At 37.8% G+C, this 72,089-nt stretch overlaps 1 long non-coding RNA gene across 1 annotated transcript; it reads right to left on the bottom strand.

Annotated features, from left to right (window-relative positions):
• Positions 1-32,892: 32,892 nt before the first annotated feature.
• Positions 32,893-65,405, bottom strand: LOC119620478 (uncharacterized). The gene is made up of 4 exons (XR_005236964.2): positions 65,368-65,405; positions 43,537-43,627; positions 43,207-43,403; positions 32,893-34,874 (listed from the first exon to the last, which is right to left on the bottom strand). It is a non-coding gene; the product is annotated as an uncharacterized lncRNA (long non-coding RNA).
• Between the last annotated feature and the right edge of the window lie 6,684 nt (positions 65,406-72,089).

Here is a 72,089-nt window from a genome sequence, read left to right as displayed (position 1 = left end):
TTTAACTCTGTTAGTTTTCTAGAGTTGCCATGACAAAAGACTACAAACTGGGTGACTTACAAGAAGAAATTTGTTGTCTTCCAGTTCTGGAGGCTAGAAGTCAGAAATTAAGGTGTCAGCAGAGACATGCTTCCTCTGAAACTTGCAGAGGAATCCTTTTATACCTCTTCCTAGCTTCTGGTGGTTTCTGGCAATCTCTAGCATTCCTTAGCTTGTAGCTGCTTAACTCCAATCTTTTCCTTCATCATCATGTGACATTCTTCTTGTGTCCCTATGTGTTCACATCCTGGTCTTATACGAACACCAGTCATATTGGATTGGGGGCCACTCAACTCCAGTCTGACCTCACCTTAACTAATTACCTCTGTAACAACCCTATTGCCACATATGGTCAAATTCTGAGGTATGGAGGGGTAGGAGTTAGGACTTCCAACACATCTTTTTTGGAAGACACAATTCAACCCATGACAATTCTTAACTACCACGCCATTGTGCCTGTCTGTAAGTATGATGGAATCCTTGTCCCTAGGGAGCTCACAGAGGCACAGGAAATAAGGCATGCGCACAAATAATAGTAATGATACAAAAACTAGAGTTACTTCATTGGTGTCATAAAATAGGTAAAAGCAACGAGCCATGGAAGTTTGGAGAAGGTGGAGAGATATAACTGAGTCTGTGGAAGGAGGTGGTGATGGATAGGCATTTTCCAAGACTCCTTTTCCAGAGAGTCACAGGAGACTTGAAGGGAGGTTTAAGGACACACAGAACTGTATTCATACAATGCATGGAGCTGGGAAAACTCAGGACTGGTTCCTAAAATAAGGAGCTACCCAACAGTACAGAGAGTCTACACGTAATGATAATAGGAGGTCAGAAAATCATAACTTTTCAGGATCAGTACTTCATGAGATCAACTAGACTAGCTTTTTCCTTTAAGGAAGGCAACATATTGCACAAATGGAGTTACCAAAGCCAAGAGAGATTAAGTGACCTGCCCTGTTAGCATAACTAGTTAATGAAGGAGAATGGTGAATTGGGGACACATTTTTTTAAATCTCTCAAGGAAGCTGTCTGTTTTTTTCTGTATCATAAAGCTAGAACAATAGATTGGGGAGGCATCATGAGTGATTGAGTACCAGGCTAAGAGTCTAATTAAACTGAGTTACACAATGATAATGTTTCAACATGATGAAGTTGTCATTTCCTAAGACCTATGGGTAGACCTGGTGTCCTGTGAAGAATGGGGCCAGGAAGAAGAGGGCAGGGACTCATAGAGGCTCAGGATGGAGATAATAAGGGCTCGAGCTGCCATCAAGCAGTGGGAGTGAACAGGAAGTAAAGAGAAGAGTCTTGAGATATGAAACAGAAACCCTTGAATATTTGAATGTGAGGGTCAGAAGGTCAAGATGACTTTGAGGTTTTGGGCCCTAGAGATAATGGCAGTGCCACCAACACAGATGGAGAATTCAGGGGATTATAAATGATGATCAACCATGCAGATTTGCCTGGACAGAGGCAAGGCAAATCAGAGGTGGAACTTTCAGGGCTAAAAAGCATGAAAGTCCTGGGGTGAGTTGGTCTCCCTAAAGGAGAAACTGGTTTTTGGGTTTTTGCTTTTATTTTATTTTTTTATGGAGATAATTAATACTAGATTTAGACTTATAAAATCTAAAAGTAAGACAGGAATCTTAAAGTGCTTTTTTTTTTTTTTTTTCCAACTCTAAACTTCTATGAACCTATGAATACAGCTAAGATTACCTTAACTGGCTGCATTTACAAAGTTGAAGAATGGTAAAATCAGCAATGAATAAGTTAGTTTCGGAGGTTAACATACTGGAAGGTCCCTGCCTTTAGTCAATTAATTCTTCAGATCTAAATCTGAGCCTATGACTCAGGCCTCCCAATGTAAGCCTTACCTACTCTTCAATTTGCTGTTTATTTCACAATGAGAAGTTTCTGTAAAATCACCATGTTTCTCTTGCTTGGATGTAAAAAGGATTGCAAGGTTTTGACAACACTTTTCCTCCTTTGTTGTGAGCAGATCCTTGATCTAAGAGTTGTTCATGTCAAATCTGCCCTGAGGGTTTGTCTGCGGAATGTCTGCTAAATGAGTCACCAGCTCCTTGTTCACATTTGGACTAGAAAGGTATGTTGGAAGAGCTCCTGATTTCCCAGGCTCTTCCTGAATCTTATCTTAGATAGTAAGAAGTAATTTTTCATTGCAGTGCATATGAAATTAAGCATGCAACTGCCATGATTAATGGGACTTGTGCATCTCATTTCTCCCCCTACACAGTTACATGTACACATGTTGGAAGCTGAAGCTGTGTAGGTTGTTCTATGCGAATTATAAAATCTGTAATATGTCTCTTGGGAGGCATGCATAATTCATTTTTTTATTGAGGGAAAACTGAGCCTTGGTCTCTGATATCTCAAAGGGCTTGCCCAAAAGAATTTCTTTCAGGTGGTAAATATCTGATTGTTATGTTTTATCTTTTATAATATGACCACGTCACCAAAATATGCTAAAAAATGCCAACAGCACTTTCTTCTGTAATTTTGCATATTCAGCCTTGACCACATTCTGCTCGTCACCTCAACACATGAGGAATTAATATCCTCTGTTTATTTATAAACTACCATCTTTTCATGACAAAAAAAGGTTTTCCATGGTGTTTCAGTTATATGTCTCAGTGATGTGGGGGAGATATCTCTTCTCCTAGGGATGTAACAGTTTTGGTCTTTGATGCCTGAATTTTGCCTAGAAAAAAAAATGTTTTGGCATTTTTTTTCTCTCTTAAACTAGGACTGGGAGTCATTAGTGCTCAGTAAATATTTCTGGTGACCCTGTCTGTTCTCGCCTTATCTTGGTTGGCCCAGTTTGGGGCAGTTTACAACTTTAGCAGAGGAAGTCTAGATTAGTTAGTGTAGGCAAAAAACATGGAATAAAGAAGAAAAGAATCAGGAGTTGCTGACTTTTAAAAGCAAGAAGCCACTGAAATGATCTAGCATTAAAAAAAAAAAAAAAAAAAATCAATGACCAGGCATGATGGTGCCACCTGTGACTTAGAAAGGGGGCTTACTGATATCCCTTTGAGCACTTTTGTGGGGTTTTCTTGGCAAAATTGACTGTCGATAGAAGCCTACAGGTGAAAGCCATTACTTAAACCATGAACTTCAGTAACTCTTCCAGCTTAATTATCTGGGCAGGCTTAGCTACCAGATCTTTTTGATGGGAGAACATCCACCCCCAGTAGGCCAACACTGTTGCTCAATTAATGTTGCTTACAGCAAAATTCTTCGGTTTTGTTTTCTATGTGTCCCAACCTGACAATAAGTATGACTAGCATAGGCTCAGTAAACAGAATGATGGCAGACTGAAACAGACATTTCTTTCTAACCTAAACAGGCTATAAAAACTCTTGAGATGTTTGGCTGTCACTATTTTTCCTCCTAAAAAAGATTTTTTGCCTATGGTCCTGGTTTCCTTTTGTTAAGAATTTAAACTTTGAAATATGCTCGACCATGGAGTAAAATCCACTGAACAAGTCTCTCCAGCTGCTATTGATGATTTTGCAGCCATTCAGGGACGTCTCCTCCGGTCTTGAAAAACTGCCTAATTTGGGGTCGGGTTTTATGTGCCACCCCATTCTGTATTTTCAGTGTCACTTTTAACAGGCTTGAAGACCGTGACATAGAACCACAAATGGAGTGCTCAACATAATGCTGTTACTCTCTACGCACATAGTCTTTATCTTTTGTGGCATCGGCTACATCTGCACAGCTGCCCGGGATGAGCAGGCAAGAGGCTAAACTGAGCGAGAGCTAATCCACCTGTCACACCGTTGCTGCAACTCTTCCAGCGTGTTGACAACACCATGGTCACTTTGAAAGCCCTCGATACAGAAAGCCATTTGTTTCTTATAAATGCATGTTTAGATGTAGAAGAAAAAAATAAGCACCCAGCAGAATACCCTGTATAGTCCTACCATATAGGCAGACAGCTGCAGAAAAACAGAATATTTAAAATAAGGTAACAAAACAACAGTCCCCTGGGGACGTTCACTCCTCCTTAAGTATGCGAAACAAAGCATCTTAAAGGCTTAGTTTTAGAGACATAGAGTGTTATTTAATTCCCAAGGACACTGTTCTCAGCATCGGATGTGTGCATGGGTATACGTTTTTTCCTTTGCGAACTTTCTTTATTGAAGGTTTGTGCGACGGTTCAGCGAAATTATGCGGCATCTTGCCTCAAAGAGAGCTGCATTAATGTGCCAATGCCCTTTATTTAATGCACTTTAAAATTCTGACGCGCCTTTTAAAAAGTATGAGTTGTGTTGGGAAAGTCTAATCACCGTTCTGCATGAACGGAAATGTGCTATTTTTGTAAGGGTAGTGCTGGAGTCGGGTTTTAGCATAAGGGTGTCTCTATAGTACAGATGTCCGGAGACACTGGTTCGTTTTGATGCCCAAATCAACCAGCTAGAAATGTTACTTCTGCCGAAATTAGTCAGAGGAACTTCAACTAATCATCATTTAAGCAATTTGGGACTGAAAACTCCTAAGACTAGAGGGAATATTTAGAATTAATTCCTCAGAAACTCAATCTTGAGGGCAAACTTTCTTTGCACTCTGAAGCATGCATCTACCCCGCAAGATTCTACTGTGTGCTTGTAATGACTTCATACAGATTTTTTAGAAGTCTCTTGGGATACTGTAGTCTTGCTTTGCTAATCTAATCCGTTTTCTTTTCGTTTCTATCACGCACTCATCCTTCTCTCTTTGGATCTCTTCTCATTCCAAACAGTGTGTCCTTTTAAAAAGTGTTTCATTAAGGTTGAAGTCCCAAGGACATCACTTTCTCTCTTTGAATAAAATGTGTCTTCTTTTTTGAATGCAAGCTGCCTGTGCCCTGACTGTATAATCAAAACAACGGGAAATACACCCAGTGCACGCAGGCAAAATTGGTGTGTCAGTGAGTTTCTTGGAAATATCTAGTAACAGGTGCAGTCAGATAGGCTGGCAAAACGGTCTGGTTTTATAACAATTACTAATAAGAAAATAAATGTTAGGTATGCATTATTAAAATATTTTGTGATTTTTTTCCTACTGAACAAATAAAAAAATGCAGTTACCAATTCCATAGCGTTCAAACCCATAATAAAAAACATCTGACTCCATCTTTCCCAGTTTAAGCACTCCTCTGTTTATTTTAATGAATTTGCATATAGATGTTTGTTTTTGTAGGGGAAAATATGTACAGTTTTTACCCAAATCTTTGTAAAATCTGTGTTGTCCATCAAGACAGTAGGAGATTCTTCTATGTGTGGTTTTTGATGACTATGTGATCATCGACTGTACACACTCTGTATCCTAAAGGAATTTCAGTTGTAATAAGCCAGTAGGTATGCATACAGTTTCCCCTTTTTTAATAAAAAGAAAACAATTTGTCAATTTTTTTGAGTTTTAAAAATTTCTATGAATAAGGGTTCTGAGCAGTTTTTGGAACGACTCAAATGCACTTTGGGAAGGAAAATTGCTTTGCAATTCTTTGAGTCTTCAAACACAGCCACCGTGTCAGGAACTTCTGATTGCTAATTTGTCTGCACGCAGTCTATATGGAAATCTGATCACTTACTGTTATCCACTATATTTGTGTCATTTTGCATCGAACCTGAAAAGAGAAGGAACAAGTTTCCTTTTATAACTAAGAGAAGAGCTTACTATGTATTAGCACCTAGTCACTTTTTTTCTTAAACTTTGAATTTTTACATGTGAATTTAGTGTACCACATTTGCTGCCACCACAAGCCAAAATGTCAGGTTTTGTATAAAGAGGGGATAGGTGTGTTATGAAGATTTTTACAAGCTGAAGACAACAGGATTTTGGGGAGGGTGTAGAGTATAAGTACTTGAAATATATCAGGAGATTGGGGCGGGAAGGAACAGGGAAAAGCACAGATGCAGGGGGTGAGGAGAAAATCCATGTCCTTAAGTGAAAATGGTTAAGAGCCTTACATTCTAATGAATGCCTTGAATTAACAGCATGGAAATGTGAAGATGTATTTGCTGGAATGGAGTTCTAATTTGACACACTCTACAGGATTTCTGGAGATTAAGGTTTAGAAAACTTGAAAACGACATGGGTCCAGATATCATCAATGCTCTGAAATAGGAAAATGACCATAGGTGAGAGGAGACAATCAATTCTGGTTCTACTTTGACAGAGAGTGAGAGAGAAAAAAGACCAAACAATTACTTCAATTCTTTCTGTTCATAAAAGCTCTCATCACTCCCTGCTTTACTCCCAAATGTTCGCATTCAATTTAAATTCTGAGTCACTAGAGCTATGGTGAGCCAGCAGCATTAAGCAGGGGATGGGGAACAAAGTCCCTTTAGGCCAGTCACCTGTTAGGATTGGGGTAAAACAGAAATTGAAAAATTACTTTCCTCTCAAAACATTAGAGTAGCTCCAAAGCATTGAGGACTAAAACTGTTGCAGAGTTGTGTGTGTGTGTGTGTTGTGTGTGTGAGAGAGAGAGAGAGACCAATGAAACAGAGGACAGAGAGAGGAAAGAGAGAAAAAAGAGTTGTCAACATGAATGAAATTGAAGAAAGATTTCCCTAAGGAATATATATATATATATATATATATATTCACATATTAAAGAACATATGTGAAACTATATAAATGGAACATAAGTATTTCCAGCCATGGAATTAAAAACACACACATATTGTGTGTATCTGTGTATGTGTTTTTAAAAAATTTTTTGTTAGTAGTTTTTTGGAAGGAAAAAGGAAACAAGTGCCATTTTACCAGCTATATCATCGTATTCACAACCACCAAGCCGAGGTCTTCTGATTGAGCGAATTAGCCTCGTTTACTTCTTCATTACCCTGCATTGCTTGACGTGCTTCTCTGCATAACAGGGTTAATCATAATGAAATGAAATCATTTGATTTTATTAATTTCTTATATAGTATGTCCTCCAGAATTCTTACCAATGCTAGGACATTAGGGAATACTGCTGTGTACTAAATTTGCTCCCTCTGCTGGCTGTCTCTGAGGGAATGGTAAAACTACTGGCTCACATATAACAAGAACTATTGTTTGCGAAAACACACACACACCACACACACCAGTTTGTTCTGAAGGAAACAGTACCAGTGCATTGTGAGTTAGCTCTGTGCTCTTCTGACACTGACACCAGTAGCACAGCCAGATCAACATTTTCTTCCCAGAATGCTTTGGCCACTGAAGGAAAATAAAAAGTTGGGAGGGGTTGGGAGAGAGGGGGAGGCTGGAGTAGGAGGTGAGGGTTGTTCTGTATCTAAGGCTTAGATAAGAATACTGCCACTACCTCACCTCGGGAGCTTATTTCATCTTCATTCCTTACTGATACCTGTTAAGTTCCCAAAGGAGGGTGGGAGAGCTTTATCCTGACAGTCTTTCCCACCATTAAAGCCATTTAATACCAATAATTGCATAACATTTGGTTCCACAGGACTAGCTGGACAGGAGATGCGCCATGGACTTAGTTAAAAAGCCAGTGCCCATATTAGAAATCCTAGATTCATGCAATGTAAGGTAGTTTGTATAAAATATAGAGAGTTAAAAAGAGCAAGAGTTAATTTTCCCAAATGAGTTAGCAAATTTGAAAAGAAATAGGGAAACGCCCTGGAAATGTAGTTTTGAACCATGTATAACATTTCCTGTGAAAGGGCATTCCGTTTAGTAATTAAGCTAGTTAAATAGACAGTGTTCCAAGCATATTTTATTTTATATACCAACCTAGAAATTGGAAAAAATCATGCAACTGTAATAAGATTTCAACAAATGAATAGATTAGATGAACCTAACATAAAATGTGTTTTTTCTTGAAGTTAGGAAAAAACTGCCTTTCTCTCTGAGATACACAAAATTATTTCTTGCCCTTTGTGAAAAGATTAAGGGAGCTAAGTAGTAGCCACAGACTTGGAACCACCAGGAAATTTTTCAAAAAGAAAAATAAAGGAAGAAAGGAAGGAAGGAAAGGAAGGCATGGAAGAAAAAAATGCTATCTATCAACGTAAATTCTTTAATAAAGTTTCTTAATGTACTTGATCATACGACATTAAATTCCGCTTTTCCCTCTTAATGACTTTCTTGGGAAATAAAAAGCCACAATCAGAAAAGATAAAGAGAATAAAAGAAATGAGTCTATAAAAATCTGAATAAATGGGAATTTATACTTTATTTAATGTCAATCTGCTCCAATTTTTATGTTTGTTATCCATACCCGCCTGCATACCTGGGATTGCATTGAATTGTTTTGGTATCGAAATATACTCTCTTGCCTTTGAAATTCATGCAGACCTTACTTGTCCTCCAAAAAGCAAAGCATCCTATTTTGGTTAATGGGCCTAAAAAAACAACAACAACAAAAGTAAATTGTGATAGCAATTAGGCTCCTCAGTGAGCATGCTCAGTGGGTCTCTCCTGGTTGCTAGGCAACCGGCTGAAGGTGTGTGGCAAAAGAGGGCCCCAAATGTGAAAACATAAGCACCTTTGGCATAGGTTTCATCCAGTCTAGAAAGCCATGTGCATTTACTTAATTAATTATGGGATGCCCTTGGTAGGTTTCCTCGATTCCCTTTCCGCACTTGGGGGGAAAGGTGTGGGGGTGAGGAAGGGATACAGAGTGGAGGATCAAACAGGTTGGGTTCAAGAACCACAGCGAATCCTTCCAGAAACGGTATCGTGTGTGAATTGGGTTGCAGTTTTCTAGCGTGTGTGTGACCATTTATTTTTCATTTTGGGAGTCGTAGTTAGCTCTTAACCACCAAGCTCCGGCGGCTCAGTATGTCACGGCACCACCCTGGATCAGCGTAACAGCGCACATCGGAAATTTAAGCTTCGCAAATAAATCCATTTTCACATACTCGAGTCGTATAACAGAAAATTTCCAGTTAAACCACATTGTTAAATTAAAGGTTGCAGCCCGTATTCAAAAGCTCATCCGCAAGCTCTGGGGTTCTGCTGAAGAAGCACGTACAGTAGTTCAGAGAACGATGAGGTGAAGTAAAAATGAGTCAACTTTTAGAAACCACACAAAACGCTTCGTCTTTGGTGAGTACAGTGCCATCTCCATCAGCACCTCTAAGTAGCAACCCCACCAAACACCTGGTTCGGTCCACAGCGACAGCTCACTGTCTCTCCAGTGGTAACAATTTAGAGGCAGGATGCTAAACAAGATATATACATGGTGTCAAATATTGGCTGCACACATCTAAGCCAATCACTTCTAAATAAATTAACCATGGCACTGCCTAATACGATCCACCTGCTTTCTTCCTTGCGTTGTTCCAGACCCTACCTGAACCCCCCTTTGATTAAATGTCAAAAGCTTGCCTTGTGCCTGCAGATTTCACTGAAGGCGGATAACAGAAAGGTTCCTCCTGTGACTCCATAAAACTGAAATAAATTCCACTGGCATCTTGTAAATTTTTATTTTCTACAATGACTGCAGGCCCCATCTGCGGCCCAGCTGTTATTAGAACGGAAAGCGTTGGCCCTTCTGCATTACAAAACAGCATAGAACAGTAATTGCCAGTGGAAGAGATTAAGTGTAGACACTAAAAATGTTTACTCGCAATGAATATGCATAACGATGGGTAGGAAACAGCACTGGAAGATTAAAAAGAGAGAAGGGTTTGTTTACAAGGCTGGGAAAAAAAAAGAGTGGAATGTCAGTTGGCCCCGAGCCTGAAATAGGAACGAAAAACCTTTGGGCAAGGCATTAGGGAGAAAAACAGATGGTTTGTGAACCTTTTATTAGATAGAAAAATCATTAATCAAGCCCAGGCTGGAAATGGCAGGGTTTTTGGTAGTTCATATTTTAGTTTATTTTTTCTTAAAGTGACAGTATACTTTTATTATTTATTTATTTATTTATTTATTTTTGGTCTTTTTGGGACAGTCATCTATGGATCATCTGTCAATAGGCACTGCGTTTGTATGACATTCTGCATTAAAGCCAGTTTCACTTTAAGGTAGTGTTAGTACTCATTTGTTCTACTGAGGAAATTCCTCCAAAGGATTTCACATTTCAGCACCTGTTTTGCCCATATAGCAATGAAAAAAAAAATTGCAGTATGAAATTTTTTTTTTCCATTCATGTGCCATTCCTTTGCTTTGGGAACTTGGGGAAGAAAACGGAGAAAAGGAAACTTTTACATGTAAGGCTTTGTTCACTACATTGATTCATAGCAGTTTAAGAAAAATATGTAGTAACAATAATTACAAATTGATTCATCTCCTGAGAGGGAATCTATGCCATTTCATTGGAAAGAGTCATCAAGAGGTTGGAAGGGCCCCATTTGAAACTACACTTCTTATAAAATTAATCTGTGCCCTTTGGACTCGAAGACGTTGGACTTTACATTTTTGTTAATAATGATAGTGAAAATCTCAGGGAAAGGCATATCCTAGATTCTAACAAAATCCTGGAATTAGTCGTGCAAAGCCCCTCATTTGCTATTAGCCAGTCATCAAACCCCAGGAAAGAATGACAGGGGCATTATTATTTAAATTAAATGCATGTAACACTTTCATGTCCACAGCATGTATGTATACCTAAACATATACATTTACATGAACATACCTATACACACATGTGTGTGTAACAGTATGTGTGTCTCTGTGTGTGTATGTGTGAGCTACTGACTTCAGGAGTGAGACAGCAGGGTGGAGGAATATTAGAATAAAATTGCCTACAGCCAGACTCAAGGTTAACCTTGACATGCAATCCTAAGGTTTTGCTGTGATTTGCCACGTGCTTGAAGCTGGTAACTCATTTCTACTTTGGGAAGCTACTCTCGATCTTAACTGTAAAATGTTCATTTTCCTGCTTACTTTATTTAGTATTGGGATGGAAAATTGACTTCACCTGGGTTGTCACTCCTGGAGATAAGCATTGTTGATGTAGGACTTCCATGATTATGAAGTGGGGCGATTTCTTTTTAAGGAATTACGAAGTACTTGGAAAGAATCTCATTCATGTTTTTACTCTTTCAGTCAGAAATGTTTTTTAAATAACTTCATTCAATAGTAAATATCACCAATAATGCAAGTTATTCTTTGACAAAAAATGCTCCTAGATAATACATTGGTTTCCTTTCCTTATTTCCCATGACAGCAACTGTGGAAGTCAAGGCCAGAAATCACCCACTATGTCATCTGATATTCCTGATTGTTATACCTATCCTCAATGCTAAGGAAATGAGACCAGTTGAAATGTCCACATGAAAATAAGAAGAAGGAGAGAAGGTTTTCTAATTGCAGGTCTCTGTTCTGATCTCATTACCATCTCCCTCTGATCATCATTCTCCTGAAAATCTTAGCTTCATTCATACCCCTTCCTTTCCCCTAGTTATTTGCTTGCAGTTAATGTCATTGTTAAATAAAGAACGCCATAAAGGAATGAGATCAGCAGTGACCTTCTGCACAGTTTCCAAAGCCTCGCCAACCTACCTCTGTGTCCTGGTCTGACTTATGGCAGAAACAGAAGTTCAAAGACCTGGCTGATATGCTCCTTTAAAAACACTTCCACAACACAGTTAACATTTTCTGTTTTCTGACATTCTTTTTCTAAAGAGATGCTTAAAGCAAAAAAGGTTTCCTGCCACAAAAATGACATTAATATTTCGTAAATCAAGAACTAAGATAATGTTTTGGCTGCTACAGAGACATTTACCTTATGTCGTTTATCTCAATGCTTTTCGATTAAAACATGACACAATTTTTGGACTGTTTTTTACCGGAAAAAAACAATTCCAAGAACTTTCTTATTTCAGAGCCTAAAATTCTTTAGTATATTCCTCATCAGAATTCACTGTGGAGTATACAGCCTTTTAGCTCATTGAGAAAGTCTTCCCAAATAACAAGCCTTTTCCAAAGATCATCTGAGTGCACTAAATCAAATAATCAACTAAAAGTCAAGAAGAAACCTTCAAATGAATACCATATAAATATGTTTGTAAACTTTCAAGTAACTACAATGTCAACAACTGTATTCCCCAAGATACAATACTTTTCTACATTGACCTATTACAAAGCTCGATTCATTCAAAGAACAGATTTTTTTTGTTTTAAAAACAACAACAACAACAAAAAAGAACCCAAAACTTTAGAAATCAAAGAAGCCCTCTTGAGTGAGCGTCTGCTGAAGGAGGTATTAAAATCAGAAAAATGATTATGGATTTCAAACTTTTTTACAAATTCGAAAAATATGGGAGGAATAAGGTTTTAGAGGTGATGCTGATTTCCTAGTATTATATACAAATCTGTACAGTACTTTTTTTCCCACAAACTTGCTTGTAATCAAACATTTTATCTCTGACCCTATATTATCTCATTTTATTTATGGTTAATACCTTTTTCTTTTTCTTTTAGAACCTTAAGGGTTCTACCAATTGATTTTGACTTTGGGAAGGAAAATACATTTATGAAGCAGCAATTTCAAAACATCGAGGGGAATAACAGTTACCAAAAGGTAGCATTAAGATTCTGCCATAAACAATTCCACAGCAAAGAGCAGACTAAAATTCAGGCCAAGCTGCTTCTCTGGAGAATAGTGAAGAACAATTTCTTTTCCGACTGTGTATACCACAGAAGAACGGCCCACATAGTTCCCAAGTCCTGGACTAATAACTCTGAAATGAGCTTCCATCAGCAGATGAGCCTCCTCAAAGGTTGCGAGAGGCTGATGCTGGCTGAGGCTGGAAGAACAGGGCAGGAGGACAGGGTCTCGAAGAGAATACACAATGGTCTGTGTAAGGAAGAGTAGCTAGGATTGCTAGCCTTGCATATATTATGGCACATCATTAATAACAATGATCAAAAGAAAGAGGATGTCTTAACAGCTGCATTAAATTATTATGGAAATTGGCATTTTAAAATGAATGTAGGGTGAGACAATAACAAAAAAGCAGCTACATATAGAACAGGTCACGTTATAAGGACAGAGAGTAATTCTCAAAGGTAAAACACTTGTGATCAAACAGAGATTTTTTTTCTTTCATTTATTTTTCCTTGCATTTACAGAATTTGTAGAAAGATATTCCTCACCATACCACCTGATCAAAGGAAGCTGCTTTAACAGCACTGTGTTCTCTGGAAGATATGGGAAATATTTAATACAAATAAAAAGTACATATGTTTATAAGAACAAATGAAAGACTGCAACAGTCTATAATTCCAATTTAATCATAATTAAATATTATAAACTCCAGTTTTGAAATGAAAGTTATTATCATAGACACAAAGGATTTTGAAACAATCTGACTTGGACATAAATATTTTGTATTAGTAAAAAGCAAAGCACAGATTAGAAGCACACATTTTTTATCCTATCCTTAATGGTAAGAAGGGAAAAGATGAAAAGTAATCTATCTGAGTTGTGTAGCATCGAAGTATTTGATTTTCAAGATGTTTTGTATGTATTCTCTTTCCCTTTTTTAATGTGGGTTTAAAAAGTCATGATTAAGTGATTTTACTGAAGTTACAAAATTGATGTTTTATAAAGTATAAGAGTATCTGATGAAAAGGTAAAAAACCAGTCAATGATGGGGATGCTTGTATCTGTAAACCAGATATCTGAATGTTTTCTTTGCTGTATGAAACTCTTGGTCCCTGGTGTAGATATAACCTGGACTTCTTTATTCACTGCTAAGAAGCTGTGAAAAGTCTCTTGCTCAAAACTTTAGAAAGGAGGACAAGGGCTTCATAACTGGTTACTAGTACAAACTCAAGAACAAAATCCTTCATGAAACTCTTTCAACTCATACTTTATGCAGAAAGAGTATTATAAAGATAAGTTCAGTTTTTCCTCTTAAAGTCAGGTATTTTGGGGTTTCTTCTGATCCTTGATACAGACTTAAAATGGACATCTGTATCCATGATGATGAAAGGGAAATGATACTTTCAGTTTGGATAACCTTGATTTTGTGATTGTTTTGGGAGAAGTGCCTTATCTGGATCTATTTTGGCAACAGTTGTATCCACTTTGGAGGTACCTCTGTTGGATGACTTTGTTGCAAGCTATCTCCCAGGTTTTGCTATAGATGTTAGAAATGAGCCACTGCACAATTAAAGGGAAATCCTTCCTAGCAACATTGTTGAGAGCCAGCTGCCATCACAGTGTTTGTAACTTCTGGCTATCAAAGTACTATTTGTGGGACAGGAAAAGAGCCACTGGTACAAATGAACTTAAGAAACCATCCCTACACTGCCTCCTGTGTTCCCTGATTTTTGTAGTCCCTCAACTCCTGCACATTTTAAAACATATCAGACCTACATAACTGCAATGAGCTCAATTATCCTGCATTTTCATGGGTTTGTAAGTTTTATTTTGCAAGTGTGCCTGAGCAGAGTTTTAATAAACATTTCACTCTTCATCAGTGTTTTCTAGTCTTGGTAACATAATAAAAACTATCAGTGGGTTTACATCTTAGAAAATATTCAGATGAAAGGACCTCTGACCAACTGTGTGAAAATCTAGGAGTGGAATCAGACTCCTGCATTTTAATAAAGCCCTACTGGTCATTCCAATGTACAGCCAGATTGGAACACTACCACCTTATGTTGTCACATGAGCCAGAATGTATACACAGTCTTAAAATATGGGCGGGCTGAATGTTTTGGTGCTCTGATTCACCAATTGAGCATGGAACATTTATGCAGTGAATGGTATACCACCAGTCTGAAAGAATTAATACACTTCGAGGAGTGCTCAGTTTATACTCTGAGCCTAACTTAAAGACCCAATAACTTCAAGCTCCTGGAACAAGGGCATAGTTGTCAGAATATACATGAATATTTAACAGATATAGTGGGAATATCCAAAATGACTTTGCAATATGTCCAAACAGCTTTGCCCTGTTGATTCCATTTGCTGTTTTTTGGCTCTAGTTTGAAGACTTAGCAGGTGCTTTCTACACCTCACTTTCCTCATCACGACTGGTGCTGTAGTCTCTGAGGAATTATTTGAATCCAGAGAACTGCTGGGGCTGCAGAATGAACAGCCATGGAGCCCTTTAAAAATGCTATGTGCACCTACAGGTCAAAATGTCTTTAATTCACATTCTGCAAGAGGCTGCATTTTCATTCCAAGAACGACTTTTAATTTTTTAAAAGTATGTTTTCAGAATGGAAAAAATGTGGACAGATAAGGTCTTCTGGGGGAGGTGATCATCCCTGGGAATGACTTGGAATGAGTTTTCCTGATGAGTTATGGGAGCATGAACACATATCCTGTTTTCCTTCTCAATTCAGAGAGATTTTCACATAGATCCCTGTTTGCTCCAACTCATTCATTCTGTTTGCAGTCCTTTTGCTAAGACATCTGAAAGGAAGCATTGGCTCAAAGGTTCCGTCCCAGGTGGGATGAGGATTTCTGGAAGGACAATTCTTGTTGAATGTTATAATTGTCTGCATTTCATTTTTCCTTTCTAAGGAATTCCAAAATAAGTGATCCATTCTTCAAGTCCCAGATGTTGTTGTAAACCAGAATTTTGGAACATTTGAATTAAAATTCAATCCCCCAAAGTTCTGCTGAGTCCCAGCTCTCAAACCAAACACTGACAAAAATGTATTTGTGCAATGGTTCACATGACTTCCTCAGTGCACTGCGTCCTGGGCTGTGTGACTCAGTCCCAAATGAACTGACACACCATACTGTAAATTTTATAACAAGCAAACTCCAGGATGCTAGAAATGAGGCCTTGGTTCATAGTTTTTGAAAGACTAAAGTTCTGGAAACATCCTTGAATGCTGATTTTTATGTCTCTTAAGCTATGTTGTTTTCCTAACAAAAATCTAAAAAAAAAAAAAAAAAAAAAAAAAAAACACCCTAAAATGTTCAAGTCGGTTAAAAAGTTTCCTACAAAGCATTGGCAGCCGTTTCAGTAAGACTAGTGAAGAACACGTGTCTTAGGGGATGGGGATTAGTCATTATTATCTTGTCCAAATTTAAGCAGATTATTTTGGGAAATGTAAATATCCATGATTTAAAAGCAATTGAGAGACAGGCCAATATATTTAGCAAAAAATGTTTTCAAAAGTTCATCTGAATCTCCGATGTTAGATTTTCAAAGATACAAATCTCAGTTTTCCATTCCTCCTTCTGCCCGCCATTCATTCACCTGTGTTTGTATAATGGAAACCAGTTATACAGCTCTGGTTACACATCTGTTTCATGCATGTGCAATTACAAGGCGTTTTAGCAACTAGTAAAACTACAGGTGTCTGGGTTTTAATGTAACCATTTAAAAAGAGCAGTTCATGGGCCTCTGATTATTATTTTTTATAGCTGGCAATGTTCCTAACATAGACTGCCAGCTCAAGGGTTAAACATAACTCTGTTGCTCTCCCATCTGGTGGAATCTCTGAAACCCATTTGTAAATTAATTTTTGAAACTTTGAATCCATACTGCTGCATACAGTTATCGCTGTTTTCTGCAAGCAGCTTGTACTGCTGCTTTACATGGCTCCAACAACAATTAACTGGATTTTGAGTGGTGGACGCTAAAGTCATTAAGTATGTGTATCTATTTGGCTTGCGAACTCCTATACCATAACAGAGACCACAATTACCATCAAATCACTTTGAGAAATAATGTTGACACATAGTTTCATAACAGCTGTAGAATGTCCATCAGTGCCTTCTTAATCAGAAGTTCAGTTCTGTGTAAATGAAAAATTTCACTTGGAGATCTCTCTCTCTCTTTTTTTTCTTTTCTTTTTTTTTTTTTTGAGACTGAGTTTTGCTCTTGTCGCCCAGGCTGGAGTGCAATGGTGCGATCTTGGCTCACTGCAGCCTCTGCCTCCTGGGTTCAAACGATTCTCCTGTGTCAGCCTCCTGAATAGCTGGGATTACAGGCGCGCACCACTGCTCCTGGCTAATTTTGGTATTTTAAGTAGAGATGGGGTTTCACTATGTTGGCCAAGCTGGTCTTAAACTCCTGACCTCAGGTGACCCGCCCGCCTCAGCCTCCCAAAGTGCTGAGATTACAGGCGTGATCCACCGTGCCCAGCCAGATTTCTCCATTTTTAACCTCTCTCCATTTAAGAGTAGACGGAAGATGAAAGAGTTCTAAGAACTATTTTAACTACTGAAATTCATTATTTGCCAATAAAATAGTCCAAGAATAAATTCATCTGCTCTTAGAAGAGAAAGATAGGTATGTAAAAATATAAGTGGAGACAATTGATTTACAGATTAATTTCATTAGACTAAAATTAAGATTTCAAATTTTTTTTAAATGCTGTCCAGCACTACCAAACTCAACACACGTGGTAGCAGGTACAAGTCGAAATCAATTATGAATTTGACTTTGCTGCACAGTAGTAAAGACAGGGCAAGCTGTTGTATTTAAGGCTCTGGTGACATTTCTATTACGAATATAAGCATCACTTTTCAGGGATTTATTGTTCAGCCATAACAATTTTTAGACGTGATCAGTTATGAAATTCTAGGACTTGGCTCTCAGACTAGATATTTTTATTTACTTCGTTTGAATTAAGGAAGAGTTTAAAGGATGGAGAGAGTAGAAGAATGGTTACCAGAGGCTGTGAAGGGTAGTGGGGGACTGGGAGGAAGGTGAAGGTGGCTAATGGGTACAAAAAAATTAGTGAGAATGAATAAGACCTACTATTTGATAGCACAATAGGGTGACTGTTCCTGGCTAACACGGTGAAACCCCGTCTCTACTAAAAAAAATACAAAAAACTAGCCGGGCGAGGTGGCGGGCCCCTGTGGTCCCAGCTACTCGGGAGGCTGAGGCAGGAGAATGGCGTAAACCTGGGAGGCGGAGCTTGCAGTGAGCTGAGATCCGGCCACTGCACTCCAGCCTGGGCGACAGAGTGAGACTCCGTCTCAAAAAAAAAAAAAAAAAAGTTAAATAGTGTAATTGGATTGTTTGTAACTGAAAGTATAAATGCATAAGGGGATGGATACCCCATTCTCCATGAAGTACTTATTTCATATTGCATTCTGGTATCAAAACATCTCATGTACCTCATAAATACAGACAACTGCTATGTACCCAAAAACATCAAAAATAAAACCATTTTTAAAAAGAAAATATTTAAATGTTCTGGATGAATGAAAACAAATTAACAGTGAGAAGTGTGAACGTTTCCTTTGTTAAATAAAATTTGGCCATGTCACAGAAGCATTGAAAGCTGTAGTTAATTTCTTGGTAATATATTTTCGTTTGCCCTTTATTCCTAACAGCGTGATGATGTTTCTATGGCAGAGATGGAACCTAGAATTGATGATACCCCAAACACTTTCATTCTCTGTATGCTAATTTTTACTCAAATTAGAGACAGACAATTTTCCTTGTGTTTTTTGATAGGATTAAAACATAAAATAAGTGGAGATGAGTTTTCTAGAATATGTGAAAATTTGACTCCACTGTTGTTTTTGAATAATATTTTAGGCTAGTCAAGCCTCTGGTTAAAATCGTCAGCAGTGACTGTTGTCTTCTAAAGTCCTAATTTTCAAGGTGTTCCAAAATCAGTTCTCAGCTTACCTTTCCAATCTCAACTTTCACTAATTCTCTTTATGAGTCCTATTCAACCGCAAACCTAGACTCCCTGCCCTTTGTCAGGCACATCTAATTTACCTACCCTCTTGCCTTTTCTCTCAACCCATCTCTATCTAAATCCTTCCTATTCTTCCAGGCCCAGTTTAACTATAACCACCTCCAAAGATGTTTTCTTGATCCTTCTTAGAGAAGTATTATTTTCCTCCTGAACATAGAAAAATTGGGATTTTGCAGTAGCTGTTTAAGTATATGTTATTCACAACCTATTTCCTAATGAGGTGTTTGACTAAGGTTTGTTGATCACATAAATGGATGAATGACTATCTGCTATTGAAGACTTACCTACTTTTGGATTTATGCTTTCTACTAGGATCAGGTGATAGATAAACAACAGAGCATGGCATATAAATATGTTAATATAGATACATATGTTAACACTGTGTCTTTAGGGGATCTTAGCCTATCCATAAATAAATAACATTTGAAACAAAAATATAACAGAGGCAAAATTGATTTTCTTTAGAAGGTCATCCTCCTGTCATTCATCAAGGCTACAAATGTAGCTTTGCCTTTTCTCTCAAAGCCATTTCCATGATTGTGCATCTGAAATGTACGTATCTGTCTCCTGCACATCCTGCCCCACATCATGCCTGGACCATCTCTTGACCACAAAACATTGTCCTAAAAGGTCTCTTTGATTCCAGCTGTATCCTTACTTCACGGGCTGTCAGAATGAATTTCCTAATATGCTGGTAAGAGTATGTCAATCCCCCTCTTAAAAATCTCTAGGCGGGGGATTGATGACTCACAAAGTAAACTTCTGATCCACAGGTAAAGTTCAAATCCCTTAAGGTGTCATTCAATGATTGACATTGAAAGGTGTCAGTCATCTGCTTTCAATGTTCCCTTCTGGCTTCATCTCCTCTGGTCTCCACCACGTCTTATGCTCATTCTCTTGGCTAACTTCACCTCCATGAAAATGCAATTATACTCCCTTCTTACGGACTGGAACACTCTTCCTCACTTTCTGCCTCTCCTTTAAAGCAGTGTTCCCCAACCATTTTGGCATCAGGGACTGGTTTCATGGAAGACAGTTTTTCCATGGACCTGGCGAGTGGGGCTGGTTTCAGGATGAAACTGTTCCATCTCAGATCATTAGGCATTAGACTCTCATAAGGAGTGCACAACCTAGATTCCTCACATGCACAGTTCACAACAGGATTAATGCTCCTATGATAATCTAATGCCACCACTGATCTGACAGGAGTCAGAGCTCAGGCAGTAATGCTCACTTGTCTGCCACTCACTTCCTGCTGTGTAGCTTGGTTCTTAACATGCCACAGACTGGTACTGGTTCATGGCCTGGGGGCTGGGGACCCCTGTTTTAAAGGACTTCTGTTGTTTTAGGTTCAACTCCAGTGCCCCATTCTCTGCCAAGTCTTCTGTGATCCAAGTGGTCAGAATGTATTGCATTTCGTTTGGATTTTTGTATATACCTCTGTTTCACTGTACCTAGACCTATGGTTAGTAGCTTGTATTTTCAACCCTACCAAATCGCTACTTCTAGAAAACAGGAACCATGACATCATTATGTTTATGCATATCTCTTTGAGCCAGTAGTGTCTTCTTATATTGCTTTCTACACAGTAGTTAATTGCCTGATGATAAATTCAAGCACACCTTTTGGGTATATAATATACCTTAATGAGAATTGTATTCCTAGGATAAATAAATAATTTCAGAAAATCCTAATCAAAAATTATCAGTTAATCATGTGCTTATAATCGATGAAGCATTGAATCATCAGATTTGAATAATCAGGTAGATTTGAATGAATTATCTGTGTCATTGTTTTCTTAAATAAAATATTTTGAGTGATGAGGGGGAATAACTTTGATTTTTTTAACTTCTAAATTCTTTTTTAGAATTTAGGACAGTTTGGAATTGAATGGTCTCTATATAGGTAAGTATAATAAGACCTTTAGTCCTTGTGGTTTTATTTAAGTTTGGAAACTCAGGTGGAATAAAATACTTATGGAATAAGTGATTACTTCATTCTCCATGGTAATAATCTACCTTTCAGAAAAGGTCAAACAAGCTCTTTTATTCATTTTTTTTAAATTAACCTTTTTATTTTAAAACAAGCTCCTTCTGTAAAGAACAAAAGTAGGCTTGAATTTTACTTTGCTGGTTGTCTGGACTGTAAAAATGAAAGTATAAACCAAGCCACCAAATGAAAAGAAACAGGGGGGCTCTTTCATTTGGGAGAGAAATTGTAAAACACTGCTCACACCAGGCATGTATTCATTTTTGTATTTCAAGCATTTAAAAAGTTGCTAGTGCAGCTATAATGTTTTAAATACTCAATCTTTAAATGTTTAGCCTTTTTCTGAGGCTGAGAATCTGCATTATGAGATGGGTAGCTCCTTCTCAAGATGCAAGACCCCCAAGTGCTTTTACGTAGAAGCTCACTTATTTTTTACTATTCCCGAGGGAGGTATTCTAGCACATGTCTAATGTCAGATTTCTACAAAGGGCAATTGAACATTGTCTGTTAGCCTGTAGATGGAATAGAGCTCTCTGATGACATTGAAGGGAAGGGTGGGGATTATCATAGCTTGATAAGCCTGGAAATTCTGCAGGATGGCATTTGGCGGTATGGAAATGTGCTCAGTTTATCTTACAGACGGGAATACAAAATTCAAAGAGTGAAAATGACTTCTCTAGATAGAGGCTGATCTGGACCAAGACTTGTAATTTTCTCAATGCCCAGTGTTTTTTCATCACTAGCCCACTCTTCTCACTGTTCCAGATGTGGGGGTTTTCCTCCTTGGTAAACACTGTGATCTATCCCTTTAATTGATTTTGTTCCCTTCTGAGCTTGGTAGCAAGTTGGAGGTAAGCACAGCTGCATGACTGCTGAGCATGCTCCAGATGCTTTCAGATGGAGACAGAAGCTCTTTTATCGTGTAAGTTCCAGCTGAATCGGGGGCCAGAGGTCAGGACTACCTGTACACATTTTCTTTAACGTCATCAGCCAGCTTTGCTGACAGAATTGTATGGCTCCCCATGTCCTAATTCAAGAGACATTTATTTAGCAAGGGATTCCCAGGGAAGCACAACATGTCGAAAGTATCCCAAAGCCCTATAAATGAGTCAACTAGACATAATTGAAAAGAGGGTGTTACTTTTTGCATATTCTCTATAACAGTGCTGTCCAAAAGAACTTTCTGTAATGATGGAAATATTCTATATTGGTGCTGTCCAATATGGTAGCCACTAGCAACATATAGCTGCTATATCCTTGAGACGTGACTACTGTGAATGGGGAGCTGAACTTTAAATTTAATTTTATTTAAATTAAAATGGTCACATTTGATTACTAGTGCCATATTGAACAGAGCAGCTCTATATAAATGTGGTGGATGTGTTACGGTGCAAAAGAAGTTTTTAAAATGGTGCTTAGTTATTAGTAATTTTTCTCATATTTAATAACTATATCTCCTCATTGATTAAAAACCAGTATAATGGAGTAAATAATAACAATCCATGTGATAATATGAGTGAGAGAATTACTCACTGAAATTACAGGGCCACAGACAAATAGTGAAACTGCTTGCAATGTTGCTGCTACTGTAGAGAGGCAATCCATGTCTTAGAAAAGTCAAAAGATGTGGAGGCAGAGGAATTTGATTTGAATTTGGCTCTCCCATTTTCTGAGTGATATTGAGCAATCAAAATATTTACTTGTGTTTATTTACTTCTTTTTGAAAATGACCTGTTGGCTTTCCATTTTCTCTTCCTCTCTGCAGCAGTTAACTATTACCCCAGTAATACTGCGTAACGAACCACCCCAAAACTTAGCAGTTTAAAACAACAATCATTTCCTCTTGTTCATGCACCTGAATTTGGTCAAACTGCAGGGACTTGGTGGATTTAGGCTAGCCTCAACAGATGTTGGCACCAAGCTGCAAGGGAGTCCAGCTTGACTCTGTGTGTCTTCTGTTTTCCTGGCACCTGTGGGCCAGCTTGGGCATGCCACTTTCATGTGACGGTAGAAGTGCAGAAGAACAAGCCAAATTGCACAAGTATATTTCAAATACCTGTTCATTTCTTGTCTGCTAGCATCTCATTAGATAAATCGAGTCACATGGCCAAGCATCAAAGTAGCAGAATCTTATGTTCTTCCATGAAGGTGCAAGAAGCAAGTGAATACTTGACAAACAGTTATATTATTTGGACACAGTCTCCATAAACTCATCTTCCTCAAATATTTGGCATCTACTGTTTGATAAGTGCAGTGTTCGTTTGTAAAATGAGAATAGTAGTAATGACGTCTGCCTCACAGGATTATTTAGGATTGCTTAAGAACTTTGAAAAGGAGCTTTTCTCAAAAATAAAAATACATCAAGTGAATACAATATTTTGAATTATTTTAAGCAATATTCTCCCTCATCACAATGATCACTTTGTGAATAGACCAAACTTTAAAAAATATTTCCTTAACATAGTCTGGATAATAACATCTAACTTATACCTACAATCTTTTCCATACTCAGTCCAATAACTTATGTGTTGGTATTAAAAACGATAAGTCAGTTACCTGCTGTAGTGAATGTTGTGTTTGACTCTCCAGCATCCATTCCATACCTTCTGTCTCAGTAAAAGACAACAATGTGGTCAGAGAAGTGACCCCTAATTAAAGGATGGGCCAGATTGGTATAAGAATAATCCCATCGCCCTTGCAAGTCCTTTGTTGGAGAAAGAATGTGTAATGTGGTTTTATCAAATAAAACCCAGCTAGAGGGTTATGGGAGGCTTGTAAGGCTATTTCTCTATGCTTGAGAGAGTGGTGGGAAGCCATTATCTCTTCCTCTTACTAAATGTGAATGAAGAAGCAGATTGTCTTAGTTGCTCCTAGTGGGTAGCCTGCAGCTCCAGGTCGGAGAAAGGCTGAGCTAAGAGAATCACAGAGAAATAGGACTGTAGTCCTGATAGGAGATGGTCACAAGTGTATACTCTTTGGGAACTTTGAATTATGTGATTATTAATTATTCTACTCATTTAAGCTTCTTTGAGTAAGTATTTTATAGTTTTTCTCCTCTTCTAATTATTCATGTTATTTCATTCCTTCCTTCATCACTCATTTATTCATCCATTCCTCTCACAGGAACTCATAAGGGTCAATAGCGTGTGTAGCTCTTATTAAGCATTAGGAAAGACAAAAAATTAATTTAAGAATTTTTTTTTTTGCAATTTTGTGTAAAACTGCTAAGTGAATTTATGCTTTAACAAAATGCTGTCTTTCAAACAATCGGAAACTACAGATGAAATTTAAAAAGAGATGACCAAGATGATGTAGGTAGACACCAAAATGTGATAAACATATCTGTGAATCACAGATAAAACAGGAACAAAAAGTGTCATAAGGGCTGAACATGCAGCTCTGCCAGATTCCAACTCTGGAATCAGGTAATGGCAACTTGGCTCCTGTACCAAACATACAGAGGACATACCTAGCCAAATGTACAGAGGACATACTTAGGCAAATGTACAGCTTGAAACTGGGAACTGAGGTAAGCCTACCACCTCCTGGAATGAGGTTGGAAAAAGTTACTGCTGAGTCACCGCCTGAAGTCATAGCTTTATGGGACTCTGTGGGCCTAGGCAGACAACAGACAAAAAAACTGCCTCACAACAAAGAGTTGAGCCAATCCATCTGATTATTTGATTTGTTATATCTCTCAGATTATAGTAGAGCAGGAGAAAGGATGCATTCTAATATGAGCTGGGTGTTGACTAGTCCGTCTTCACTGCTAAAGACTGGGAAGGGAGAGCCCAGGAAGAAAGAGAGAGAAGACAAATAGGAACAGAGAGAGAACAGAACAAATTCTGCAGGGAAAAAAAAAACCCAAAACAAGAGAAGAAATATAATGCTAAACAAAATAGTCAACAAAATCAACAACCAGAACAAGAGTTAATTTAATGGTGCAGTTAAGAAAAGACTTAGATGAAAATATTTAGAATGTTCAAAGAGATCAAGGAAAATCTTATATTCATTAAAAAGAAAAAGATCATGAACCAAAGTCAGGGAGAGTTGAAACAGGAACAGGAAGATATGCAAAAACATAGAGATGTTGGAAAACATACAGCTATTGAAATACAAATATCACAATAAATGTGATAACATTTACAAATAAATAACTGGTGATTTAGATGATCATGCTAATAACTCAGGTCCCAGCACCAAAGCTTTAAGAAGCAAATGTATCATGTCTTGTCTTCGCTACTTCAGAGCACAGAAAAGGAAGAAAAATTATAATGCTGGCAAAACTTTTAAAAGAAAAGTAAAAGAAGGAAATATAGATTAGTCATAAAAGCATAGTTGCATAAATCCTAAATAAAATAATATCTGATTATCCTCTACTGGTGAATTTTTTTAATTTATTTTTATTTTTTATTATTGTACCTTAAGTTCTAGGGTACATGTGCATAACGTGCAGGTTTGTTACATATGTATACTTGTGCTATGTTGGTGTGCTGCACCCATCAACTCGTCAGCACCCATCAACTCGTCATTTACATCAGGTATAACTCCCAATGCCATCCCTCCCCCCTCCCCCTTCCCCATGATAGGCCCCGGTGTGTGATGTTCCCCTTCCTGAGTCCAAGTGATCTCATTGTTCAATTCCCACCTATGAGTGAGAACATGTGGTGTTTGGTTTTCTGTTCTTGTGATAGTTTGCTAAGAATGATGGTTTCCAGCTACATCCATGTCCCTACAAGGACACAAACTCATCCTTTTCTATGGCTGCATAGTATTCCATGGTGTATATGTGCCACATTTTCTTAATCCAGTCTGTCACTGATGGACATTTGGGTTGATTCCAAGTCTTTGCTATTGTGAATAGTGCCACAATAAACATACGTGTGCATGTGTCTTTATAGCAGTATGATTTATAATCCTTTGGGTATATACCCAGTAATGGGATGGCTGGGTCATATGGTATATCTAGTTCTAGATCCTTGAGGAATCGCCATACTGTTTTCCATAATGGTTGAACTAGTTTACAATCCCACCAACAGTGTAAAAGTGTTCCTATTTCTCCACATCCTCTCCAGCACCTGTTGTTTCCTGACTTTTTAATGATCACCATTCTAACTGGTGTGACATGGTATCTCATTGTGGTTTTGATTTGCATTTCTCTGATGGCCAGTGATGATGAGCATTTTTTCATGTGTCAGTTGGTTGTATGAATGTCTTCTTTTGAGAAATGTCTGTTCATATCCTTTGCCCACTTTTTGATGGGGTTGTTTGTTTTTTTCTTATAAATTTGTTTGAGTTCTTTGTAGGTTCTGGATATTAGCCCTTTGTCAGATGAATAGATTGCAAAAATTTTCTCCCATTCTGTAGGTTGCCTGTTCACTCTGATGGTAGTTTCTTTTGCTGTGCAGAAGCTCTTTAGTGTAATGAGATCCCATTTGTCAATTTTGGCTTTTGCTGCCATTGCTTTTGGTGTTTTAGACATGAAGTCTTTGCCCATGCCTATGTCCTGAATGATACTACCTAGGTTTTCCTCTAGGGTTTTTATGGTATTAGGTCTAACATTTAAGTCTCTAATCCATCTTGAATTGATTTTCGTATAAGGAGTAAGGAAAGGATCCAGTTTCAGCTTTCTACTTATGGCTAGCCAATTTTCCCAGCACCATTTATTAAATAGGGAATCCTTTCCCCATTTCTTGTTTCTCTCAGGTTTGTCAAAGATCAGATGGCTGTAGATGTGTGGTATTATTTCTGAGGACTCTGTTCTGTTCCATTGGTCTATATCTCTGTTTTGGTACCAGTACCATGCTGTTTTGGTTACTGTAGCCTTGTAGTATAGTTTGAAGTCAGGTAGCGTGATGCCTCCAGCTTTGTTCTTTTGACTTAGGATTGTCTTGGAGATGCGGGCTCTTTTTTGGTTCCATATGAACTTTAAAGCAGTTTTTTCCAATTCTGTGAAGAAACTCATTGGTAGCTTGATGGGGATGGCATTGAATCTATAAATAACCTTGTGCAGTATGACCATTTTCACGATATTGATTTTTCCTATCCATGAGCATGGTATGTTCTTCTATTTTTTTGTGTCCTCTTTTATTTCACTGAGCAGTGGTTTGTAGTTCTCCTTGAAGAGGTCCTTTACATCCCTTGTAAGTTGGATTCCTAGGCATTTTATTCTCTTTGAAGCAATTGTGAATGGAAGTTCATTCATGATTTGACACTCTGTTTGTCTGTTACTGGTGTATAAGAATGCTTGTGATTTTTGCACATTAATTTTGTATCCTGAGACTTTGCTGAAGTTTCTTATCAGCTTAAGGAGATTTTGCGCTGAGACAATGGGGTTTTCTAAATATACAATCATGTCATCTGCAAAGAGGGACAATTTAACTTCTTCTTTTCCTAACTGAATCCCCTTGATTTCTTTCTCTTGCCTGATTGCCCTAGCCAGAACTTCCAACACTATGTTGAATAGGAGTGGTGAGAGAGGGCATCCCTGTCTTGTGCCAGTTTTCAAAGGGAATTTTTCCAGTTTCTGCCCATTCAGTGTGATATTGGCTGTTGGTTTGTCATAAATAGCTCTTATTATTTTGAGATACATTCCATCAATACCGAATTTATTGAGAGTTTTTAGCATGAAAGGCTGTTGAATTTTGTCAAAAGCCTTTTCTGCATCTATTGAGATAATGATGTGGTTCTTGTCTTTGGTTCTGTTTATATGCTGGATTATGTGTATTGATTTGCGAATGTTGAACCAGCCTTGCATCCCAGAGATGAAGCCCACTTGATCATGGTGGATAAGCTTTTTGATGTGTTGCTGGATCTGGTTTGCCAGTATTTTATTGAGGATTTTTGCATCGATGTTCATCAGGGATATTGGTCTAAAATTCTCTTTTTTTGTTGTGTCTCTGCCAGGCTTTGGTATCAGGATGATGTTGGCCTCATAAAATGAGTTAGGGAGGATTCCCTCTTTTTCTATTGATTGGAATAGTTTCAGAAGGAATGGTACCAGCTCCTCCTTGTACCTCTGGTAGAATTCAGCTGTGAATCCATCTGGTCCTGGACTTTTTTTGGTTGGTAGGCTATTAATTATTGCCTCAATTTCAGAGCCTGCTATTGGTCTATTCAGGGATTCAACTTCTTCCTGGTTTAGTCTTGGAAGAGTGTAAGTGTCCAGGAAATTATCCATTTCTTCTAGATTTTCCAGTTTATTTGCGTAGAGGTGTTTATAGTATTCTCTGATGGTAGTTTGTATTTCTGTGGGGTCGGTGGTGATATCCCCTTTATCATTTTTTATTGCGTCTATTTGATTCTTCTCTCTTTTCTTCTTTATTAGTCTTGCTCGGGGTCTGTCAATTTTGTTGATCTTTTCAAAAAACCAACTCCTGGATTCATTGATTTTTTGGAGGGTTTTTTGTATCTCTATCTCCTTCAGTTCTGCTCTGATCTTAGTTATTTCTTGCCTTCTGCTAGCTTTTGAATGTGTTTGCTCTTTCTTCTCTAGTTCTTTTAATTGTGATGTTACAGTGTCAATTTTAGATCTTTCCAGCTTTCTCTTGTGGGCATTTAGTGCTATAAATTTCCCTCTACACACTGCTTTAAATGTGTCCCAGAGATTCTGGTATGTTGTATCTTTGTTCTCATTGGTTTCAAAGAACATCTTTATTTCTGCCTTCATTTCATTATGTACCCAGTAGTCATTCAGGAGCAGGTTATTCAGTTTCCATGTAGTTGAGCATTTTTGATTGAGTTTCTTAGTCCTGAGTTCTAGTTTGATTGCACTGTGGTCTGAGAGACAGTTTGTTATAATTTCTGTTCTTGTACATTTGCTGAGGAGTGCTTTACTTCCAATTATGTGGTCAATTTTGGAGTAAGTGCAATGTGGTGCTGAGAAGAATGTATATTCTGTTGATTTGGGGTGGAGAGTTCTGTAGATGTCTATTAGGTCTGCTTGCTGCAGAGATGAGTTCAATTCCTGGATATCCTTGTTAACTTTCTGTCTTGTTGATCTGTCTAATGTTGACAGTGGAGTGTTGAAGTCTCCCATTATTATTGTATGGGAGTCTAAGTCTCTTTGTAGGTCTCTAAGGACTTGTTTTATGAATCTGGGTGCTCCTGTGTTGGGTGCATATGTATTTAATAGAGTTAGCTCTTCTTGTTGAATTGATCCCTTTACCATTATGTAATGGCCTTCTTTGTCTCTTTTGATCTTTGATGGTTTAAAGTCTGTTTTATCAGAGACTAGTATTGCAACCCCTGCTTTTTTTGTTCTCCATTTGCTTGGTAAATCTTCCTCCATCCCTTTATTTTGAGCCTATGTATGTCTCTGCATGTGAGATGGGTCTCCTGATTACAGCAGACTGATGGGTCTTGACTCTTTATCCAGTTTTCCAGTCTGTGTCTTTTAATTGGAGCATTTAGTCCATTTACATTTAAGGTTAATATTGTTATGTGTGAACCTGATCCTGCCATTATGATATTAACTGGTTATTTTGCCCGTTAGTTGATGCAGTTTCTTCCTAGCCTCAATGGTCTTTACATTTTGGCATGTTTTTGCAATGGCTGGTACCGGTTGTTCCTTTCCATGTTTAGTGCTTCCTTCAGGGTCTCTTGTAAGGCAGGCCTAGTGGTGACAAAATCTCTAAGCATTTGTTTATCTGTAAAGGATTTTATTTCTCCTTCACTTATGAAACTTAGTTTGGCTGGATATGAAATTCTGGGTTTAGAATTCTTTTCTTTAAGAATGTTGAATATTGGCCCCCACTCTCTTCTGGCTTGTAGAGTTTCTGCCGAGAGATCTGCTGTTAGTCTGATGGGCTTCCCTTTGTGGGTAACCCGACCTTTCTCTCTGGCTGCCCTTAAGATTTTTTCCTTCATTTCAACTTTGGTGAATCTGGCAATTATGTGTCTTGGAGTTGCTCTTCTCGAGGAGTATCTTTGTGGCGTTCTCTGTATTTCCTGGATTTGAATGTTGGCCTGCCCTACTAGGTTGGGGAAGTTCTCCTGGATGATATCCTGAAGAGTGTTTTCCAACTTGATTCCATTTTCCCCCTCACTTTCAGGCACCCCAATCAGACGTAGATTTGGTCTTTTTACATAATCCCATACTTCTTGCAGACTTTGTTCATTTCTTTTTCTTCTTTTTTCTTTTAGTTTCTCTTCTCGCTTCATTTCGTTCATTTGATCCTCAATCGCTGATACTCTTTCTTCCAGTTGATCAAGTCGGTTACTGAAACTTGTGCATTTGTCACGTATTTCTCGTGTCATGGTTTTCATCTCTTTCATTTCATTTATGACCTTTTCTGCATTAATTACGCTAGCTATCAATTCTTCCACTTTTTTTTCAAGATTTTTAGTTTCTTTGCGCTGGGTACATAATTCCTCCTTTAGCTCTAAGAAGTTTGATGGACTGAAGCCTTCTTCTCTCATCTCGTCAAAGTCATTCTCCGTCCAGCTTTGATCCATTGCTGGCGATGAGCTGCACTCCTTTGCCGGGGGAGATGCACTCTTATTTTTTGAATTTCCAGCTTTTCTGCCCTGCTTTTTCCCCATCTTCTTGGTTTTATCTGCCTCTGGTCTTTGATGATGGTGACGTACTGATGGGGTTTTGGTGTAGGTGTCCTTCCTGTTTGATAGTTTTCCTTCTAACGGTCAGGACCCTCAGCTGTAGGTCTGTTGGAGATTGCTTGAGGTCCACTCCAGACCCTGTTTGCCTGGGTATCAGCAGCAGAGACTCAGTTGAAAATGCAGAATTCACCGGTCTTCTGTGTCACTCGCGCTGGGAGTTGGAGACTGGAGCTGTTCCCATTCGGCCATCTTGCTCCGCCTTCTCCCTACTGGTGAATTTAAAAAAAAAACATATAAACAAGTCATTTACTTCAGGGATTTAAGGATAATTTAACTCCAGAAAATATACTAAAGTAATTCACATTAGCTGACAAACAGAGATAAAGTAGGTGATTATCTTAAGAGATGCAAACTAAATTGATAAGATTCTGCATTCATTTATAATTTTAAAACAGTAAAGAAATACAAAACTCAGAGCAAGTTAGGAATAGAAGAAAATTTTCCAAACCTAAGGGATGAACTTTGAAAAGCCTCGAGCAAACGTCATTTATCTGTGCGCCATGAGAAACATTCCATTTTGGTTAGCAAAAAGAAAAGAATACCCACCACCAACATGCTTTAGTATTTTAATGGTAGTTCTAGTTTGTGCTGTAAGATAGGGAAAAGAAGTAACAATTGTACACATTAGAAAAGAATAGACAAAATTGTTCTTATTTTAGGTAACATAACTGTTCTATAGAAAGAAACAACAAACCAAGAAACTATATAGACAAATTATTTGAACTAACAGGAGAATTCAGAAATCTTGTTGGATAAAACATCAATAAACAAAGATTGAATAGTGCTTCTCTTACATATGAAATAATCAATTACAATATAATTAGAAATTAAACATTGTTTCAAATAATGACAAATGCTATAAGGTACCTAAACATAAATTTAACTAAAGATGAGTAATATCTTTGTGGAGAACCTTACAAAAGACAAAAGAATGCCAGAATAAAAAGATAAACCAAGATCCTAAATGCGAAAGCTAATACTATAAAGATATTATTCCTATCTCCACAACTAATCTATAAATGGAATGTTATTTTAATTGAAAAAATCTTATCAGATGATTCTAAAACTATTACTGTAACAAAGAGCCAAGGAAAATGAATGAATTCTGAATAATAATAAAGGAATTAGCTCAACTAGTTCAATGAACAGGGCTCGAACAATTGGTTTTCCATGAAATTATATTTTTCATTACACCAGTGCGTACATATAAATTTCAGGGCAGATAAAATATTCAGATGTTAAAGAAAACTACTGCTTTAAGAAAAAAAATAGGAAATACCTTTGTGAGTGCAAACTATCCTCCTTAAATAGCATGCAAAAAGCATAAAACATATAGGAAAATATTTAGGACTTCTGCTCTACTAAAATATCAAATTATTACAAACAAAAACATTAAAAATAAAGTTAAAAATAACAACAACAGCATAAGCCATACAAATAGATATTAGGAAAAGATATTTTCAACTCAACAACTAATTAAGGATTACTATCCAGAACATACAATGAAATTCTATAAATTATTTTTTAAAAAACAGTGTAAAATGAGCCAAGGATATGAACAAGAAATTCACAGAATAGGTAACCCAAATGGCAGGTACATGCATGAAAGCTTCCTAATCACACCAGGAATTATTGATATTCGAATTCAAACTGATGCAGGGCAGGTGAGCCCCAAAACTGGGCCTTAGTCTGGGCTGATTTTTGGCTTTGCTGGGGAAAGAATTCAAGAGTGAGCTGGTGGTAGAAGAAAACAGCTTTACTGAGGACTGCTCCTGGAAGTCAGGGCTGCCCCCTAGGCAGTGTGTTGAGAGCAGCGGCTCAGGGGCAGTCCTGCTGTCATATTTATTCTCACTTTAAGGGGCAGGCTAATTAGAAATTTCTAGAAAAAGGATGGTAATTTCCAGGTTGTCTCTATGGAAAAGGGTGGTGTCGCCATGGCAATGGTAAATTGTTATGGCGTTAGTGGTTGTGTCTTATGGAGAAGTGCTTTAGGTGCCTCCTCCCTGTTTCAGCTAGTCCTCAATCTGATGCAGAGTCGAGTCCTGCCTCCTGCCTCAAAACCAATCAGATTAGTAAAAAGGAGTTTGGCAAATAAGTGAAGTAACAGGAATTTTTAGGAATTGTCAAAATCACTTTTGAGAAAAATGTGTCAATATCTAGTCAAGTAGAAGAGAATGCTATCCCTGACCCATTTCTACATATGTGTATCACAGGAACTCTCATACTTTTGTACAAGAAAACATATATAATAATGTTAATGCAATATTGTATCATGTATTGATATATCACTTCTCCATAGGGAGAACGGGTTTTAAAATTTGGTGTATTTATGGAAAAGATGGCCTTATAGCTTTTAAAAGGAATGTGCTAGAGTACTATGCTTTCAATCTTTAAAATTTGAAAACATTTTAAGCAATAAAGAAAACAAGTGTAGGATAATACATACAGCACGATGCCCTTTATACGGAGTTTGCCACCATGCAAAAAACATGCTATATATTGTTAATGAACATTTATGCATGGAAATAATCAACATCGAGCTGATGTTTACCAGATTTTCAGTTTATTCAGATTTAGCTTAGGGATTACCTCTGGGAAAGGAAATAGGAAAATGAGACACAGGAACAGTATCTAGGCACGGTTCAACGTTTCAACGATTATTTACATTAGTTCTTAAAATTATCAGAAACAAGTGTACAAAAGGGTTAAGACTTTATAAAGCTGGTGAAATTTCCTTATGTTAATTTTTATTCCTGATACATTTCATGTAGATGAGAGAGAAGAGCAGAATGAGATTTTTCCGAGGTGGAGTGATGATTATGGATTTATGAGTGATGAAGAAAGCTTTGGTGGTCAAACGATGTTACAAACTCATGAGGCTCCTGAGAGAGTTACTGCTCCACTTCACCAAGGGTGCTTTTTTCAACATCCTCTCTTTTCCATCACCTCCAGCCACTTCCAGATTAATATATACTTCTGGATTCAGACAACTTGAGAGGAAGGAAACCAGTATTTTCAGGCACACTCTTCTTAGGGTGGGTGTGACTGGAATTCACTTGTCAAGATCACAGAGACAAAAGACATTTTCAGATGGTAACTGGTTGGAGCCTTAGGTCATGAAGCTCTATGGTTCCCAATTGGAGATTTGCAGAAATAGCTACAGGAGTGGCCAATTTCACCCCCCAATACTTCCAATACCTTCATAGAAATTGAGCAGTTATCCAAGCAAGGTCTATGAAGGCCAGATAATGTTTCCAGTTTCTTATCTTTGTATAGAATTATGTATTGATGTGGTTTTATCAGCTACCACTTATTGTTAAGGGGCTCTTATAACATGGACTCGTATAACATTATAGGAATGTCTGAGCATCTTAGGGAAAAATAATGTAAGAATCTAGTAGCTTAATTGGGAAAAGTTGAGAAGTATAGGTTTGTATCAATGACTTTGAAAAAAAGAGATGCAGAGCGATTTCATGATTTACTCAATCAGTCAGATAGGGCAGAGCCAGGGCATAAGCCAGATTCTCCTCATGCTTAGTTCAAGGGTTCGTCCCACTGGTGACAGTCCCCTTTTTAATACTGTCAAGTGTTAGGGTCAGGTTCTAATTCACTCCAAAACCACGACCTAGGCTGAGGCAACTCTGGATACAGAGGCAGTGTGTTGTAGTAGCAAGAGCACTGGATTTAAGGTCATGTGTCTGTTTTTGAGTCCTGGAGATTCTACTTGGTGGCATGTGGCCTTCAGTCTGCCTCTTCTTTAGAAAAGAATTGCACTGAAAACATCTGCCCAGGCTGCAATTATTTCTCAGTACCATCCTCTTGTATCCAGATGAGGGCCAGGTGACATTCTAGTCATAGGATATCAACAGATGTTATGTGTATCAGTTCTGGACCAAAGAGCTTAAACCAAGGAATGCTTATTACAATGCCTCATTCTCTACCTGCTTGTTGGATGTAGAAGATTTGAAGACTAGAAGCCGCAGATCCAAGGAGCCTAGATTCCTGAAATACCTTGTGGGTGACTCTTCATCCACCCAGAACACCATATGATGCCATAGGATAATCAAAAAGTAAGATTTATTGTATTAAGTTCTGAGATTTTGGCATTTAGTTGTTATAGCTGATAGCATTACCTTAACTAGTGTAAAAGTTCCATGGGTTTTAATGTGTCACTCCTTCCACTGTGCTTCAGTTTTCTTATTTGAAAAAAAGAATGAATAATACCTAGATTCATACAGGATTGTTGTAGGTCTCCAAAGGGATGTAACAAGGTACTTTATAAACTGTAAGGTGACGTTATTATCTTTGAAGCAAATTGAGGGCAGCCACTTAGAGCTCTACAATTTAAATATCCTCAGAGCAATTACAGGAGGCAGAAGAGGAATCTTTCTGCAGCTGCCAGAAAAGTCGATTTAACTTTACAATTTAACTGCACCACTCTCCCTCTGTAAGCTTCACCTTTGCTTTTCTGTGGTGACACATTTTCAATCAATCAATCAAAAAATAATTAATCCACAGTTCTTCAGTACCTATCATGTTCAGGGCATGGAGTTAAGATGCTCCTGATTCTTGTGCATTTAGTTCCAACAATTAATGTTGTCTTCCGCGTGTTTCCCCTGTTATGAAGTAAAGAATAAAAGGCATACAAAAAATAAAATAAACTTAGTCATAATCCCACTGCAGCTATAACCACACATGGGTGAAGATTTTTCAAGCCTTTTATTTTCTATAGTAATGTAAATCTTTTACCACTCTCTACACACTGCTTTGTAAATATTCTTTTTTTTTTCACTGAAAATATCATACATGTATTTTCTAAGTCAATAAATACAGCACTATATACTCATTTTTCTACTGGATATAAGAATTTCACTGTATGGATATTTGATGATATCAAATCAATCTCTACTGATAAACATTTAGGTGATTTAATTTTTTAATATTGTAAATAACACTGCAATTTTTTTTGCACAGGTATAAATCTTTGCCATATTTGCTTGATAATTTTCTCAGGAGAAAAAATCCTAACATTTGTATTTCTTTTTTTGTTTGTTTATTTTTATTTTTATTTTGTTTTTGAGACAGAGTCTCACTCTGTCACCCAGCCTGGAGTGCAATGGCATGATCTTGGCTCTCTGCAACCTCTGCCTCCCAGGTTCTAGTGATTCTCCTGCCTCAGCCCCCCGAGTAGCTGGGATCATGGGCATGCGCCACCACACCCAGCTAAGTTTTGTATTTTTAGTAGAGATGGGATTTCACCATGTTGGCCAGGCTTGTCTCAAACTCCTGACCTCAGGTGATCTGCCCGCCTCAGCCTCCCAAAGTGCTGGGATTCAGGTGTGAGCCACCGTGTCTGGCCTAACATTTGTATTTCTGCCTCAAAATATATGCATAGTTTTAAAGCTTTTTATCCAGAGTGTCCAATTAACTCCAGAAACGTTTTTACCTTTTTTATTCTCCAATAAGGCCAACTATTTATTTCTATTTTAAAAAATCTTCTGTATATAAAAAAGAGAAAGGCAATTAGTGCCCTGTGCAGGGTTGTTTGTTCTGGTCTTTGCATCTTAGAACACATTCCCAAGATGATATCATTTCTCTGGTATAGTCCTCACTTCCCTCTCAGTGTCTGCTCCTCCTTCAGAACTGAGCTCTTGAGTGCGTCCCTTTCTGCTCAGAGGCTTCCACAAAACCTGGGCACCCAGACTCACTCTATGCTCAAAACCTCCTCTTTGACGTTTTTCCTCTCTCTACTGTTTTCTCTATCAAGGCTATAATGCCCATAGTGAACATTTGCCATCTAAAAATGTAATAGAGGGCATTATTTAATTGATGTAATTTGCTAAACTGTAAACATCAGATAAGGAGTTAATTTAAAAGGTTAATTTAAGGGTTAGCATAAGGGGCTAACTTATAGCCCCACAGCCTATAATCCTGGTAATGGGTCATTTCAATAGAGATTCTTCTTGATGAAAGACTTTCTAATATTTCAGTTTTGGATGCCAAGGGCTAGCTGTACAACAAGGCTTTGCTTATAAGTATTTGGGAATTCATCTTTATACCATAGATTGTTTTCCAAACTGCTAAAGAATAAAATTCTAACAGTCCCTTTATGAATGACTGCTTAGTCTGTTTTGTAGGCTAAAATGACCCTAATCAATAAATATTATATTGATCACTTGAAGTAGTTTTCGTGATGTACAGGTTATGATCCTTGTTCATATTGAGCTTTCATTTCATGCGACAAGTTCTTTTCCAATGTAACAAACAAAATACAACCTAGCACTCATGAATTTTATAATTCAAATGAAACAGCACAGATAACAAATGCAGAAAATAGTGAAGGAAATGGGTTAAGTGTATTTGAAATTAACCTACATAAAACCTCCCAGTTGCCATGTTTCAGTGACTGAACCGCACATTGGCTGTTTCTGGTGGGAAAATGCACTCTGGTGTGATTTACTGAGTTGCATCGTTCTTGCTACCTGAAAAGTAAAAATAAATTAAAGTTTTCTTAGCATTTATTTTAATCAGTTACTAAGTAAATACAATTAAATGAGAATGTTGTAGTCTTATTTACAATATACTCTGAATATAAATACTGTCCTCGGTAGAATGTGGACATCTGTTATACAAACTGACATGACTTCGTAGGGACATTTAAGCAGCTCTGTTCTTAATTGTCAAGGAAGCCCTTAGGGTTCTCGTCTGTGGTATTTGTAGATTTTTTACAGGATATTCATTATTAACAATTATCATTAAAGGATCAACCTCATTCACAGTTTTTAGCTTTGTGAGTTCTGCTGTGTCTTACCTGGGTCAGAGATCATTGGAATTTGAGTTAGTAAAATGTAACAAAGTCTGTTGACTCATTATAATAGTGCAAATAATGAAAATGGCATATATGTCATATATGTCTTTCATATATATCACAAATAATTTTATGTCATGTGGAATATTGTGGGTAATATTAATACCATATTTTATTAAAAAAGCAAGTGACAGATTGTGGTGGTAGCTGTAGGATACTAATATAGGTTCTGGCACCTACTTGGAAGTTGAGGAGTTTTTCTTGTATGCACACAGTAGAGTACCACTCAGCAATAAAAGGGAATGAGCTATTGATTCATTCAACAACATAGATGTCCACTGATACGTACTCTCCTGCTGATAGACATTTGTGATGCTTCTGCTTTTTGGCTACTATGAATACAGCTGCTTAGAACATTCTTATTCCAGCAGTCTTTTATTGACATATGCATTTATTTATCCTGAATATAAACCTAGGATGGAATATATGTAGCAGTTTAAATGCATTAGGAAATGCCACACAATTTTCCAAAGTGGTGGTACCATTTTATACTCTCATCAAGGATATGCACACCAGAACTTCCTGCTGTTACTCTTTACATTTTGGCATTATACTACTTGTGTAGTAGCATCTCATTGTGGTTTTAATTTGCAGTCCTTGATTACTAGTGCTTTCGAGTGTCTTTTCATGTCTTTATGGACCATTTAGATGTCTTCTTTGGTGAAGTGCCTATTCATGTATTTTGTTCACTTTAAAAATTTGTTTTTTATATTTTTATTACTAATTATCCTTAGTGTCAATTTATAGGAGCTATTTATATATTCTGGACATAAATTCTTTATCAAAGATATATATTTTTTCTCCCAGACTGTGGCTTGCCTTTTTATGTTTTTACTAGTGTTTCTCAATTAAAAAAAAGTAACTTAAAAAATGATTGTAGTGTTTAACCTACTAGTTAATCCATAAATAGATGTAATTTTCCATTACCTAGTAAAACATATGATAAATAAGATCAACAGTGATTATTTCTGGTAGAAGTTACTTCTGTAGGTTTTATTCCCCCTAAAGGCTAATTATGAAACTGTATCCTACATTTTCTACATCAGCCATTTATTTTCTAGATGATCTTGATTCTAGCAAATGAACATCATGAAAGTCTTTTGCCTCTTTGTTTCTGGTTGATTGGTCATTTGAATCATTGATGAATCACTCAGGCTCAATGATGACAGGATTATCTCAGCTGGCTCTGGGGCATTTCAGAAATCATGCTTCCGGAATTTTTTTCTCACTCTTCAAAAAGAAATTCTTGAAAACTGATGCTCAGAAATTAAGTAACTTTCTCCCATAACATCTGAAAGTTTGAGAGACATAATCTGGCAAAGGTGGCAGCAGCACTAGACGAAGTCACATTGAGTCTGTAGGGAAACTCTTGTTTCCAGGAGCAGCAAGGAGTTAAATGACACTGTAATGACTCCTGAGACTTAGCAATAATGTACCTGGATGTTTGCTTTGTAGTTAACATGAATATTAATAACATGATTTCATTTCAAGTAAATAACCTTGTATTTTGTTCACTTTAAAAATTTGTATCTGTGGGATGTGTCTGTGGTTAGCCAGAGAGCAGAGAGAGCTGAGAATGTGACCCCAGCAAGAAGAAATGTAGTTATTTCTGAACTACATCTGCTGTTACTATGACCATCCAGTTTTACTCCATGATGATGGTGTCTTGGAGTAAGAGGACAATGACTGCTACTGGCATAGATTCAGTGTTCCAAATGGAAGAAAAGGAAGAGGACAAGACTGTGGTAGATTATGCAAGTAGCTGATAGTGATAGCAAACACAAGGATGTTGAATGACTGAAGAGTTCAAACTTGTTGCAGCCGTTTACTTGACATATTTTGATAATTTGAAAATCCATTCTCCATTCTATTTTTAATCACTGAATTATTGGAAATGTGTTGGGCCTAATTTAAGTGGCCTGATAAATTTTGCTTTAACATAAACATTTGAGTGCTAGGTGATGTTACTGAATGTTCAGGAGACAGCAGAGTTCATGAGACAGACATGAGTTTTTGCCCTTGGAACTGGGTCTGTTGGGGAAGACACTTAAAAAGTAATGTGAGCTGGAATTAATGTTGCCAGGGGAATTTCAGAGTGATGTGGGAGCACACACAGCTTGGCTACCTGTCTTAGAGTTGGGTTACAGGGAAGACCTGCCTAGGGAGTGTCACTAAGTGGAACGCAATGATAAATAGCAACTAGCCTGATAAAGAGGACATGGAGAAATGGAGTCCAGAGAGCAGGGCGAAGAAACAACTGGTAAAATGTGAAAACGCGATATTTAGAGGGAAAGTCTCATTTTGCTGGACTTTCAGGGTATTCTGGTTAAAATGTAAACAGCATGGTACATTTTCACATTCACGGAAAATCTATTACATAAACAACGTATATGAATATGGCAAAGAAGTTTCACCCAAAGTAAAAAAATCCCCTCAAATATACATACTTCTAAGTTTTGAATTGATGCCTTCTTACGAATACTTCTTACTAACAATCAGGGTTGGCCACAGTTGGGCCTCACTCAGTCTATTTCTTCTCTCACCTTATCTCCCATGCAGGTACTATAGTTTACTTATTACTGCTTTTCTCCCCCTAATTGTCAAGTTTCCATAAGATTTTCCTGAATAAAGACACATTGAAACAAACTGCTTAGATTACCCTGGGATTTTGTTTAAAAAAAAACAACAAGTTGCAGTAATTCCATTCTTTTTCAATGCCCTAGAGCTGATTCCTCACTTCCATAAGGGGAAATATCAAGTGATAGAAATCATATAAATAGATCACTGCCATAGCTGATTTATTATACTTTTACCTCTTTTACCTTCAGTATATTTTAAGTAGCATGTTGTAATTAATTCCTGTTATTTTCTAGTCAATAAAACCAACTTTATCTTAAATCCATCTATAGTATTTGTCTCTGAGATGTACCTCTATCTGCATTTATAGCAAATTCATGCTTTATGCAACAACTGGTTCCCCACAGTGCACTGGGTTCACCTTCATTTCTCTGAAGTGACAAACAACAAACAACTTCTGTTTCCCAGAGCAGCTCATACTTATTTTTGAAAGTAGCAGTCTTGAAACAGAAGAGCTTATAAGGCTCAACAGAGAATGAGAAGACTCTGAAGGAGGAAGGGATAAGGACCATGTTCAAGTGGTTATTTTTTCGAAGTACAATAGTCTACAGATTCTTTGGTTGCTCTAAAAGAGTCTGTGAGTCTTTCCTTTATCCATCTACTGAAAACAAGCGATGTGTTAAAAAGAGTTTAGATACAAGAAGCCAGGAATATATGACTGAGTGCGGACGTACAGAAAACCCAAAATATAGAAGACAGTAATCTGTTTTACTTTTCTCTTGTAGCTTCTCTATGTTATTATGAATTTTTCTGCTTCCTGGACATTTATGGTGCATTGCTATAGTTTGAGATAAAAAAGAAGATATGCTGACTTTTGGATCTAATTTTTATCAATTTGTAACAGGAGAATTGGAGGCATTAGAAAGAACCAAATTACTAGGATGCACAAGGTTTTGTGAATTATCACAGCTAATATAAACTGACTTTTTGGTAATTCTCAGCCTGGAACAAGCATTCTCCATTCCTGCTGCTGTGTAATGTGGGCAGGTGAGGGTATCGGATTTTCACGGCACTTTAGATCTGGTACCTGCAATACAATTCCTTGAGGCCACCATAATGTAAACATATATAAAAGCGATGAAAAAGAGAGAGGAGCAGAGCCCATTGGAGAAGAAGGGGGGACCGTGTATTGATGGAAGAGGAGGTCAAGCAGGGCGTGTGGGCCTGGCTTTCCCAGTGGAGGGAGGCATCTTTGGCCAGTAAAGGAGAAAAGAAGCCTTCAGGCACAATGGGAACATCTGAAAAGAAAGAGATGTGTGTGTGTGTGTGTGTGTGTGTGTATATATATGTGTATATATATAATATGTAATATAGGATGGAAGAAGGACCGTCAGACATTGCTTTTGTCCTTCTTAAAACCATTTTTTTAAATTCTGGCTATCAAGGCAATACATACTATCAGAGAAAACACAAAGTATAGACTAATAAAAACATTCTTAGGATTTGGGAGAGGTGGCTCGCACCTGTAATCCCAGCACTTTGGGAGGCTAAGGTGGGCAAATTGGTGGAGCCCAGGAGTTGGAGACCAGCCTGGGCCACATGGTGAAACTGGATCTTTACAAAAAATAAGGCTGGCAGGCGCGGTGGCAAGTACCTGTGGTACCAGCTACTCCGGAGGCTAAGGTGGGAGGATTGCTTGAGCCTGGGACGTTGAGGCTGCAGTGAGCTGAGATCACGCCACTGCACTCCAGCCTGGGTGACAGAGGGAGATCCTGTCTCAAAAAAAAAAAAAAAAAAAAAAAAAAAAAAAAAAAAAAAAAAAAAAAAAAATTTCTTAGGAATATTCAGGAAAATGTAGAAGAAAGTACCTTTGTTCCAAAGAAATCACTTATAAAATTGATAGCGTAGCATGAGCCACTGTTCCTTTGTACTACTGGAATTGGAGCCAAATAAATGTACCTGACAGTAGAATCTCTTCCTCTCATACCCCGCCTAGTCACAGTCCCATTGAGGAAACTGAGACAGCCTTCTACATTCAGTTCAACAGATGGTGATTCCAGATAAGAGAGCTTACTGAGGGGCTTCAGAAGCTCTGATTTGGTCTTTATTCATGTTGCTTGATTGTAATTTTACCGGAAGCATTCATTAATGTTTTTTGAAACCTAAACAAATAGACCTGTTTTCTTCCAGATTAAATTTTTCTGTAGAGTTTAAATGTATTATCTTTCTATCCAGGATCAAATCAAGGTGTTAAGAATCTATAAGGTCTTTTGAGAAAGTAGTTTTCTCTTTTAAAAAACTGTTACACATTCCTCTAATAGACTAAGTGGAGCCACAGCTAAGGTTTGGTCTTGTCTTGCTGGGCTAAAAAAATATGAGTTCACTTCATCTGTTAATGTATCTCCTATGTCCTGAGGTTTTGACTTCTGAGGAGGATATGGAAAAATTGCAACCTGTTATGGAATCCAAATATATATAATTAAAACATTTTACATGTCCATATATGTAAAATTTAAATTTTACTTATTATATGTAATTTTTAAATTTTACTGGTTACATTAATATATTAACAGTCAAGAATAGGGTATATTATTTTGTTAGAAAATGAGGACAAAAATATACTTCTTTTTTTTTTTTAAGAAAAAAACCTCTATCTGGCTTGAATGTAAACCTTTAAGTGGCTTACGTTTGGATGTCTACTGATAGATTTCATTTCACGGAGACTTTTCAGTAAATACTCATTCTTTGTTTCTTGAGAACTTTTATAACTTGGTTTTCCTGTAATTCCTGTAAAACCAGAAATAAAGCTCTGAAAGTTGGAGAGTAAATTGCATCAATAGCCCAATGCACTGGTGATGTACTCCAGGGAACACTTTCTTTTTTTTTTTTTTACTGGAAGGCATGAATTTTCTAAAAACAGTCACTCTGTCTGCATATGTATCTATGCATGTAACATATGGCACTTGTGAATATATAGGGTTACCTTATTACCATGGGTTACCAGTGGCAACATGTGCACTGAGCTAAATCCTTCTCGGATTTTAATATTCTGTCTGTAAGAGATCAGAAGATAGTGAAAATGGACTAGTCTGGCACAAAGTATATGGTATTTTAAATGGACATTTTATATGCATATATAATACAACCAGTGGAAACAGAGCAAAAGATCAAGAAAGCATCATGTATATCTCAACTGAAAAAGGAAAAAGAAATTAGGGAGCTAGCTTCTCCCTGTGCCCTACTTTCTGTTGGCCATGCCTTTGGATCTCTCTGTGACAATCCGTCACAAGACGTCACCGAACAAGGTTCTTCTAGGTTTCTGCAGCTAGGGAGAAAGCACGTGATAAAGAACAGAGGCTATAAGTGGGCAAGAATGTGTCTCTTCTCTGTAATGGGAATTTAAATTTAGGGAAAGTACTCTGCCAGTTTGATTATTCCACTTAATAAAAAGAATTTAGCCATTTTTCATTCACAATGCTATTCACGTACAATCCACATTTTACCTTCTTGGCCTGGGAAATAGAACTCTTCTGAATAGAGAAGGCTAAATACAATATCCTAGAAAAAAGGGAATTACTCCTCTTAGCAATTTGCATGCAGATAGCTCTCCATTATGCATGAGCTGCTTCTTTGGTTTTGAATGATCAGTGTCTCCGCTGTTCTTTCTTCTCCCTTCTGTTTCCACCATATTGGCATTTCACTGCTCATTAATAATTGTGGGAAGGAAAAAGAGAATGCATTAATTGATGACTGCATCAATCAATACACCACTTTCCATTGGTATAAAAGTCTGGTGGCATTTTTAAAAAGGTAGATATTTTTGGTTAACATACCAGTGGGAGGTGGGGAGCAGGTTGTGAGTATTCTTCTCCATCATTAGAGAACAAGATAGTCATCCGGCTTTCCTGAGACATAACAAATACACTAAATAAAAAGTTACAGTAAATAGCAATCATACACCTTTGAAATTTCTATTTTGAAGAGACACGAGGCTGGGTGCAGTGGTTCATGCCTATAATCTCAGTGCTTTGGGAGGCCAAGGCAGGAGGATTGCTTGAGGCCGGGAGACTGAGACTAGCCTGGGCAACTTGGTGAGCCCCTGTCTCTACAAAAAGTAAAACTAAAAATTAGCCAGGCATGGTGATGTGCACCAGTAGTCCTAGCTACTTGGGAGGCTGAGGGGGGAGGATGGCTTGAGCCTAGGAGTTTGAGGCTGCAGTGAGCTATGATTGTGCCACTGCACACCAGCCTGGGCAACAGAGTGAGACCCTATCTCCAAAAACAAACAAACAAAAAAGAAAAGAGACACGAAAAATAATTTTAGTAGAGTAAAACCAGGATTGACAATTTTCAGATATGTGTCTTATGTCCAACTCCAGTATACACAGAGTATGTTCTCTGTGCATACAGAGAGGTGGATAATTGTTGTCTAATGGCAGGATAGAATTAGACAAAGCACCACTTCACCAACATATTTGATACAAACCATTCAGGTTCTACTATAACCCAGGATGCTTTCTCAGACAAACAGCGCTCCCTGTCATATGAATTACAGAACTGCCAGTAGGATCAAACCCTCCTGTCCATTTAAATGGGTTATTTGGGGTAAATTGGCTTGAGACCATTTCCACACATTCTTTGATCACCGTGTGCCTCTGCTCTCACATAAGAGCAAGCATCTGTACAAATGTACAATGTATAGGTCATAGCACGTGCTAGAAACACATAGATGAATAAAATTCCTGAAAGAGCCTATTATCCAGTTAGAGGAAAAGAAATACAATACTAAGAAAGTGAAATAACAAGCAAGATAAAAGACTAAACGCCGAGAAAAAGGTACCGATATTATATGCTGGTGAATTCAAAAGAAAGGGAGAAATTGCTGAGAATGTATTGGAATGTTCAATGAAGTTCCTAGAGGAAGAAAGAGAATTCGAGTTAGGCTGAAAGAAGAGATATGGGAAGAGGAGGAAGCATTTCAAGTGAGGAAAACGGCAGACTCAATAGCCCGGATGTGGCAAGGAGCATGGTGTTTTGGGGAAGGAAGGACTCCCCCATACTGAGTAGAGCAGAGAACTCGCATAGGTGATAGGCAGGGAGTGAAAAGAGGGCAGAAGTTCATGACCAGGCTAAGTTTTTGGGCTCAATCCAATGCACAGTATCTTTAAAGTGTTTGCAATGGATTTGGGGGGCTTTTATTCTCTTTAAAAATTGGCCAACGATATCCTTTAGGTCAAAGAATGTGGCAGTGGTTAAGGAGAAATTAGTCAGTTGACTGATTGTGACTGTTCCCTGTACTAAATCTTAAAACAGGCCCACAGAGCACTGTTTTGCAGACTATCGGGTCCTAAAAGGGAGAGCCAGGATTCATACCCTCATTTGTTATGTCCAGAGCACAAACCTAACCACTGCTTGTACCATCGGGGTATGATAGTTATAGAAGTTTGAGTGGAAAGAACCATGGCAGGGATTATGCTATATGAAAAATGACATTTCATCTTTTCATTATTATTAATAACCATGGTGATTGTCTTGCTACCTCCCGTCTGAGCTTTCCAGTCTTCAGCAGGCTTTCAAGTACATCATATCGCTTGATCCTCACAACAGCTCTGTTAAGTAGGCAAGAATTTTAAATTATAAAGTTATTTCTGGGTTCCCAATTATCTGTGCAATTAATCCTGGTTACATATGCAGTGCTTTCATTTGTATTGTCATAAAAATTATAATGAACAGTTTGCCCTTCTTTTTTTCCAAAATAGTTTAAAATTCAGGACAGGTTGTTGAAATTCTCTCCAAAAGAGTAGGCTTATTTTAGCACTGCATTTTTCTCAGATTAAGAACCTCGGTTCCACATCAAAATAAAAGCTTAGATGCCACGAATAATCATTTAGGACAAGGCACTGCATCTTTAACATTCCTTAATTATGACCAGATAAAGCCATGCGCTTGGAAATCTTTGGAGAATAGGCAGGTGACCTGCTACATGTGTTTATTTATCTAAAATGATTTAACAATTTACAACCGTATCAACTCTGGTCTGCCTGTCGTGGGCATTTTCCAGGACTATTTCATTTGGTCCACATCAGATTTTCCTTTCACATCAACTTATCCTGCAAGCAGTATACTTTTGTTTTCCTTGTTGCTGAGCCAAAACTTGCCCATACCTCTTGAGTAAATTAAAGATAATGCTGTAAAATACATGCTTAAAATTCCAGTCTGCCGCAGACTAACTTCATTGGTATGAAACTCAGACCCCCTCTTATTAAACACTGTTAAATATTCTCTTCATTTTCAAGACAAATATGAATAGAAACACAACTAAACATGTACTGTATTAAAATCATTGATTCACAATATTTAAATTTTCAGCTAGCCTCCAATTAGCAGGCTTTCCAATATTTGAACAGAAGACCATTTTAATGTAATTACAAACACATTTTAGGCATCTAAATTTTTTGCATAATTAGTTCCCTATTAAACTATTTATGTAGCCCTTTTTCCATCAGAAACAGAGAAAGCAGAACAATTTTATTCCTTACTGTTACAATAATTAACTATGCAAGTAGAACAGCATATTAATAGAGTATAATTTGTTTACATTTAAAAGAAAATTGTGTTAGATTAGCATAGCAAAAGACTATTTCCATATCCAGGCAGTAATATGCAGGCCTAATAGCAATTTACAGTGTAGTTAAAGAATATTATTAATAAAGTAATATAGCATAATTCTGTTTGCCCCACCATATTTCACAATGTCCTTAATTACAGCTAATTCCATTGAGACTAATTTGGGTGTTATTAAGCAGTAGACACAGGAATCTTAAATACAACCTTTGCTAATAATGAATTTAAAAGTTACCATAGAACTTGTTCTTATAAAACATAGGTACAAGATGAGTATTTGTATTTTCACCCCAGGGTAAAATCTATAAACATACACATAATGTAATTGAGATCTGAAAACAAACTTTTCTGGATCCAATGTATTGTTCTTCACTCAATGAGAGGTTTATTGTAAATAAATACAGTGCACGTGAGATGGGAATTAAGTGACAATTTGGAGTGGCACTATAAAATTATCTTAGGTGAAAATTCTGCTTATTAACAGCTTGATTTTTTTTTTTTTTTTTTTGAGACAGTTTTGTTCTTGTTGCCCAGGCTAGAGTGCAGTGGCATGATCTCAGCTCACTGCAACCTCTGCTTCCTGGTTTCAGCGATTTTTATGCCTCAGCCTCCTGAGTAGCTAGATTCCAGGCACCCACCACCATGCTCAGCTAATTTTTGTATTTTTAGTAGGGACAGGGTTTCACCACGTTGACCAGGCTGGTCTTAAACTCCTGACTTCAGATGTTGTGCCCTCCTCAGCCTCCCAAAGTGCTGGGATTACAGGCGTGAGCCACTGCACCTGGCCTGATATTTTTCAGTTGAGAAATGGCTAAACCACATTATGTGTTAGTATTTTCCCTTAAGGGAAATTAATAACAATACCTCTTACTAAAGAACACATTTTGCTTGGCACTGTCTAGCCACTTGTGTCATTTTTTCAGTTGAAGAAAGTCAAGCTATTAATAAGTGAAAATTTTCACCAAAGAGAATTCTAGGTTACCAGTACAAATTGTCACACACTTGACATCTTCTATCCCATCTCACCTTCAGTGTGTTAATAACCTCTCCTTGAGTGGATGAAAATACCCCGGACTCAGAAACACTGGGTGCTATACAGGCACTATCATCAGTCCTCAAAGCAACCCTTGTAAGGTAGGAAATATTGTATCTCTTTTTCTAGATGAGGAAACTGAGTCTCAGAAAGTTTCAGGGATTTACTAGAGGTCAAGAAACTAGGAAAGAGTCAGTGAAGTTTCTAACCAAGACCTATTGTGGTTTCAAAGTTCGGACTTTACAGATACCATGCTGTTTCTTTTTTAGGATATATGCCTTTGATCTAGTCCAAAGTGGACTGAAAAAAAAAATTCCTTAGGCTTTGTTGCCTTTTTGGGAGCACTTCAGTGTGCTCTCTCTGTTTTGAATTAAGCTTCAACATGGAACTAGATAATGATGACTGTTTCTATTTTCTATGACACCTGTGTAAAAATCAGTGCAGGCAAACAATATGATAATGTTCCAATTTCTCCTCTAATATGCCTGCCTATATATATTTTTTTTTGAAAGAAAAACTGGGATGTTAAATGTGAGTGAAATAGCTCTGGCTAGAATTCTGAGTAGTATGATTTCCAGTCTGCCGTTTGTCTTCTGGCTAATTCAAGATTCAGAATTGGTCATTAATAATATTTGAAAAATAGAGGCCTGACATTGATAATATTTGAAAATTATTAGGTGTTTAATAGACACAGAACAACAAACACTTAATTTTCAGGTTGCTAGTGAACATACTTGAGGTTTAGCTCCTTTTTTTCAGACTTTGCTTGTCTTCCCTATTACCTGATCCTTTTTTACATTTTGTAAATTAGAATGGTGCTACCCTTTTGTGCATCTCTAAGGGTGATACGAAAATTGGTTTACCTTTCTTTAGTGGACACTACGAATTAAATGGTAAGGGACCTATAGGTAGGCTAGATGGTGAGGCAAAGCTGCTCTGGGATGAGGCTACTAGCTCTGGGGTCAGAGGCTCAAGACCTTGACTCTGCCACTTACTAGCTACGTAAACTTGGGCAAGTCACAATCTCCTAGAGCAGTGCTATCCAATGGAGCTTTCTGCTGTAATGGAAATACTCTATATCTGTGCTATTCAATATGTTAGCCATGACACCTATGTGGCTACTGAGTACTTGAAATATAGCTAGTGTAATAGAGAAGCAGAATTCAAACTTTTATTTAATCTTAGTAATTTAAATTTAAATAGCCTCATGTGGCTAATAGTTAACTTATTGGAAAGTGTAGTCTTGGAGCACCAATCAACAAGCTCATGAATTAGTGATAAAAATGATTTCTTGCAATGCTTCAGAATATAGCTGTGAGCTTAAATAAGATCATATATGTAATGTGATTTGTGAACTCTAAGGCATTCCTCAAATATAAGTCATTAATATAATACTAATGATGATGATATCAGTAATGGTCACTGCTTGTACATAGGGCACAAACGAGAAAATCTCAGGTTACCAAGCTCGAACTTTAGAACTGGCTTCTACTTTTCTCCTTTCCATAGTTGTGTGCATCTGTGATCCACACTTCCTGGGGGCAGATGGCAGCCATTGCAAGCTTAATTATATGTACTGTGGGGGGACCAAAGTAGATAAAAAGGCAGGGAGTCCAAAGAATTAGATTCTAATTGTAACTCTGCCATTGACTAAGCGTGAAATCTTGGCTTCCGCTAAAGCTCCAGGAGCCAATTTTCTATAAGCTTTGACCAAGAAAGTTCTCCTAATGGTTTACAGGCTCATAAGGTGTTATCAAAAAAGGGATCCCAGAGGTTATCTTAACCAGTCCTTTTCTTTTTCTAGGCAAGAATGGTGAAGGCTACAGATAGTAAATGACTTGCCCAAGATCTCTTGACTGGGTGGTGGGAGAATCAGGCCTGGGATGCAGGTCTTTGTCTCCTTGCAACTGTACTCCAGGCTGTCACTGTCTGCTATCAAGGCAGCGGGGTGGGGAGAGCCACTGTTTAATGCCATTGAAGATAGATAGTAAATTGGTTATCACATATCCCCACTGGACTTAATCACAATTCTATAAAAGCTGTGTAAACCCTACTGTAATTAGCTTAGCACCATGAGGGAGATTCGTTCATGCAGCACACATTCCATTAACTAGCTGTGCAACTCTGCTTCTACATTTGTAAAAGAATGGGGCCGGAAGAGTCAATCTCCAAGGTCCTATCCGTATCTGAAACTCTGTAGTTCTAAAACTCATGCACTGAATTTTTAAAAATTGTAAATGAATTTTTGGTTTATTTATGATAATAGTTCCTATGAATATCTGAAGAGCAAAGATACATACATACATGTGTGAGTCATGTTATTCTGTCTACAGATATTATTTGGTGAACACATGGATCTGCAGACTTCTTGTGAAAACTCCACAGTTTTGGAAGGGCCTGGAATCTCCAGGTTCATGTTGCTGATATAGAGGGGCACTGTTCTCTGGGGTCTAATACGGAATCAACTAGGGTTTTATTTTTTGGAGTATCTGACATGTTTCTGTCCTTTTTCCCCCAAGCCAGTTGTTAGAGCTCCCAATCATGATTTTATATTTTTAATTAGAAATTTTTGAATATATACTACATGCACAATACAATATTTACAGTTGTATAGAAGGGGACATGATAAAAAGATACTTTTCCCCAGGCACCACTTTTAACAGTAGGACCACCAACCATCATGTTTGCCCTGTACTGAGGGGTCTTCTGGGAAATGGAAGGTTCAGTGCTAAAACTGAGAAAAATCTCAAGTAAACCAGAACAAATGTGTCACCTTGCCAGGTTTCCTGATGCACCCAATTCCTGATTGATGATCTAGCACCCATCTTAGCAGTTTCCCCGACATGGAATTTCAATGGACACGAAGCAGTCAGTGTTCAACATTTTTCTCAATGACATCTGAAATGAATAAAACTCACTACTCCAAAGGAAAACATCTCAAAGCCTTTGAATATTTCATATTCTATAGGTTTTGGAGGAAAGGGGACAAGTGTTAAAAACCAGACCAACTTATTCAAAAGAAATAGAATCAATACGGCAACTACAATTGTGCAACTAGTGATCTCTAAAGAGTTGAGAAGATTTTATGCACGAGAATACATTATTACTTGATGAAACCAGCCTCCTAAAGAAAAATCACGTGAGTCATTTAAAACTCATTTGTTGAAAGGTTTGAAAACGGACTAAAATTGACTTCTGCTTTCAGTAACACTAAATAATGGAATTAAATAAGGATCTCGGGTTGACAGGGCAAAAAAAGAAACCAATATAACCTAATAACTCCTTTCCATTTTTAATTTCTATAATTTTATGTTTGGGAATAATGGTAATGCTTTCCATTTCTGAGGGGTGAGCAGCTCATTCTAGAATGTGAATGATGTACATTCCTTAATATTTTCCCCCAAAATGAAGTTTCTATTTACCTTTTTAAAATTTCATATGTAAGGTTTTTCAAAATATTCCTATTTTATTGAAAAGAACACAAAATTTTGTTTTTCCTTTAAACCAACTTATTCAAATCACCATATATTCATGGAGTAGCTATTATGTTTAAGGGACTATTCAGAGTGCTATGGCAAATACTAAAAGTGATTAAGAGATTCCCTGCCCTCAAGGAGCTTAAATTCAGGTGTAATAAGTACCCAAACAACTCTAAAAGCAGACAACATAAAATAATTGTCATAAAGAAAGTTTAATAAGGAAGGGCTAGTACATCTAATTGATGAGTAGGAACAACTTTAAAGATGGAAATAATAATTGAAATGGATCTTAATAATGAGTAGAATTTCGATGATGCGAAGCATTAAACTTTAGGTTCAGGGGACTGTGTGATAAGTATTGTTGGACTGGAGTGTCTGGTGTATTGAGAGGGTCAAAAAGAAGTTGGAGCTATTTGAGCAGACCGAGGACAATAGGAAGAATGAGTGATTAAATTCCTCAGTCAATAGGGAGTAAATGTAGATTGCAGGGCAGAGGGATGATACCCTCAGACCTGCATTTCACTGTTGTTCCTCAGCACTGGTTTACAGCATGAATGGGAATGAAAAGAGCATAGTAGAGATGGAGACCAGGAGATAAGATAAGAAGTGTCGAGAACCGCTGGGCGTGATGGATCATGACTGCAGTCTCAGCACTTTGGGAGGCCGAGGCGGGCGGATCACTTGAGGTCAGGAGTTTGAGACCAGCCTGGCCAACATGGTGAAACCCCCTTCTCTACTAAAAATACAAAAATTAGCCAAACATGGGGGTGGGTGCCTGTAATCCCAGTTATTCAGGAAACTGAGGCAGGAGAATCTCTTGAACCTGGGAGGTAGAGGCTGCAGTGAGCTGAGATCACACCATTGCACTCCAGCCTGGGTGACAAGAGTGAGACTCTGTCTCAAAAATGAAACAAAACAAACAAACAAACAGACAAGTGATGAGAGCCTCAACAAAGGTAATAGGAACAAAAAGGAGGGAACACAAAAAGGAGGGAGGAATGTGGTTAAAAATCTTCATAACTTGAAGCGCCTGAGTAACAGGAAGTCAAAGGTGACTCAGGTTGAACCTTGACAAAGGGGACTTAAGTTGGTGCTAAAAAAGCAGAAATGGTGGAGAAAGACGAAAGGCTGGATCTTCTTGGAAATTATTTCCATTTGTATTCCTTGATGTTGATATTTTCCTTCACATTTTTCTCTATCTAATGTTATGCCATCTCTAATTTTTAAAAGATTTCCTTTTCTTTTAAATGTCTTTCCAGCCCCTTGAAGCTAGCATTTTATTGTGAACTTTCTTACCGCTCAGTACTGCATGGACACTTGGTAGTACAAGCTACACAGAGTCTAGATTTACGTTGTCCTAAATTAAACTAATTGTGAGCTCTTTCAGTCTTTCTTTTACTCCAAGCAAAATATCAAATAGCTTTTCAAAATGTCTATAGGGTAGTTAGGGGAAGAACAGCAATCACAGATTTTAATACAAAAATTGGCATTATACTCCCAACTTTGTTTAATCAGAAAGAACTGTTATCGAATGGTGCTCTCCACTGGGTTCACATCACCCTCACTGCCTTAGATTATCTCCTGAGCTATTGATGCTACCAGATCTAACCCTCTAGCACGAGTCAAAATGCGGAGGCTTTCCAAGAGGCTTGGGAATGTAAATGCTTTTATTTTCTTCCTCTCTTAGATTGGTAAATATTCCATCAGGTTGATAGCAAAAGTGTTGTCCCAAATAAAGACATGGGCTATTGCCTGACTGCAGTTATTATAGTTGAAATCTTCTCAGTCACAATGGTGGCAGAAACCACTAGCTCTCTTCCTGACTTAGTCAAATTAGAAGGTGTTTGTCATTCTTTGCCTCGCTAGCAGGAAATTAAGTTTCAGTGAAGCATTTGGGTCACACCCTTAGTATCTAAGAATGATCTCCTCATAAGATAAGTTTATAGTATTCAGTTGCTCTGGGGCATTACCTTTTGATTACTTTTTTCATAGAGTGAACATGTTTAAGTCAGCTTTAATATTTTACACAGCTGTTCCAGTTTCAAGACCAGCATCGTTTTGAGTCACGTGGCAACCCTGGCAAAGTCTCCAGTAATGTCAGAGGAGAATCTGGAAAAAATTGTCTGAATGTTTTCTCAAAAGTAATCAGTTTTATTTCTTCAAGTGGGCATTGTTTCCACTGTAAAATAGTATCCAGCTCTGACAGGCGTTAAGTAGTGGTGGCTGCCTAATCTTAAATGGAAGCAACAAAATGAATCTGCCTCCAAAATAATGCCTTTCTACCAACGTGTTTTTCTCATTCACTTTTTTCTTTCCTTTCACTGATGACTTTCCAGCTGTTCGTTGGGTCAGGCATAGTTCTTGCCTGTTTTTCTTTGTAGGCTGTTGACTCTCTGGGACTCACATTTCGGTGGCATACTCCTTTTATTTTCCCTTTGGTATGTTCTCCGACATTTCAACATGCTAAGAAAAGCATTCTACAATTTCCACCTGGGGCAAACTTGGAACATTTCATTCTAAAGTTCTGCTATTTCTAGTTAGTGAAATGATTTTAGAAGAATTTGAATAAGAGTAAAAATCACAGACTGATTGAAGAACCAGCACATCACTTGATTGCTTCTCTCTGTTTATATTTTCCAGCTCACACCTGAATTCCATATAGTTTTCATGGCCATTTAATAACATTTGAAAAATTGCTTTCTCTCTCCTCCTTCCTCCCCCAAAAAGAAAACTACCCGAAGAGAAAAATCAGTAGCCCTATATACCATTCATCCATTCATTTCATCTTTTGTTGATTTTGTAAGAAAGAAGCTATATGGGTGCTTAGCTTTAACTTTATAATTAAAATTCAGAATATGATACAATTATCTCTGTGTTGTATTAATGCACATGTCTGTGGTTTTTCAGGTAATTGACCATTTAAATTTGACAATTGTGATCCACTCCAAAAATATTTGTACTGTCCATTTCCCTATTTATTTTCCATATTCCTCTGTCCCTGAAAAATAATCCGTTGTTATAAAGGAGAAGCCATATGAGCATTTGGAGCCCTCCTACCCTGAGGGTAGTTGGGAAGTCTGTACTTTCATTTTTATTTTACTTTTTTATACTTTGCACTTTACAGTGTGATTCAAAGTTGCCGAGTCAAATGTAATCTTTGTGCTTACAAATAAATTCAAACAGCTTTGAAATTGTTTGTCACAATTTTCATTTGGGCCCTTAGAATCTTGCTTTCTTTTTGTAAAAGCCACATTTTGCATTCATAAACCATTGCATGTTGCTCATTTAACCCTGTTCCCACGCTCCACTCCAAATGCATTACTGAGTGACCCCGCATGTCAGCACTATAGCATTGTACAGTAAATAGAGTGTTTTGCTTCATAAATCAAGCATAGAACTTATAGCCAGCTTCAGCATAAAAAAGTCACTGAAATAATATGGCCCAGCTGCAGGAGAGAGACATTGTGTTCATAAAGCTAGCCTTAAATTACTGACATTTAAATCCAGATTTGACAAAACTAAGACTATTTTGGAGGATTCTGAGCAATCCTCATGAAATTCCAAATTTTTCTTTTGTTGTTTTGAAGGATATTCATTTTTGAAAGGAGAGGTTAGATTCCGTCCTCCCCACAGTTATCTTTGATGGTATCAGCAAGGCACTCTTGGGTGGCCAGTTCACATAATCATCCAAGTCACTTTGCAAATCGTTTATTTTTTCTTTGGGAACCTGCTCTCTGAGGCATAGCTCTCTGATACTATTGTGTCAATCAGCAGCGAAATGCAAAGGTGATTTGAAAAAATCAGGTTTGGGTTTCTCCCCCATCTAAATCAAATTGAACACTAACGTCTCATTGAGGATGTCCAAGGATAGAAACTAATTTTATTTTGAGAAGCAATTTGTATTTCTCTGTTGGAAAAAAAAGAAAGTCAAAAAGCCCGGCAATCAGCCAGACTTCCAGCTTTCACTGTTCTCTGTTCATTTTCCTTATAGGTAGCAGTTTTGAATTCAAAATTTAAAAAACACCAGAAGAACCCATATTTACAGTGCTCTCTCCGAAAGCATGCTTTGCAAATCACCTATAACGGTAACACCCTGTCATTGGAGGATTGTGAACATACTGGCTAGCTTAGGCCATAATCTCTCTAGTCAACGCAATTTGCTGAAGAAAATTAAAATTATTCTGTTTTCCCATTAAATTTCACTCTCCCTACCTCACCAAAAAATCTGCTTTTTAAAGCACAAAACTAAATGCTTATAACAAACATAATTAAAATAGTATAAGAATTAATGAGATATATGAAAAAGTGATACTTTTATCTTATTTTTCATGCAAGCAGATTGATATGCATTACCCACTTTGTTAAAAACATTTATCTAGTAACTATAACATGAGTTTGACCTGATTTTTTTTTTTTTAATTTAATGTCCTTACTAACAGGTAATTTCTTTGTTCACCCAGGATAGAAGAATGCAACTGAATTATATTCTTGAATAAATTGCCTTCTGGAATTCAACTACTTCTTTTGGAAAGTAGCAATATCTTCAAATTAACCTCAGTTAACACGAATGGACTAAAAAAATTGTTCAAGAATTTATGTAGTTCAAAAATTGTCAGATTTGTGGAAATGAATAATGTGTTTGGATTTTTGGAAGACCTTTACAAATTTTGAACCTCCTGCAGTTCCATTTGGTGTAAAGAATTATACTGTAAACAAGGGGCTCCATCTGTACTTTTGAAATAACTATTCAGTTTTCCATTTCAGTGCTCAGACAAATTGACACGACAAACTGAAAAGCAGAAGTTACTGTTCAAAGAAGTTCAAGAGTAAACATTTAGTCAACTCGTCTGCTCAGATTGAGAGAGATTCGGTGCACAGGAGTCTACAATTCTGAATGTAGATTCTAGAATGGCAATGAAGACAGTCAGGGAGTGGACCTTCCAGTTGCCTCAGGTCACATCTAAAATATGAATCTACCCATAGGGCCCTCACATTTCTAGGTATTTTGTATGCATTTTGCCACACTTAGGAATGAGAAGAAATATTTGTATTAAAACTTTATTTACTAACTTTAGCTTTTTTTCTGCCCCTTTCACTGCTGACTTCAGGCTACTATTTGGTCTCCATATTTGGCTAAGGGGATAAGAAATCACATTTCTAGGAAGCAGACCAAGGTGACAACAGCTGTCAGGAACTTCTTCCCTAGAACCCAGCAAGGGAAGTTATACAATGCTGTTTGAGTCATTATTTCAATTCAGCTCAACAGGAAATTACAGATCACCAATGCATAAGGTTTTATGATAGGTGCTCTGTGATCTGCTTCTAGCAGGAGCTGTCATGTTTAAACCAAAATGTAGGTAAATATAAATGGAGAGGAAGGAGAGCAATAAGTCCAGACTCCCACAGAACATTTGGTGCATGTCGTTCTCCTGATCTCAGCGTTTATTCCCCAGTGCTTTCTATTTAGGCCGATTGCTCCAGGATTCGGGGTCCAGTCCCAGTTTCTCCCATGATGCCCAAGAGTCATGCGTGCCCCAGTCAGACATGCATTCTCATTGTGTCTGCATGAAGCCCTGCACATCCTGTGAGAGACGATTCTCATGCCTCTTGCTTTTCAGTAGTGCACTTTCTTCTCATTTCCCATTCTTTACATGCTCTCTCCTTTCGGGGCTAATATAAAGCTTCCATTCTTGGTGCAATCATGCCTGCAGCACTGCATGGTGTGGCTGTACTCTCCTTCTACATCTTACAGCACCTATGGTCTCTACCATTAATTTGGAATACACCACGCATACCCTGGCATCGTGATCTATCTTGTCATATGTCTATTTTTCTCTCCAACGAGATCATGTGTTCTCTGAGAAATCACAATGTCTTTTTGTTCGCTTTGGCCTGAGTACATAGTAGGCTCTCAAGGACATTTGGCTGATTTAACGATGAAGCATTGTGTGGGAGTCTGTGAAATTGGATAAGTTAACGTGGTACATTCCCATGGCAGTTAATCTGTGCAGATTTGTGTTGGATTAAATTCATCAAACTTAGATAAGACTCTTTCTGCTACTGACTGGTGCAGTATTATTTCTTCCAGATGAAAAGACAACTAAATTTAAACCTCTCTAAAGTGTGGAATGCAATTGAAAGCAACTTAAATTCTGAAAGCGTTTTATTTATTACAAGAATACCATAAATTTCTGAGGTTGTCCCGCTCAGGGGAACATTTAGTAATTTCTTTACCAGTTAGATTATCTCCATTCAATGTCCTAAAAGAGATATCAAGGAAACTCCAGATGAGGATAAGGGATGGGAAGTAGCATTGAATCCATGTTTTTTAGCATTTCATTCTCCCTGACAACCCTGCAAGGTGGATGGAATTATCTTAATTGTATGCATGAGAAATCAAAAATTCAATTGTTAAATTAATTGTCCAAGGTACACAGAGACAATTCAAGCCTCTCTGTTTTTTGTCTCTTGTCCTACACCATCACTGTTGCAAAAAGAAAGCCTGCACTGTTCTGACAATTGGGTCGATGTCTCGTCAAAAATCCTCATTTTGTTCCAACAGGAACACTGCCAGCACTTCCCCCCATGTGTGGTGCTGTGGCATTTCTACAGATTTGGGATGTGGGAGTGATTCTGTTGCAAGGCAAATGTGGTTTGTTTCATCTGGTAGGATAAACCCTTTAGGTAGAAGGCTTCAGAGTCTTCCTCAGTTATGTTTTTCCCCTTGACCAAAGCTTGCAGCTCTGTGCAGTAATCTCATAGGTTACTTGGTTCTGTGTGAGAAGCTGTTAAGTCTGAGGGGATGGAACATCAAGACAGGTATCCTAGAGAGGGCCAGGATGATCACTAATGGAAGCTTCAGCAGACAAAGTTGGACCAGGGAGACATTTGGTCTATGTTTTGCATTGGACCTGTCAGTGCTCATCCATCACACCTCTTATGGGTAGCAGTGCTCCTGTAGTTTGTCTGTGGTCATCTCATGGTTTTTGTTTGTTTTGATCATGTTTTGCTTTCATAGGTCTCCCTGGAGTGGACTTGATTCTCCACTTCCCTTTCCTTTCTCCTTTCTCTGATCGGTACAAAGGTAACTTTGTTTATGTTCTAAGTGGCTCTTCATTTTTTCATTTACCAGCTCTGTTGATGCCCTGTCAACTCTGCTAGACTTGCTGTGGTGTCTCACAAGATGGCTGCCACAATTCTTCCTCTCCTTCTATGCATATGACACTTCTCTCCTTACAAATAAGGCCTAGACCCTTCCCCTGAAATCTGGCCTGGCCTTGTGACTTGCTTTAGTCAATAGAATGTGAAAGAAGTGATACTGGACAAGTTCTGATCCCAGCCCTCAGGAGGTCAGGAGGCTTCCGCTTTCTTTCTTGGAAGCCAGCTCTATGTAAAAATTCGAACTACCTCGAGATCACCATGTTGTAAAAAAGGCCTGGCTAGCCACTTAGAGAGACCTTGTGGGAAGAGAAAGAGAAATAGAAACTCAGCCGGCCCCCGTTGTTTCAGCCATCACAGCTGAGGCACCAGACGGCTGAGTGAAGGAGCCATCTTGGATCTCCCAGCAACCATCATGGGGAGCAAAGCAACCACTCAGCTAGGCCTAGAATAGATTACAAAATTGGAGAAATAATTTTTTCGTTGTTTTAAGCCACTGAGTTTTGGAGTGTTTCGTCATGCAGCAGTAAATAATTGAAACAGTTGTTTAAAGCATACATCCATAATCCACTGTGATATTCTAGAGCTGTGTGATACAATATGGTATTAGCCAAATGTGGTTGCTTAAATTTAAATTAATTAAAACTAAACAAATGTAAAAACGCAGTGTCTCAGTGTCTCTAGCCACATATGAGGTGCTCAGTAGCCTTTGTTTTGGAAAGCATATATGAAACCTTTCCATCATGAAAGAAAGTTCTGTGGGATCATAGTCATTTTCCATTTTCTGGAACTGTATGTTACTTATTTGTCAAGAAATATCAGTCCTAGGAAATTAGTTCAGTGGAGCGCAAGGCTTTTGTCAGGAGTAGAGACAGCTCCTCTGGCACAGGTGCACAGGAGCCAGGCTAGGTGTCAAATATCAGGCCAAGATGGTCTACCCTTAGCCTGTAGGCAGTGGGAGCAAAGGTTTTTAAAAGAGGGGGGTGACCTCAGCTTCCAAATATGTTCTTAGGGAAGGTGAATCTCATGCAGCATAAATTTACCTGGCTTCTACACTGAAAGGACCTCTCTTAATCTTGTTAGTCATTTGTTTATCCAAACTTTTATTGTCAACTGCTGTTTATTTATTCAATTATAATTTTAACTTACCCTCCTGGGGGTAGGGTAGGAATAGAATCAAGCCTATTTTCTGTCAATGGAGTAATTTGGCAACTCATTATGTCTCGACTTAATAGAATTGGCATAAAACACAACAAAAATCATGGTGCTGCTTAAAATATTACAGTTTTCCACAACATCACTGATAAAGATACATTTTTTACATCTTCTCTACACCAATAAAAATACAAATCTCAAAGTTTTTTGCTATGGGTTCTCTCATTATTGTTTTTAACATGAAGTAAAATAAATGTTCCTTATCTGTGTTGAAACTAAATCACAAACAACCTGGTCTACTATCAACCAAAGAACATAAAATAATTATATTGAATATATATATTATTATAACTATTATAACTAAAAGAAAAGTTATATTTGATTAGTTCAGTTTTGTAGTAATTCTCTTTTTGTAGAATGTGACATAAATCAGCTTATCTCAATTAAAACCAAATAAATTTCTAATAGCATAAACTGTAGGCCTCCTTCAATATATCTGTTTACTATTTTAAAAATAATAGTGCAACAGGGAGCTGGAAAGCTTTTGGCTTCCTCACTTTGAAGGTACAGATGTTGATCTTGGTATTGGTTCATTCTCTGGTGAGTGAGGTGACCATGGACAAGTTCCATCACCTATTAGATATGTCTATAGGAGGACCCCAAGGTCCCTTCAGCACTGCGTTCATTGATTCCACACTTTCGTATAAGCTCTTCCAGCTTGAGCTACTGAAAAAAAAAGATTCTTTTGACTCAAGATGTTACCAAGGTATAAAAAAAAAGCACTACAACTCTGCTGTTCCTCCCATTGGGACCTGATTCTTTGCTCCTCAAATAAAAAAAAAAAAAAAATTCAGGACTGAGTGTGAAGACCCACTGGTTCCTAAAATTTACCCCACCATGTTAGTTTGGGAGTGGTTAAAAGGAAAGAAAAAATAGAACATTTCTTTCTCAAAAAATATTTTTCTGTCTCTGACTCCCTGCCGTGCTCTCATTTTAATGTGTTGGTGGCTAGGTCATTTTCGTTTTTTCTCCCAGATCTTCATGATCGCAGCTACCATATTTATGTAGAGTATCTGCAGAGAATTCTCTCCCACACAGCTAAGAAGAAATTTTTGTTCTCAAAGCCATTTGTTGAAGTAACCATATGGATACTTCTCCCTCCTGTTATTCTGGTCTTGGGACTTTTTCTTATTTACATTCATCCTTGCTGCCTTCATTCTGTCCATCCACCCATCCATTAGTCCATAAGACACACATGAATTATAGACCTATTCTCATGACACTTCTGTAGGGCTATGAGAAATGAAAGATCATGCAGAAGTATCTTCTCCTGAATAGGGCAGTAAGGTAGCTGGAAAGATTTCCAATTCTTAACTTTGGAGGTGTAGATGGAGATCCTGGTATTGGCTTGTCCAGCGTAAGTTTTTTGTCTTTGGACAGGTTACATCTCCTGTAAGATATGTGAAGGGTGTTGGCAAAAGAGTGGAGATTATCTTGCCCTAGAAGGAGAGAAGCCCAAGAACAGCCCACAGGAGGCTCTCCCTCAGCTCAATGCACTGATGCTGGGTAACTGTGGGAGTGACAAAGGGCAAATTAGTTCCTCACCTGAACCCTCGTTACTCATTGTACCTTATCCTTATTTCCATAGGCACCAGAATTCTTTTTCTATTTCTGCCACCTTCCCTTTATCTTGCTTCATCTATGGCTACTGGAAAAACAGTCATCCTTCATTGCTCTCAGATGTATATCATCTATATGTATATCTATCAGCTATATGCATAATGCATCATGTAAAAAATAACTATGTTGAAAGTAGGATGCAATAGATCTACAGGACTGAGTAAATCTCATACATTAGAATATTTTCTTTCCAGTGCCTTATAAATCACAATGATCTCAAATATTCAGTGGAAATATCAACAAGTCTGATAGAGCTATCAAATTAAATATTCTAATTGTTAATTGGTAATATTTGCTAGGCACTTGCTACATGCCAGGTATAATGCTAACAGCATGAGAGGTATTATCTTATTTAATCCTCTTGACAAGCCTAGGAGGTAGGTGTCAATATCATCCACATGTTTCAAACAGAGAAATTACTATTCAGTAACATAACCAAGTTCTTACAGCTAAAAGGATGCTAAGCCAAGAGTCAAACCTAGTCAGGGTGGGTCCAGAGTTTCTCTCTTAGCCATCTTGTCTCTTTGATGCATTAAAAGCAAGCAAGCAAGTAAGCAAACAAACAAACAAACAAAAAGCTTCTCTGTCATCTCCTGCTCTCCACCCATAAGAGGCAACATTAAGACTCAGGTTTATTGAGAACCATGCCTATGCTCAGAAAATCCATCATGATTGTCAGCACAGAATGCTTTCATTCTGACTAGATGATCATCGAACAAGTCCTTGGAGGGCCATATGAGACCTTGATTCTGGTGTAAGCTGAACCACCAACCAGCTTCATGACCATCTCTGAGCTAATGAGCCAAACAACTGTTTTTGTTTCCTCTCTTTATCTATTCATATGACTTTTTTCCTTCACATTTTTCAGCTCACTGTTTTGAAAAGTTGTGACTTGATATATGAAGCCTCCTCTTTCTCATAGATTCTCTCTGTCTAGCCAGACACTAAGCTCCTATAGGCAGGAACTGTCTCATGTGAGATCTGCACCAGCACCTGGTGTTGGAGAACTGGAGTGAATTAACTGTTTCGAGATAGTTAGTGTCTTTTATTTTCTCCATCAATACCTGTCATGAGCATACCTCCCTCTCAGATGAAGAAAGAATTTTGGTGATAAACAATAATTAGTAGATCCCCATCAAGAGTTAGAAGAGGAAATCCAAAAAGTAAACAAATAAAACAGCAAAAGTAATTAAGAGCTGTCAGGCAAGTATCAGGAAGAGGTTGCAGCCTCAGCTGGATGGACACAGCTGGTCAGAGGCTAGAAGGAGCCCACAGCTTGGGGAGATGGAGTGTATGAGTGGGGAAGGAGAAGTGTCACCCTAGAAATGGACACATGAGGACAGACATTCATGACTTCATTTGAAAACATTTATTTATCACACCTTATATGTCACTAATATGGATTGGCTGTATCCCCCCACCCCCAACAAAATCTCATCTTGAATTCCCATGTGTTGTGGGAGGGACCCAGTGGGAGGTGGTTGAATCAGGGGGGCAGGTCTTTCCTGTGCTGTTCTCATGATAGTGAATAAGTCTCACAACATCTGATGGCTTTAAAAACAGGAGTTCCCCTGCACAAGCTGTCTCTCTCTGCCTGCTGCCGTCCATGTAAGATGTGACTTGCTCCTCCTTGCCTTCCACCATGATTGTGAGGCCTCCTCAGCCATGTGGAACTGTAAGTCCATTAAATCTCTTTCTTTTGTAAATTTCTCAGTCTCATGGTAATTCTTTTGTAAATTGTCCAGTCTTTATCAGCGGCGTGAAAACGGACTAATACAGTCATGTACTGAGCTACAAGGATAAATAAGACACAGCCTGGTTTTCTGAAGGCTTACATCTGGTAGGGAAGAGAGAGATCTAAATAAATAAAATCAATCAATCAGTAAGATAAATAAAATAAAGAGGGTACAGATTAACCTGGAGACACAAATGAATGATCTGCTTCATGGTAGAGGTCAGGCCCAAGAAGCCTTATGCAAGGAGAGTCCTGAGGTTTTCACCTGGATAAGAACAGGAGGTCATTCCGGTACCACATGAACCTAGGAAGCTGGCTGGCACAGATACTTGGCTGCAGGGACTTGCAGAGTTGGTTTCAGCTAGAGTACCAGGTGCTGTTGGTGGAGATCACAAAGATTGGGATGGGGGTATTTTTGGGTTCCATATGTCAGTCCATAGGTCAGGAAGAGCAGATAGAAAAGAAGGAATTTGGCAAAATTATACAGATACTCTTTCATTGCATCAAAACTTGTTGCTTATTTTTTTCCTTAATTTCAGTAACAACAAACATTTATGGGGCATTTCCTGTATGTTGCACACTGTGCTTAGCTCTGCACATGTAGTAAGGGTTGTTTTGCAACCTACTCTATGGTAGGAAGCTGGGAAGGATTCAAGGAAGGTGACATTACTTTGTAAACCGAAGGACCTGAAAATCTGTATCCAAAGACAAGAGCACAAGCAAGAAATAACTAGACAATACTATAAGAAACTATAGGGTTAACTGCTGCTGCATCCTGAAAGTAGCAAGGTAAGCAGGGGTACTTTGCTTCTGCAAAAGGACATCTTTGCAACTTAACATAGTTTTCATCTCTAAACACTGGACTGCTCTACGGGGCCTGAAGCAACATGGAGATTTGCTTAATGAACATACTGCAGACACAGGAGCTAAATGGTATTTATTAGTTTTACTTGTCCCTCCTATATTAACAAGTAATCACGTACTGATGCCAGAGGGTTCAAGGATGAATGAAGTCTAGAAACTGATAGGACATAAATAGTTAACAGTAAAACCTTGGGCCCTCTCTGAACCTTTCAAGGCAGCCAGTAAATTGAAAGCAGCAGTGAGAAAACAGAGCCACTTCTGCTCACCCATGGAAACAGTCAAGCTGCCACAATTTGCACAAGGTGCAACTAACAGATCAGCCTTCCAGAGGACCCGGTACACACTGCACATTGCGGCGGTCTCACCTCGGTCATAGAGTCTCTGCCTCCCAGCTGGGCTGAAGGAATTAGCTTGCACACCAGAATATTAATGTCAGCATCTTTTATCACATGAGTTGGAGATTTGCAACCATTTGAAAAAACCACCAACTCTGCTTGTGATTATCTGTGATTTAGAGAAAGGGGCAAAGTTATCATTGAAAAAAAAGTCTGTCATCAAATGTGTTGATGGCAGCCTCTGTATAAGAAAATGTCACTGAAAGCACTTGGAATGCTTTTTTATTTGTAAGCAATCATAACAATGTAAAATTAAACAAACCAAAAAATAAAAAACACCCAAAATTCTAGAAGGCGTTTTAAAAAGAGAATGAAAGGGATACTTCACCACTTCTACCCACCCCCCACAAATCCAACTGGCTATGAATTGGATATCAATGTAGACAGAGACACATCATAAAATATTTTGGGATTGTGTGCTGCTATTTGGTATATGTTGCCCATCTTGTTAGGATTGGGTGACAGGCCAAACAGGAAGACTCAGGGAAAGGTGGGGGAGTAATGGGATAGGGTTAAACTGGGGGTAAGGTAGGACTCAGGACTCACCCAGTAGGTAAAGTCTTGCTTTCCGCCATGGTCAGGACTCAGGGCAGCAGAAACCAACACAGTCCAACAGAGAGAAGCCAACTTTGACACTGGACAAGGTCTTCTTCAGGCATGAAACATCTCCTACTTTTAGGACGCAGATAATTAAGAACCCAGCCTCAGGTCTCTCAAGTTCTTACTTTTCTGTCACCAAATCCCAAAGTCAAAGCAATTTCTCCCTATGCTTCACAGATACTGTCTGAGGGTGCATCAAAGTCAACAAGAAACGTGCTCTCTGTCTTCTGGCCATGACCATTGTGAGACAGCAGGATGTTCTTATTATACACTCAGTGATGGTAAAAGTCTGTGCCAATAAAACCTATTACAACACAACTATCATGGATTTTTTTTTTTTTTTTTTGAGACGGAGTCTCACTCTGTTACCAGGCTGGAGTGTCATGGTGCAATCTCGACTCACTGCAACCTCTGCCTCTTGGGTTCAAGTGATTCTCCCGCCTTAGCCTCCTGAGTAGCTGGGACTACAGGCACGTGCCACCATACCCAGCTAATTTTTGTATTTTTCATAGAGACAGGGTTTCACCTTGTTGGCCAGGATGGTCTCAATCTCTTGACCTTGTGATCCGCCTGCCTTGACCTCCCAAAGCGCTGGGATTACAGGTGTGAGCCACCACGCCCAGCCTGCAGTTTTCTTAAAAAAAAAAAAAGACTTCAAAATAAAATTCTGCTATAACTTTTCTCATATGAATACTTTTTGTCTTAAGATCTTAACCTAGATAAATCATTTCCTTAAATACTTCATAAAGTGTGATGTGTAGTGCCTATCATGGTATATGTCTTCATTGAATCCCTCTCCAACTGCCCTTGGCCTCTTTCGGGATCTCTGCTTTGTCTTCTCTTATTTGTTACCCATTTTTTTTTAATGTGCTAATAACTAATGATATGTTCTGCCTTACCTCACCTGACACTGGAGAACGCCTGCATCAGCACATACTCACCTTTTTCCCATCCACAGAAGACAGCAGTTCTGTACACTGCAATTCCCTGTGATGTGCTCAACTTATAGGCTGTGACACTTTAAGAGGCAAGTCAATCCTAGTCTCATAATGACACACCATTGTGTGTTGGCATTGTCATTGAGAACTCTTCCCTGCCTGATCTTCCAGCATGTCAGTCAATATTCATTAGCCAAATGTAAGCTGAGTGTCTGTTAAACACTCAGTGGCAGGCACTAGATGATATTCACCCGCATGCTGGTCATGGTAACATGGAGTCAAATAATATCTAGTGCCCACCATCAGAGAGTGTTAGGTAAAGACAGGCACAGAAACAGTTGATCCTAGAGTCATGGTAGTGACATGCACAAATGTTATGCAGTGCATGCTGTAATGCCTGGCTGAAAAGCTTAGCTGTAGAGATTGATGGGACTCTGCAGATCTGGCTATCGAAATGTTCCTGGATCCTTTTGCTCTTCCTCATCCTTCTCTGTCACCTTGTATAGCCCAGTCCCAAAATTTACTGAGCCAAATGGTTTTCTGTCTTTAAACTCCAAATTCCACCCATCACTACGGACAGTTGACTTATCTTCTACCTTGCTAAACAATTCCAAGACTCCCTACCAAGATCCCATCCCTTTCCTTCTCTCTATGCCCAACAATCTCTTGGACTTCAGCTATCTTCATATCCTTCATGCCTCCATGGTAGGACATCTGCTCTTTCCAAGGCTAATTCCTCCTGATTTCATTGAGTTCTGCCTCCTTCTCTAAGAGCTCACTGTTCAACTAACCCCCATCTCTCCAGTGTTGTCAATTAGTCTCTCTCTGTTGCTTTTTTTTTACACATGTATGTCTTAACCTAAAAATATCCTCTCATATGCTGAGGGTTTTTTAAAAACAATGGTTTAGATTTTTTCTTCCCATCTTACTACGGCAGGTTCATATTATGCCTCTTAAAGGCTCCCAATGTTGTGCCCATACATGCATATTTTTTAAAGGAAAGATGAATGAATGAATTCCATGATACCTGTAGTTACATAATAATGGTCTAGTGGTGATATAGTAAATAGTGTATAAATTTGGGACTCAGTATTGTATTCTATACATCATCTAAATGACCTTGGAAAGTTACTTGAATTTTCTCTGCCACAATTTCCTCATCTGCGCAATAGGGATAATGACATTTATCTCACAGATAAGTCCATGAAGATCAACTGAGATGATAGATCTAAATTACTTGACATAGTCATTTTGTCACAGAGTGAATTCCCATAAATGCTAGTTCCTGCTACTTGAATTTCAGGAGATAATAGTTCACATAGACTAAATGAAGGCCAAAGTTACAGTAGTTATAAAGCAGTTATAGAGACTACTCTGGCCAAAGTATCATATTTGTTTAAGATATCAGAGCAATACTGGTGAACACATAAGTGACCAATTTACACACAGATATATCATTTTAGTATATACTCAATGAAGTAACATATTTTATAATACATTGTTTTGTCTGGGGATTGTTTTGTAGAAGGAGGCAGAGTGAATGATTGAAGCACATTGTTGTTTAATTGAAAATACTACTTTCACCTTATGAAAAACAGAGGCATATTAAATCACTGACTTCAAAAAATGTAAATTCCAGGTCAGTAGAGTCATTTGGCGACAATTGATGTTTTATAGGTCTGGATAAAAGGAGGTGTCTACTCCTATTTCCAGGAAGAATAACATTTCTAAAAGACTGCCATAAGCTCTCATCTGCAAAATTTCATCCATTTGGGACTTTGTCCTTAGGATAAAAGTAGACTCTTGTTCTCTCTGTTAAGGTGCTAACCAAAAAACAGTAGGCCCATATGAAAAGGAGGCATATTTAACATCTTAACAAAGTACATGGTTTTTAAGCAAGGGGCATTGTATATATTTTCATAAAACAACATATTTGCAATGGTAACATAGGCAGGCATTCTTTAGGCTGAATCTCTATTTCCTTCTCTTATAGCCTTGATTCCCTCTGGGCAACACATAGTTAAATACATTCCGGTTACTACAGGATTTTGAAACTTAAGAACAAGAAAGGAAAACGAGTAAGCAACTCTATAAGTCAACCTTTCTTCTTCTATCTCTATACATCATTTCTCCCATACAACCATCTAAATTATTTGGGATTCAGTTAAGGTTAGACAACAAAGTTTAATGAGTCCTCTTGTGAATTGAAAAGTACCTAGCACTTAAATGTATTGAATCTCAGGGCTTCTGTCATTCCCTGATCTGGTCCATAATTGGCCAAAAAGAAATTATTGACACTAGTACTGAGGTCATTTCTATAAAAATATGAAATCTTATCCATGTAATTGACAAAATACCACTAGCGATGTAAAGGGAACATGCCATTATGTTTGCATAAATATACTTTTAAAAAAGTATCTTATTTGGTATATATTTTATGAACAAATACCCACCACCAGAGAAGCAAATGACCTCTTTGTCCTCAGATCTCACTGTTCTCTGTAAAGTCTGTAATGCTTTCTTTATAGAATAAAGATCATAGACTTCAGGGAAACATCTTATGTCAATGAAGGCCTTTATTGTATTGTTTCTTTCCTTCTCATTTGTTCCTTTTCATTTTTAAATATAAATTAACCCTCTCTTCCTTTATCTTGCATGTTTGGATTCTTAACTAGATCATTAACTCTTCAGAAGACAGCAGCCAATATCTACCTCTAATTGACATTCATTAATAGCAAAGACATACTCTGCAAAGAGCAAGACTCTAACACATTGATTCTGTCTCTTGTTTTCTCAACCTATATTGGAAACACCTATGTTTCACTTCTTATTTCTGGAGCCAGATTGACTGTGGTCCTGTTGTGGATCTCTACAGATATAGGAGGAAGATATTTCTGAACATGGTGGAGGGAGATGCCTCTGCCTGTTCCTCCCATTAACCTCCAGCATCACCTACCCCATATGATACAACGTGACATCCAAATGTCCTTGAGGGAATATCAAAATCTATAAAGGCTAGATGTGTGATAGAACATGAAACACAATGGTGTACAAAATGAGCTATACAAACTGTGAATTCAACATCACAGTCTTTTGTTCCATTAAAAAACGCTAATTTTTCTTCAAGATAGGGATTACAAATAAAGGCTTATAGCATCTTGTGGCAAGTCTACCAATAGTACATAGACCAGCAATCTCTGACCTTTTTGGCACCAGGGACTGGTTTTGTGGAAGACAATTTTTCCACAGACCAGGGTGGAGGATGGTTTTGAGATGATTCAAGCACATTACATGTATTGTGCACTTTATTTCTATTATTATTACACTATAATATATAATGAAATAATTACACAACTCATCATAATGTAGAATCAGTGGGAGCCCTGAGCTTGTTTTCCTATCCCATCTGGGGATGATGGGACACAGTGACAGATCATCAGGCATTAGATTCTCAGAAGGAGCATGCAGCCTAGATCCTTACCATGTGCAGTTCAAAACAGGGTTTGTGCTCCTATGAGAATCTAATGCTGCCACTGACCTGACAGAGGCAGAGCTCAGGTGCTAATGCCAGTGATGGGGAGCGGCTGTAAATACAGATGAAGCTTTGCTCACTTGCCTGCCACTCACCTCCTGCTGTGTAGCCCAGTTCCTAACAGGTCACAGACCACACTGGTCCATGGTCCAGGGGTTGGGGACCCCTGACATAGACTATTTCCTTGCCTCCCCCGCAGCCATTTCAGCCATGCTATGTTCCTATGTGAGATAAATTATTTTAGATAGTAACAAGATTATTTTTTAATTTTCCAGAGAAAAGCATCATCTTCATTTCCCATTTCTTTGTTAATCAGGCAGTGAATAACCTGTGGAAAGATTATGCCAGTAAGTGACTCTACTAGATCAAGAATTAATTTTTTCCCTTAATAGGCAATTGGGTCTCAGTAAATTCACAAACTGTAATCAAATATCAGGGCAACTTGCTAGCATACTTGATGGTTTATTCATTATTTAATACATCTCATGGAATTTTGGAGCTGGGAGAGAGTTTGAGCAGTCTAGTGAAGCCTTCTGGCCTCAGGGAAGACATTCAGAGTAATTTCAAACATAGAAAGACAAATAATTGTTGATATGACTCTGCATAGGCTAAAATGGCAACCACATGGCACTCCAACCCAGTCAACCTCATAGATACCTGTTCTTTCCTCCCCATCACTATGTACATTTCAACCTAATTTAGAAGGAAATTTATTTCATTTCCTTCTAAAGGAATGGATTTCTTTTTACAAAGCTTTTCTTTGATGTTTCAACATATTGTTTTCTTCCAGATTAAAAAAAAAGATTCATATTCCTAAATCGTAGGGCCTTTTTACTTGCCTTTCTGTTGTTACCTTTCTCTTAAATATAAATGCTTTGTTTATTTGCATTTGTCTTCATAGTTTGTTTGCTTGGCCTGGTCCTTCTACGAGTTATTTAAAAATATATTGATCTTAAAATATTACTTCTACTCCTTAAAAAAAAAAGTAATGCAATCACATTTAGGAAGGCATAAAAAATGGAGAAGAAAAATAAAATTAGCAAGGGTCTCACTATGGTAGGAAAATCCCTGCTATTGTTCCGATATACTTCTTTCCTGTCTTTTTACTAATACAAAATTTTGTATTGCTTATAGTCAGAATTTTTCTTGCTCTTTACCAGTCTGTATTATAGCAAAAGCATTTTCAAGTTTTTGTTAGTCTTCATAATCACCAATTTTTAAATCATCTCATTGAATGGCTTTAACATTCTTCTATTTTATGACATTTAAGGGCTGTTTCTACATTTTGTGATTCTACATAATGCTGTAATGAACAACCCTGTATGTATACTTAAGATTATTTCATTAGAATCAGTTTCTCAAGAGACTAAAATGCATAAATATTTGAGGATTTCGATATGCATTGTCGAATTTCTTTGTAAAAGATTTGCATCCATTCAGATACAATTCAGAGTGAAACAAATAACAATATTTGGAACTATCCATTTCTTCTGACCCGCACCATCAAAGTCTGTTATACACTTTTAAAAATTGAAATTTAACAGACCAATGTATCATTTTTTAAAGTTTAGATTTCTTTTCTTTATAGTAAGAATAAATGTTTTTCCTTATAATTATTTTCCTTTGTAAATTATCTTTTCTCTGTATTTGTCTATCTATTGACTAGTCATTTTAGGCATTTAAAAATATCTGCGTTCAGTTTTTTAAGAAACCTGAAATGTAGGTACCGGGTCTTATAACTTGAATCCATCTGTTTTTTTTTCCCCCTATTTTTCAACTTCCATCATATCCCCTAATTTTAGTTTACTGTAATTCAAAATATTCATTCTGATTTGCAAGATAGCACAGTTTTTCTCTTTTTTAAGGATCTTTACTTCTTTCATGATTTCACTTTGCTGATTTGGTCTCCTGTAGTAATTTTCAGTTTTGGCATTATTCTTCAGAAACTTGGCCTGTTGTACACTTTCTGTAGTTCTCATCCACAGTATAGTGCCTGCTTGAATCTAGGATCACCTCCTAATTAGTTTAACCACGGACTGCCAATTTAGACTGGCCTGCCAGCCTAATTTCTGCCCCCAGTCATTAATAGAAAGCCCTTTAAGGCTATATCAAATAAAAAACCTTGTCATGTAACAGATTTCCTCTTCATCCCATGACACATCGTTCTGACTGTTGGGACAATAAAATAATAGGAAGAGTACAAGGCTGGTGGATGTGATTTTGTTCTCTTGGCTACAGACTTTTCATTCCCAAGGTATAACACTCATGTCCATTAGCTAAGCTCTGGAAAGAAATAATCAGAAACAGGCGATGGCCTCGAAAGCATCATGGAATCAGTTCCTGAGCAATTGACTGCTCTCCAAAATGATGCCCGGGCATGTTCAAGGGAAATTCAAAAGAGTATAAATGTGGCAAGTCATGTCTGGGGCAAAAGATGTATCACAGTGGGACATAGGATATTCATTAGAGTGAGCAACAGAGCAGGGATCTGTGATTTCAAGACCTGCAGGTCATATTGGTATGACAGCCTGCTAACTTCTTAAGCTAGGGTTGTATTATTCTCTACCCTTTGGTCGGTCTCCTAAGAGATGGTCACTGTTTTCATTCATCCACCTTAAACATGTAAGAGGCAACAGGGTTGAGGAGAGAGCGTGGGCTTTGTGACCAAACAAATATACATTGCTGTATATTCATGAGCAAATGACTTAATGTGTTTAAGACTCGACATCTTCAACTGTAAAATGGAAACAATAGAAATCTTTTTGTGAACATTAAAAGTAGTGTGTAAAATGTCTGGTTCAGGTCTTAGCAAATGGTGGGTTTCCATAAATGATATTCTGACTGCTATTGCTGTTTTTATTAGTGTACAGGGTTAACTCTTGAGCTGTGACCTTGTTATACATCAGAAATTACCCTTTGGAGAGCTGAGCTGAGATCCAAGTGGGTAGAAACTGCTAATTCATACTGCAGTGCTTGTGGCTGGGAGTGGGAAAAAATATTAATCATTCCCACATCAGTGCTGCTTTCATCAGGGAAAATATTTTCTTTTTTTTTTTTTTTTTGTATTTTCACTGTATTATATTTTTGCAGGATATGTAATGTTGATTATAGTAGAAAGGGGAAAGAGAAATTTGCAATATTGCTGTTTAGCTATTTGCAGGAGTTAAGAAGGCACAGCGACGGTTTCATTAAC

Source organism: Chlorocebus sabaeus, chromosome 18 (assembly GCF_047675955.1).
Source record: "Chlorocebus sabaeus isolate Y175 chromosome 18, mChlSab1.0.hap1, whole genome shotgun sequence".
Classification (NCBI taxonomy): Eukaryota; Metazoa; Chordata; class Mammalia; order Primates; family Cercopithecidae; genus Chlorocebus; species Chlorocebus sabaeus.
This window is presented reverse-complemented; position numbering and strand designations above follow the sequence as displayed.